We start from the raw sequence: 58012 nt of genomic DNA on the forward strand, positions 1-58012 counted from the left end.
ATAATTTCAACTAAAAATTAAAGGAAAGCTGATAGGTGCAACAACAAATTTGTTTTCTTACCGTTATTTTGGTGTATGCACAGTAATATTTCACCTTGAAACGCAAACTGTCTTGGGAACTCCTTGTGTGGTGGCATTTTTGATACATAAGTGGCATAGGAGGCATTTATCAATGTATGATGATGTTGAAGAATTTTTGCAAAGCCAAATTAATCTCATACCAATTAGGTACCCTCACTTAGAAATTAAGAAGATGTCCAAAGGTTTTAAGGATAAATTGGGTGAAGGAGGCTATGGCACTGTATATAAAGGAAAGCTTGAAAGTGGTCCTCTTGTTGCTATAAAGATGTTGGGTAACTCCAAAGCTAATGGGCAAGAATTTACCAACGAAGTCGCAACAATTGGAAGGATTCACCACGTGAATGCCGTGCAACTCATTGGTTTTTGTGCTGAAGGACCAAAGCGTGCCCTTATATATATGAATTCATGCCTAATGGTTCTCCTTGAAAAATACATTTTTTCTCAAGAAGAAAGTATCCCCTTAAATATTGAGAAAACATATGAGATTTCTCTTGGAGTGGCTAGTGGGATTGAATATCTACATCGAGGATGTGACATGCAAATTTTGCATTTTGATATCAAGCCTCATAATATTCTTCTCGATGAGAACTTCATTCCCAAAGTTTCTGATTTTGTGCTTGCAAAACTTTATCCAGCGAATGATAGCGTAGTGTCTTTGACTGCTGCAAGGGAACATTAGGATATATAGCTCTACAGTTGTTCTATAAAAAAATTGGAGGGGTCTCTTATAAAGCTGATGTTTATAGTTTTGGCATATTATTGTTGGAAATGACAAACAAAAGAAAGAACATGAATGCATTTGCAGACCATACAAGCCAAATTTACTTCCCAACTTGGGTCTATGACCAATTTAGCAAAGGAAATGACATAGAAATAGAAGATGCCACAAATGAGGAGAAGAAAACTGCTAAGAAGATGATTATAGTAGCATTATGGTGGATACATATGAAGCCTAATGACCGCCCTTCAATGAACAAAGTTGTAGAAATGCTTGAAGGAGAAGTTGAATGCTTACAAATGCCTTCCAAGCCTTTCCTATCATCATCACCTAGGAGACTGATAAGGGATGTAGGAGACAACTTCAACTTATATTCAACTAGTTCATCATTTCAATCAGGTGAATCAAGTCAATCGACTAAACTTTAAATGCAAGGGAAAGTTAACACCGCTGCGGAACTGGGGCAATTAGTCTTAAAATGCTGGCAAAAGGTTTTGAACCCAATATCTCATGGATATCATGAGACCTTAGCACTACAACAAACTTAAGTTTTTTCAACATATTTATATCCACAGTCACTAAAAAATGTAAATAAAAGCTTAAATTTCTACGGTTGAGTACAACTGTAGAGTAAAAATAAGAAAATTTATAAACTTATTTCTGCAGTTTTTATAACTGTTGAAAAAAATATTAAAAGTATTTGGTTTTAGTTTTTTTCTTCAAGCACCGTAGTAAAAGGGGATCCAGATCCTCTCTATTTCCCTTTGAAGTAGAGAGGGTCCATTTCACGGTGGGGATTTATTTGAACATCATTAATGGTTAAAACCTGCCACCTCATTTAAAATGTAAAAAACTTAACCCAACCACTTCAAACTCTTGTTAAACCAAGGGTAACTCAGCATATTCTTCTCTCATTTGAAATTTCAATAGTTTAAACTCTCATCTTCTTTAAGGACAGAGACCTCTCTCCATCTCACGGTCCTCTGCGGTGCGCTCGAGTTCTACGATCGTGATGGCTCTCAGCTCGATTTGCTTTCTGTTCACAAGACCTCTCAGGAGCCATTGCCTGAGGCCAAGGACGATATAAATTCCTCCTATTCCCTCGGCGTGTTTGGTTTCGGGTTCCTCTCCATCCTCGGTGGTGCTGCCTCTTCCGCCGCCTCGTTGTCCATTATTTCTTTGTTTTGTTTTCTTCTTATGGTTCAAATCTTAAACGATTGATGCTGGTAAGGTTTTTGTTTGTTGTGGTGGTTTTTTTTTTTTTTTTTTTTTTTTTTTGTCTTTGTCTTGTGATTTGTTGGTGTTGCATGTGTGTATCAATTGGGAATTGGTGAGTGGAATTGTGCGCTTGTGGTTTTTGGGACAATTATAAGTGTGGCATTTCATTTTAAAGATTTAGATTTTAATTTGAAGAAAACAATTTTATTGGGTTCATCTTGGGTGATGTTTGGCAGTTTGGTGGACTAACTATTCTTGCACATTTTTTATCGACTATTAATTCTATAATTGTGAAGAAATCTTTTGGGGTTTGTGTAGATGATATATACATAATAGTAAGGGGCTAACTTTCGATGCGGGAAAATATGATATTAATGTTTATACCAATGGAATTGGACCAAATGAATAATTTTTCCCCATCAGTAAGGGATTGAAAATTAGGGCTTGGGTTTAATCTTGTATGTGTGCCTAAGTTGCAAAATTTTCATTATAAGAATTAAGAAGTTTGGAGATAATTCTTCTATTCGAAAATTGATGTTTAATAATTGGTTGGTTTGTGGGATGATACCTCTTGTTCCTTTTTCATCTCTATATATTTTGTAAAGATAAGAGGGGAAAAAATGAGTGGAATGTTGAATATTTTCCCTGATATTACTTTTGCCTGCATGAGAACAATGAGGTTTCTTGACAGTTGTGCTATAAGACGAATCTGTATAAGAACCACGAACTTTTTAATAAAAGATTTCTTTATGGTTGGTTTGCATCCTTAATTTATTTGTGTTAGGTGTGAATTTGAAGATGCAAGGCCAAGGGTTTCTGTTTTTGAATTATATCTGCTTAAAAATCTCAAATCACATTTTTTTTTAAATCAATATGATGTAGCTTCATATGGATTAGCTGCATATATTTTGTTTTCTAATGCTAAAAAATTAATTTTTCTTATAATTGTTTCTATAAGACATCTCAAGTGTTGAAAAGCATGATTGTAAATGATGTAAAAAGTTTGTTGGCATAAAGTTTGATAAATTTTTGTCTTTCTTGAGTATATGCTTATTTTTGTCTGGAATTCCATATTATTAGATTTAGATAGACTTAGGACCACCTGAGGTATTTTACACTATTCTGCTTGTCAATTTGTTTCTCTATATTTATCTTTTAAATCAAGCAAGTTCAACTATTATTAGTGTTATCTGTAAGTATAAGTTCCATTTCAAAATTTTTATTTTTACCTTTTGTTTTCAAATATTTGTAGGACATTGAGAAATATAAGTTGGGGAGTCTGAAAACTTTCCATTATTTAAATCAATCAAATTGCTATGAGCTGGATCGTGTAAATGATGCTCATGAATATCTTGCAACCAGAAGGGCTATGGAAATACAGAGTGCCAAGTAACTCTTGACCTTGAAAATGCAATTGCTAGCAGAGATGCAATAGCCAAGAAGCAGGAAGTGGAATGTATAGTCAAGCAATAAGCACACCAATTGTAGAAGTTTCATGTTATTATAATCAAAGTGTTTATTTCAATGGAATTCTTGTTATGTGATCAAAGTGTACATTTTAATAAAATTTGTTCACTTTTTTTTTATTAAATTCTCTTATTGTCTACTCTGTTGGATTGAATTTTGATTGTAATGCCAAGTAACTCATAGGGGTGCAACCCAAGTACACAGAATTCACATGAATGTGCATTTAACCAAAAAGCAAGTGAATTGCATTTAACCAAAAACCAAGTGATTTGCATTTTGGCCTTAAACTGCTTTGCACATGTTAAATCCATAGAAGCAGTGATTTGCATTTATATAAAAATAGCAACACTTACATAATTATGCAGAAAACAGCAACTGATAATTATGCAGAAAACAACTATGCAGAAACAGATAGTTATGCAAAAACAGTATGCAGAAACTTGGATGAGTTTATATTGTTGTTTTAATGAACAAAACTTTATCACAAACAAGCCTTTTAAGAAACTGTATACTTCACTGAACAAAACTTTATTGAAATGTATACTTTAATTACAAGGCTATTAGAACAAGAGCCCTAATTAAATACACACAGTCATGGGCAATGATTTATTTCCCTCAATAGGAACCTAAAACTTGCATTCACAAATTCTGTAAGGATGCAAGTTGAAGCTGAGAACAACAAAATACAACCCTATCATAACCCAAGACAATCAAAGCAATCCTAAACTTGTGCACTTTCTCCTCAGCAGTTCGGGTTGCAACTCTATACTTCTCAGCTCTGCGCTTGGCTATCCGTTCCCGCTCTAATGCTTCTGTTTCCATTCGTCATGCATTGTCCCTCTCAATTTTGGCAGCTTCTGCCTCGGCTGCCAGTCTCATAAACCTTTCCCACACAATATTGATGAACTTGATGTGCTCAACTCTCAGTTCTTTGTAGCACCTTTCTTCAAGATACTTCGTTATCTGTTTAAAAAAAGTACCAAAAATATTTAGCACTGGGCTAGCATTCCAAAAATATCTGCTTCACAGAGTACGAAAAATATCTGCTTCAAAGACTAGCATCATTCTTAAGCATATTAACCAGTTTCAAAGACTAGCATCATTTTGTTAAAATTCTTTTCAATAATATATATTTACGAGTGTATCAATACAGTCAATGCACCTGTGCTTCGGCACATGCAAGTTGATATTCATCATAAAACTTGATTTTACAGATGTTCATTGATGAAATAAATAAATAACCACAAGACAGAACACAAAAGGAGAATACCATACAAGGGGACTTGCCACAGAAAGTAATGGTCCCTGCTTAAACTTGTCATGAAATGAAAATGCTATTGGCTTTGGATTTTCTCCAGGTCCTCTAATGAACCCACTGATTTCAAATCATGGCAAATCATAGATTATCATGTCTAAAATAATATTCTACCCAATCACACTTTTGAGAGCAAAGAACATTTATAGGTATAAGAAACATATTCACCATGTACCCAATAGAAAAGTAAAAACCACTAGCAACTGAACTAAAACAACAAAAAAATAAACTCACATTAGTAACATAGAAAGTAGGGGAGCCCTTCTAGCATCATATATGGCGATCAGACCCTTGTATAGTTCATCCCCACCTTTGTAAGATACAACCAATCGCTCTCCTGAAGCATCCCAAGCTATCTTTTCAATCCCCTAACTAAAGAATTAACACAACATATAGAATCATTATTTGACAACATTACTGTGCACAACACAATGACATACATATACAACAAAATTCAAGGCATAATTTGGGACCACCATTCTACAACCATGACACAATCCAAAGTATCATGACAAGGAGAGAGTGTGAAGCAAATTACAAGGATTTAACTGGGTTTTTGTTCAAAGGATTTAACTTTCATCATTAGGAACCTAATAATAGCGCTTTGAATACAAATTACAAGGATTAAGCATTTTGATACAACAGACAAAAAATGCAGGCAATATAAAAACTGAATTTTAATTAAAACTCATAAAATTCCAAACTTATAACTAATAATAAGCATAATTCTGCAACCGTTACATTTCCCATTACCAAAAAACACACGCACAAAGCCGCTAAATAGATTCTTTGACAATGAATTTCAGAATAACTACCTTAGGGAAATAGTTGGCTGGAATAGCTGGAGTAGCGTGCTCAAGAACCACTCCAAGAACAGTCGGACTTCAACGGAGACAAACAACAAGTAGGTGGGCGGCACTTTCCGATGATGCTAGGTTGGTGTGAAACATTGCCCGCACAACAACGATGGCTTGGCACGATGGCCGGTGGCACCGGCGACGGTGAGGACCGTGGGATAGAGAGTGAAAGAGAGGGGTAATGGAGAAGAGAGAGAAATTGAGACTTGAAATATTCAGATCTGAGTTAACCTATGCAGACCGTGGGATGCTTACCTCTCTCTCTGGTTTGAGTTAACCTTGGTATAACTAGAGTTTGAATTTGTTGAGTTAACCCCAATTAAGTGTGTGTTTAGCTTTTAATTGATGTGGTACGTTTTTTAGCGTTGATGTATTTCAAACAAATTTCCACCGTGAAATGGACCCTCTCCATTTCAAAGGGAAATGGAGAGGATCCGGATCCAGTAAAAGGGGGTCAAAAAATGTCAAAGAGAGAATAGTTTTATCAACAGCTGTACATTGTATTGTATAACACCGTTGCATAAAAGCTCATATTAAACTTAGAAAGTTTAAAACGTTATGGTAGGCTCTCTCGCTCTTGGCCTCTCGCTCCCGCTCTCTTTCATAGCTCACATCTCTCTCGGCCTAAACACAGGTTCTCCGCTCCTCACAGGTTCTTTCTCTCTCTCTCTCTCTTCCTTCCTTGTATTTTTCTGTTATTTTCTCGGCAACCAAACAGAGTTTTTGACTTTGGTTGATTTTTCTTTGCTTCAGATTCACCGAGTTGGTACAATCGCATCCAAATCTTGTATATATTCACACTTTTACCTATCCAAACCTCTGATTAGGTATCTTCTATACATTGATGAATCCAATTTCACATTCTCCTTAAAAACCTAACCTTCAATTTTGTATTTCTTTGTTTTTCCATAGATAACATAAACATTTTGTTTTTTATTTTGGATTTTTTGTATATAACTTGTATAATTAAACTGCAAATCTAGAATTATTGTTTATTAATATAATTACTCTTACTGTATAGTTTAGGTTTGTTTTCAATTTGTCTATTTTGGCTTCAAATATCTCCTTTGATTGCAGGCTACTTATAGGAGGAGGCATTAGGCAACTCTGATTTAGAGTAAAAAATAACCTAACCTTCAATTTACTATCCTTCAACCTGGTCTGTGCAAGTCTAGACATAAAGTATGTGTGCCAAGTGCTTTTTGAAATTACCCAAAGAGTAAAAAAAATAAATTAAAAGGAAAACAAAGAATAACAAGTACTTAAAGATTGATTCCTCAATTGGGTGTTTGTTCATATAATATTGATCTAATGAATCTTATATAGCTTTCTCTGATTATGAGAGTTTTGTTTCTTCGGCTGTTGTTGTGTCTTTAAACTGTTTTGGGCATGGTTGTGACTTCAATTTGAAATTCTTTGTGGTTTGTGTGTGTGGAAACAATGTTTGACTTTTGGGATTTGTGCTAATGGTCTGCTTATTTAGCTAGCAGTGGAGTAGAGCTATTCCAAGCATTTTGAGAACACGTTGTGGAACAATTTTCTCATATAAGCATAAGCTACAAATCTTACGTATAATTGCTTTATACTACTGAAACCATTACAGCATGTGGTTAATAATTACTTATCTAATTATCTTCATGTGCAATATCATTTAATAACATAGAAAATTCTGAGTTTTCTACTGGAAGATATTGCCTTTCCTAAACTATGGATGGGAGCAAAAGCAGGGTCATGAATAGGCGATTTTGAGAGGTCATTTGTATATCTATGTCTTCCATATTGGTAGAAATCGACACATTGGGGCCACTCCCAAGGGGAAGGGGTTGCCCCTGTAATAACCCGTTGTGTTTGGGACATGAGACAACACTCACCTATAAAGCCCTGGACATCCATTTTAGCAGAAATGTTGGCAGAGTTAAACACTTTGGGGTCACTCCCAAGGGATTTGTCCCTGTAATTACCTAGTGTGTGCGAGCCGAGGGGACTACAGTCACCTATTGAATTAGTGGCACCCATGTTATCAAAATTATTGGCAGAAAGTTACTAGGAAAGGTATGATAAGGGGAAAATTGAGGTAAACCCTTGCACAATCTGAGTTTTTTGAATGTACGCACTTCAGTAGCTCAGTTTTTTTTGGCCAACCTCTTATGATTGCTTTACTCCTATTTATATTCAGTATTCATATGCATGGTTAAGCATTCAATTCATGTTATTGTCAAAAAAAAAGAAGAAGAAGAAGAAAAAACAATCAATTCATAAATAATTAGTGGCTGCCCTCCTTCCTACAGAGAAAATATTGTTGTGTAGAATCGTTCGAGCTCTGGAATAGATCAGGCAGATAATTAATTAGGCTGCTCAATTAGAGTTGTCCCTTTGAATGAAAATGATCCTGTTTTAGCTCTTGAAAATGTGACTTCTTTTATTTTTACGTATTTGTCTTGTACTAATTTAAGTGCACAAGATGTAGCAAAATTTTAAGTGCACGAGATAACAAGGCATAGCTTTATTTATTTGTTTTAGACTAGTGTGTGGGAAATAAAATTGTCTATAGTATAAAACCTTTGCTTTATGAATCACGCCTAACTTGGTCTCTGCATACCAAATTGAAATCAGAATGTCTCAATCTCTTACTTGCACAAGATGACTAAATAATAAAATATAACCAAATGAAGAAATGCTCATCATGTATAAAATAAGATTCCATCGCATATTAAAGTAGTATTAAATTTATAGATGACAATAGAGGAAAGGATCAGGACTAAAAAAAAAAAAAACTTCTAAGCCAAAATAAAAAATAAAAAATCATTCAAATATAAAGTGAATGGTGTACAACACAAACATTCATAGATATAGTTATAGACATTATTTTAAATCCGGACTGGTTGGTTCGACTGATTGAACCGAAAATTGGCCACCAATTTGGTTTGAAAAAAACCCCATTAACTAGTTAAAAACCATCCAAAACTAGGTTAAACTGAGAACCGGAGGCAAATCTAATTTTGCCCCTAGTCTGATTTTTAAAACCATGGTTATAGATGATATATCTACACTCTAAATGAATGAGTGAAACTAGTCCAAACAGGTTTCCTATGTATCTGACTTGAAGTGATAAGTTTATTAAATAGGCCTTTTTTTTTTGTGATAAAGAATGGGTTCATTCATCTCAACCCAAATCTGACATGAACTTACTAAAACTCAACCCTAACTTATCAATTTTGTATCGTGTTTGCGGGTCACGCCTAATATTATCCCTACATATATGAATATTCACATTTTTCCATTTTATAAAAAAACAATGTATTTTAAAAAAATAAAAATAAACAAACAAACAAAACTCAAGCCTCTAGTATAATTGTAGCCCATTGGAACCAACATGCTAGGCCTTTTTGTTTCGTGTGCCTCCAAACTAGACATGGCAAAAATGGTCAAAATTTGCTGACCCAACTAGGCCCAACTCGAAAAATACTCGACTCGAAGCCGAATTTTTTGACCCAAAGCAAAAACGGGCTGACCCATGACCCGACGAAATTTTTTGCGAGTCAACCTAACCTGGATAACCTATGACCTGACCTGTTAAAAAAAATTCACTAAAAAATATTTAGACTATGTCCTAAATGCTAGGTGCATAAAGAACAAAGCATGTGGCCGGAACTCATAGATACCATGTTCACAGACATGAGACAACCCATTTATTAAAAAAAAATTATGTCAATTCTCATTCAATTTGACTAGACACTTCATAGTTCACACTAGTACACTAAGTCACTAACACAGTAAAGGGCTAAGAGCTTGTAGCTGTAGTTCACAAACCACTAAATGGTTAACGTACACGTGACACACCACACACATGTGACACACCACACACATGTGACACACAACACTCACACAAACCACTAAATGGCTAACACACGTGACACACCACACACATACAAACACTAAGACACTCACACAGTTACACACCTAAGACTCACGTGATATTATTAGTAATGTAAACTTAAAATATATACTGTTTGGTGCTTCTTAAGATCTATCTCTTTTTGAAGTCGTAAACTTGTAATTACATGCATTTTGACGATGAGTTATTAATATTGAAGACTTTTTTCATCATCAATTTATGACTATAAAAAATTTTCATCATGCTCAAAACAGTTAGAATTGAAAGGATATTAACAAGTGGCATTAAGTGCAATTCATTTCCTTAATTGATTTTATTCATTCCCTCTTGTCATTGATTTGTTTTTGTGATTAAAAAAAAAAAAGTTCATTTGAAAAATACCAGTCAATCCAACCTGCAACTCAATTGATCCACAACCCAATTGACTCGTTTAAAAATGTCTCGTTTTGACCTGCAACCCGTTTGACCCGCAAACCTAATTGACCCGAGTAGGTTGTTGCTGGATTGAGGTGGAAAATATGGTGCACAAGTTCCATTTTGGGTACACTTCACACCCCTTAGCACAAGATATTTATCATGAACTGAACCAATTGGCTTCAAAAATAAAGGAATTGGGCTATGTACTTGATACAGATTTTGTTCTCCATGATGTCGAGGATGAACGAAAGGATCAATATTTGTTTCAGCACAGTGAGAAAGTAGCTGTGGCATTTGGTCTTATAAGCATATCCAAACCAAAACCTATTAGAGTATTTAAGAATCTGTGTTTGTGGAGATTATCACACTGCAACCAAATTTATTTCAGTGGCTAGAGGTAGAGAGATAGTGGTGAGAGAATCAAACTGGTTTCATCACTTCAAAAATGGAACATGTTCTTGCAATGATTACTGGTGATGTTGATTTGATTTGATTTTTTTTTTTTTTTTTTTCCGACTGGTGAGGTTTAGGTTTTAGGGTGTTGTTACATTGAAGAATGTTGGATTTCCTCAATGAGAGTTTGGCTTATCGGACAAAGCTTATAATATGAGTTTTCTTTCCATTGCCTAGGTTCTTAGCTTCCTTCTTTCGGCTGAGTTGGGAATGGATACTCTGGTCACTTGTTAAAACTCTTTTCTTAGGGTGGACTGGAAGTAGTTTGCTTCAATACAGAGCCTACAAAAGGAAAGTTTTAGAACGCACGACTGCCAGCTGCAATTAATCTTAAGTTAGCACGTACAGTTGTCATTAATTCTTTCAGCTTTGATTCTTCACTTGTTCCACTAGCTGTAACCTTTCTATTTCATACTTGCACTAGATTTGTGTAATTTGAATCTGTATAGTTCATATTTGCAACTCTTTGTACAACTAGGGATTTGTATAATCACCTAATTTACAAAAACTATATGCATTTTCTCCCGGAGCTCATATTGCCTGTTCTTTAAAGTTCTCTGACAACTTTCAGTAGTCTTCTTTGCTATTTTCCTCTCTCTCTCTCTCTCTCTCTCTCTCTCTCTCTGCATTTTCTCCCAGAGCTAATAATGCCTGTTCTTTAAAGTTCTCACAAATTTCAGTAGTCGTCTTTGCTATTTTCCTCTCTCTCTCTCTCTCTCTCTCTCTCTCTCTCTCTCTCTGCATTTTCTCCCAGAGCTAATAATGCCTGTTCTTTAAAGTTCTCACAAATTTCAGTAGTCGTCTTTGCTATTTTCCTCTCTCTCTCTCTCTCTCTCTCTCTCTCTCTCTCTCTCTGTGTATGGCAATGCTTTCAATTTTCTCTTTTTAGAAGAATGTTTGTAAATAAAAATTTTGGTTGTGTTAGTATTGCTTTGTGATGCAATGACATGCACTCGTGGAAGTAAATGTTATTGTGAGCTCTTTGTTAACCAAGGGAAAAGTTTAGTTTTGTGCCATTTTTGGTGAGGTAAAATGACTAACGTTTTTATCCATCACTAGTTCACCTTGAAACAAAAACTATCTTGGGGACTGTGTGGTGGTTTTCTTTGATACATAAGTGGCATAGAAGGCATTTATCAATGTATAATGCTAATGAAGAATTTCTACCAAGCCATAATAACCTCATGCCGATTAGGTACTCTTTCTCACAAATTAGGAAGATGGCCAAAGGTTTCCAAGATAAATTGGGTGAAGGAGGCTATGGTTCTGCATATAAAGGAATGTTTCGAAGTGGCCTTTTTTTTTTTTTTTTGGGTACAAAGCAAACAAGTGAAAATAATATCATTTTGCTTCCCTTTCCTCTCCCCTCTCTTCCTCCCTTCATTTCCTTTCTCTCTCCCTTGTTTTTACCAAGCATGTGCATTTTGTTTTTGCTAAATAATAACTCTTATTAGAAATAAGCTTCTTTTTTTTTTTAAATTTTTTGCCATACATTTAATATAAAAGTTATCAAAATTTTTATATTTTAATAAATACTATGCAAATAAATTACCATAAAAAATTGCTACCAAACAAACACATAATGTAAATATAAAGACAAAAATGTGTTTTGCCTAAAATTTATTGACAATAACGAAAATTTTGAAATGTTGAAATAAAATCAAATTTACAAGAAATGTACAAAAATCTCTCACATGAAAACTACCACACATTTAGTGGAGAGAGAGAGAGCAAAGGGAAAATTGAGAAATCAAGATGAAAGAGAAGGTAGATGCTGTGATGTTAGAGGAAGAATCCAAATTAGGGACCCAAATATGAAACTGAAAGATGTGAAATTTTGGCCAAGTTTCTATATTACTAGTGCTGTGAAGTGGTTGTGCTTCCACTTGGACGGTGTATATTTGAAAATAGGAAATGTTGTCATTTACTTTACCTTGTAAGAATCCAAGACAGGAAGGGCTAGGTTTTTTGGCTATTGATCATTTCAACATAGTTACATTAAAAGAGAAATTATATAGTAAAATTTATTATATAATTAATATAAATAATTTTCAATATTTAAAAAAAATAAAGATTCATTTTAAAATATCATAAATAATATAAAATATGTTCAAAAGCTGTCATTTGTGTGTTTTATTTTATTTATATTCTGTTGATCCGGAATAGATACTAGTTCTATTTTTTATACTAATTTAGATTTGAGTTTTAGTATTTTTTTTTTATTCTTGAATGTTGAATGATCAAAAGATTTTATTGTTCATGTGTTGGTTCCCCAAAGACAAATTCCTACTTTCATACTTAGTTTTCTCAATATTTTCCTTCATTTTTATTATTGGATGCAAAAACATTTCGGCTCACCTAAGACCCATGTGTTCCGTTTGGTAGAAAATGAACTGGGCACTGATAGAAGTGGGCTTAAATATTGATATGGTATCACAGTTATTGTACCAAATTGACCCAAAAAAATAAAAAATAATAATTATGGAGCTTTAATGTAACTACTTGAAAGTTCAAAGGGTGCTAGTGCAATTTAACATTTGAAACAAATACTGAATATTGGAAAATTGTTGCACTCAATTTCTGTTTTTTGTTTAAAAGTTTTAATTTTTATTTCGCTAGAAGTCATCCAACACATCCCATAGGAAGAGTGAATAATAATCAAACTTAAACTTACTCCTTAAGAAGAAATCTTAGACACCAACTGGCTCTAGAAGTCTTTTGCCATTGAGAGAAAATTACTCTCAGATACAGGTGGCTCAAAATAGGGGTGTGCAGAAAACCCACCAACCTGCCAAACCCGACCCGACCCGCCGGGTTGGGTCGATTTTTAGGGTTTGGTGAGTTGGGTTGGGTTATAAATTTTTTTTTGTAGCGGGTCGAGTTGGGTTTGGGTCATAAAATTATAAACCCACCAAACCCGACCCGACCCGATCCACCCATATTTTAATATAGATTTAAAATATATTATATATTTAATAAATATTTTTTTTAAGTTAAAATCTAGCTGTAGAACACTTCATCAATTCCTACAAATATATATAATATAAAATCCTATTACTTTCTTTAATATTTATTTAAATATATTATATAATTAATAAAAAAAATATGGGTTCAATTTAATAATAATAATAATAATAATAATTTTTAACCCATAGGTTCAACCTGACCCAACCTGACCCATGTGAGTTGAGTTGGGTTTGACATATGTGATGGGTTGGGTTGAGCCGAATTTTTTTTGACCCATCATGGTGGGTTAGGTCAAAAAATTTTCTCAACCCGACCCAACCCGACCTATGCACACCCCTAGCTCAAGAAGTCTTTTGCCATTGAGTGAAAATTACTCACAAATATAAATATTTTCTAGGTTGGTCTACACATAAGAACTTCTCAGACATAAATTGGGCCTTATAGCACATTATAGAAGATATAAAGCCCACGTTGAAAAGTTTTTTGTGTTGGGATTTTCGTTTTGTGCCTCGGTGTGTAAAATTTCATTGCTCTCAATGTTGTCATGGGCTTTTTTTTTTGGCTGGTGGGAAGCGGTCGCTTAATGGAGTAATTTGAGCCACTAGAGTTTCCTAATATTCCTATGGTTGAATAATAAAGAATTTGATCAACTTTTCTTACGCGGTAAATTCTAAAGTTTAGAGGTGATTGGATTTTACATCCTGAAGTTTCATAATTTGGATTTTACTCTTTGAAGTTTGGGATGTTTGAATTTTACACCCTAATATTTCAAAAGTTAGATTTTACCCCCCTAAAGTTTAAGGTTATTTGGAATTTACACCTCCAAATTTTGAAACTTTAAAGTGTGAAATATAAACACCCCAAAACTTTAGAAAATAAAATCCAAACACTCCTAAAATATAAGGGGTAAAATCCAAGTTCTGAAACGTCAAAGATTTTAAAATTTCAGGAGATAAAATCCAAATTCTAAAATTCAATCACCCTCAAACTTTAGGGGTGTAATTTGCAATTTTTCCTATTTAATTTAATTGAATGTGTTGAACTTTTGATTGAGCTATTTAATTTAACATGTAGGACCTAAAGTTTTATTTTTAATTGATGTTCTTTTGAGAAAGCAACAAAGAAAGATAGGGTGATTGACTATCCCTAGTCTTTAAAGAATCTTTAACTTTAATACCAAGAGACTTTAGACTCGGTCGGTAAGGGTGATTGCTTTTCTGTTTATGTTTTTTTAATTTTTAAGATATATTGTAGTTTATCCAAAAAGAAAAAGAAAAAAAGAAAGACAAGGATGACATGACACAACTTGCAAAAAGTTCTTTCAAGTTTTTGTGAATAGAAGCTATTTTCCAAGTTGGTCCACACCAAACTTGTCCATATTGTTGGTGAGCCTCTTATCATCCAATAAACTTTTTACCCTATAGTTAATAAATTTCCAAAAAGCTTGTAATGTAATTAATATTTTTTTTGTGTTTCTAATAAAAATGTCTTTATATTTTGATAGTCGAGTTGGAAGGATTTGAATTATAAACATCTTCGTTAAAAACTATAAAACACCAAGTGGTATCAATTGAGTTACATATATAACTCTTATACCCTATTATCAAATTATCAAAAGAAATAAACGGTTAATAAATTCATGAATTCCAATTGACTCAATTGTTAATAAAGTAAAAAAAATCATTCTCAAATAAGAGACTCAAATTCAAATCCTGCTTACACCAAAACAAATTGGTTTCTTTTTTATGAACATATAGCATCCATCATTGAAAAAAAATATATAGTTAATAAATTTATCTTTAAATTCGGTTCATATCAAGTTTGGGACTACAAAAAACGATAAGGAAGCTTCATTTGTTCAATAATGATAATGTTGTTTCAAGGAAAACCAAGAGCTGGTATGAAATTCCACAAGGAGGAAAAAAAGAATAGAGAGGAAAGAGAGTTGGTATGAAATTGATTGAACAAGAAAAGGTGGCCAAAATGTTCCTCTTTCTTTGACATACTTTGAATTATCATGGACTCCATAAAGTTCTAGTCAATGCCGTGCACATCATGGGATTTAGTGACATTTTAAGTTACACCGTATTTGTGGTTCTAGTCCAAAGGGAGTTTTTTCTTCGCAAATTAGTGTAACTGGGAATATAGCTCATAGTATTGTTAAGAAAATTTGTTGAGATGACAGAATAGCAGAGCAACAGTTGATAGAGTTGCAGTATTTATTCTACTGTCTAAGCTACTTGTAGTTTATGATTGAAGTAGCTAAACGACATGCGTTTTACTTAAGCTTATAATGTGGAGTTAGTTAGCACACGTGTAATAGTCAGTTAGATCTTTTCCTATTTTCCCGCTGTCCTCTGGTTCTCTATATAAATACAGAGGCTATGTATTTTACATTCAGTTTTTGAAATACAATTGCATATATTATAGAGATTCTCTCTCAAAGCTTTCTAATGTATGATTCTTAATAAAATTGATAGTTATATGAAAGATAATGTAACTTTGAGGCATGTTAAAAACTATTTCTTAAAAATTAAAATTGGTAACTGTCCTACACTAGGGATTTTGTTATTCAATTATAAGCCAAAAAAAGAAGAAGAAGCTGATTTTCTTAGGAAAACTTGCCCAATTGATTGTTAGACGAATTTTAAGGAAACTGTTTTGTGTAACAAAAACCCAAATTTGGTTGTCTCACTCAGAATTTCGCCCAACACAGTGAATTTTGCTCAATCGAGATTCCTTCTGCAGCACTTGTACTCTTTCTTCACTTCAATGGCTCAATGCAATTACAATTTAAATAATTTAAAACACATGGAAACTTGCAATTACAATGAAACCTTTTTTTATTTTTGACATGGAAATTTGCCAACATTACAAATAGTTGAATGTAAGTAGACACTGCTTGTGTCCTGTTTTTGTGTGCATAACACGCAAGCTAAACCAAGTGAAGAGCTGCCACATAATTATAAACCAACTTTGTTTGGTTTTGGTCGGTGACAGTGGGTCATGTTGACGCGCGAGTGCACCCTCAAATTAATAAGTTCGTAGAAGTTTCATTATTATTTCTACTTGGATTCTATATTGTACTGTAGAGAAGCTTTCCGCAAAAGCAACAGTACTGCGTCAAAATAATGGGAATATAATCTCCTTGGATTCTATAATAAAGTAAAATATGACTCTCCATCACACGCGATTACATTAAAAAATTATGAATGGAATCCCAAATGTGAAAACAAGAAAGATAAGAATGACTCAAAAAAAAAGAAAAAAAGAGATAAGAATGACACTGCTTGCAAAAAGCTTTAATTTAATATGAGAGTGCATGAAACATCACGCAAATCATTGAGACTTTTTAGCGCAATTTTAGGGGTATAGCATAGTGCCACTTTATCATACAAATAGAGCTTTTCAAATACTCAACAAATTCATGTTCAAAAAGAGCTAGTATGAAATTGATTTAACATGGTAAAGTGGCCGATACTGATTTTTTTACTCAACAAATAATCATTCTTCCCCATTTGGACTGTGGTCGTTTCTAATCAATTGTTCTTTTGTGGGTGCGCATAAATTAATTATTGGATACATGATTGCTTATAAGATAGAATTTTTTCTTTTTATCATTGCCGTCACTAAGGACCATTTCTTTATCAGTCAACTGGCAAGTGAAACTTCTCATCATCTACGTGTTTTCCTACCATTTTGTTTTGGTTATTAGTGCAAATGAGATGCCTGATTTTATATCTTGTATTTGAACCTTTACTAGTCTTGGTCAACTAGAACATAAATCTTCTTTCCTATACATCTTATCTTCTTTGAAATCCAAATACGAAATATTGCAATTTGACATTAGTACTTGAATAGTTGATGCCATCTACGGTAACATGGATTCTCAACTAGAGAAAATTGGATTCTTAGAGAAAATTCAATTAGATTTTAATTGGATTCTCAATTTTGCGTCACATGTCGTATTTAATTTTTAATTTTGTGCCAAATGAACTATTGAGTGTAAAAATTGAAGAGTTCAAATCCAATTAGATTTTAAATTGGCTTTTAAATTGGATTTTAAATTGGATTTCAATTGGAATCCTATTTTCGCCACATGTTCATCTAAGTATTTAATTTTTATGGTAGGTGAATTATTAGATGCAAAAACCAAAGAGTCTAAAACTAATTAAAAAAAACATGGTTTAAAATGAGAAACCATTACATATTTTAGAATTGTATGGTTTTAAAAAAAGTGCAAGCTAATACTACTATACATAATTTGAACATCTTAAAAAAAGTATAATTGAACTGTATAATTGTAATTATTTTTAATTGTACCCGTGTATATGCACAGGGCTACACACTAGTAGACTATAAACATAGAATCAACACAAAATATTGTGTAAAAATTAGTTGAATTGAAAAAATCAACCCTTGAAGCAAGGTAAATGATCAACATCAACTCCTGGTCATTGATGAACAATCCGGTTTGGTTCATTTCGTGCTCTAGATCAGACTGATCTAATTTGCAGTCTAGATTATGGGTTGGATCAGGTTGGGTAATCCAATTCAATACTAACGTAGCAAGAAGTTTTTGACTTGGCAGATATGCTAATGTTGCAAATGAGTCCTACATAAAAAGATTTTCTTATTTCAATCCACTTTGTCGAGGGTTCACTTAAATCCGTCAATACAATTAGCTAGTAAACTACAAAGTTGCGTGGTTATATTACTCAGTTTTATCTCAAATGTTATTAATTCCCTTGGAACGTGGTTGTATTACTCAATTTTATCTCAAACGTTATTAATTTCCTTGGAATAAGTTAAAACACGCTTGAAATATATATATATATTTTTTTAAATTTTGATAATCATATATATATATATTTTTTTAAAGTTTACTAATTGCAAAGTTACTTAAATAAATAACTTTTTGATGTGACTTTTCTAAACTATGAGATATCATAATGGTAAAGTTATTGATTTTTTCCCTCTTTAACGGCAGGTACAACCTTGAGGCATGCAAGGGTATGTGAACTTTTGGTATTTCATTTTGATGTATTCCGGTTATCATGTTATAATTTTAGAACTATTTTGGAGTTTGTAATATGTGGTCTTTTGATGTATGTGTGGTTGCAGTACACATTGAAGTAGACTTGGACCCAATTGCATAAATAGATTTTGTAATAGGTAGTTCTTTAAAGTATATGTGCATGGTTGTGGGGTTTTTTTTTTTTAAAGAAAAAAAAAAGAGAAAAATCTTATTTTGAGGGTTGAGAGACCCTTTAGTAACCTTATTTATCTAGGATTGTAATTTCAAATCTTTTGACCCTTCGTTATTTTCACCTTTTTACACTTGTTTTGAGGTTCGCGAAGTCTATAGAAATTTCATTTTCGATGGTGTATATTTCGAAGGTCATCAAAAGTCATCTAGACGCTTAGAATTTTCTTTTTCTTTTTTGTGATTTTTTCATACATTTTTGAAGGGTTTTGACCCTTGAAAAAAACCTTTTTTATTTATTTATTTTTTTTGTAGTGAATGTTGCACATTAACGTGGGCACCTTGTAAAGGTGACATGTGTTGTTTGGCACACAGTTTGATGGGTAGGCTTCTTCCAACAACAATTCTTCAAGCTCGTATTAACAAAATTTAACACATTTTACATGAAATAATATACATTAATTTGATTACAAGCAAATTTCATGGAATGAGTAAGGAGTCCTGTAGCATATCCATCAGGAAAAAAAACGACACTCTTTTGGAATTTTTTATTACTCGATAGTATGAATGCCTGAAGGCTACAACCACTAATTTATATCGGAAATCGCCAAGTCCGTCCTAGCGCAACTAGGATACTTCATTGCACAAAAATTAGGCTAAAAATAAGAAATTTTGCCCAAATTTTTTTTTCTAAAACAAATCTTAATTTATACCATTCTATATAAGAGCATTCTCATCAGGTGTGTCATATGCCAAATTCTTGGCATTTGGCACACCAAACCCCAAAATATGAGCCTCATAAGATGTTTCAAATGCCAAAATTTTTGGCACATAGCTACAATACTGTCTCGAATATGAGACGGTACGGACAACAATTGCAAATGGATTTTTTTATTTTTTTTATTCAGCTTTCTCTCTCATCCCGATTAAAATATCTCTTCATCTTCACCGACCAATATTTGCTCTCTCTCTCACTTCCTTGTTCAACCATTTCTTTGCTCTCTTTCCCTCTACTCCACGTCACTGCCTTCGTACCCAGGCCGGAGCATCAAGCCAAGCCAATCTCTATTGTTGTGGTTTTTTTTTTTTTTTTTGCAGTGATTTGATACCCGGTTCGACAATGGGTGGGTTGAGATGGTGATGGGCGGATCAGTGGTGGTGGGTAGGTCGGCTGGTGATGGGCGAATCGATAGTGGGAGAATCGATGGTGGCGCCAATCTTTGTTCCGATTTGTTTCTCTTTTTGTTTTTCTATTTTGGTGGTTGTGATTTGATGGTGGATTCAATGGCGGTTGTGGGTTGATTTTGGTGGTTGTGGTTTTTTTTTTTTTTTTTTCCTGGTGATTGTGGCCGCAACAATTTTTCTAGTTATTGTTGTTGTTGTCATTGTTGTTGTTGATGATGATGATGATGATGATGGGGGACGAATTTTTTTTCTGGTGATTGTGACTGCAACAATTTTTCTGGTTGTTGTTGTTGTTGTTATTGTTGATGATGAAGACGACCGACGACGGAAGAGGAATTTAATATATTATTTTAATTTGTTGTAAATATTATTTTAATGTATAAAATTGAAGAATAAAACATCTGATGAATGGGATATTGAAAAATAATGTGGTAAAATAATAAAGTAGGCTTTTGATGTGTCAAAATGACATTTTTTATAAGAGAGCTGATGAGAATGCTCTAAGGGCTCAATTTTAACTAAAATACTCTTAAAAAGTCTCTAAAATAAGGAAACAAATCGTTATTCTAAGAAATTGTGAACATTATAAAAATAAAATATAAAAATTTAATAAACATAAAAAATTAAACCTTATATTCATTCCTACCTCGACAAGAAACTAAGAGATTTTTTTATAAGCATCATCTTCCTCATACTTCATATAAAAAAACTCAAAGTTCCTAGATTGTCCATAAGATTTATAATTTCAATCCTTGAGTACATCATGATTGCAACTTTTATGATTGTCAAGGACTCCTACTTTATACTTACTCTGATTCTAGGATGACTTCTAACTCTTGGTTTAGACGCCTTGCAGGCATACTTACATTGATTCTTGTAGGACCTGTAGATGCAAAGGGATTTGGAGGCATGGTTAACTTATCTCCTTCTCCCTCCAACATTTGGACCACAACTTTCATAGAAGGACGATCCACTGGGTGCCACTGGATGCACCAAAGTCCCACAATTGCGAGTTTCTTTGCAATTTTAGCATCTCCATTATCCTCAACATAGACTCGTAGGTCATCTTTTTGCTCTAACAAATTGTAAATCCATTCTGGGAAATATATTTGGCTAGTGTTCTCCACGGTTACATCAACATTTTTCCTACCTCCAACCATTTCAAGCAACAATATTCCAAAACTGTAAACATCTGATTTGTAAGACACGCTCCCAAAGTTCCTAGAAAATACTTCGGGTGCAATGTAACCCATGGTCCCCCTAGCTGTGGTCATGGATACTACACTTTGATCTTTTGCACACAACTTGGCCAGACCAAAATCAGAAATTTTTGGATTGAAATTTTGGTCTAGCAAAATATTATGAGGTTTAATATCAAAATGGAGGATTCGTTGATCACATCCTTGGTGAAGATATTCAATTCCTTTTGCTATGCCGAGAGCAATGTCTTGTAACTTTTCCCAACCAAGGAAGCGATTAGAATCTACTGAGGAAATGAACTTCTCTAGTGACTCATTTGGTAAGAACTCATAAACTAGAGCTCTTCTAAATCCATCAGCACAGAAACCAACCAAGCGAACCACATTAACATGGTGGATTCTACCCATTGTTCCCACTTCATTTATGAATTCTTCCCCATTTCCCTTGGAACTGTTCAGGATCTTCACGGCTACATGGATTTCATTCGAACTGTTCCATAGGCTCCTTGTCCTAACTTCTCAATAAATTGATTTGTAATTTTTTTAATATCGCTATATGAGTACCTTGTAGGCTTGAGAGCTTTGTAATCCTCCAAAAAAATTTCAATCCTAGCTTGATTTTCTTTTTCTGTTTTGTCATAGCGATAGACACGGTAGAGTGCATAGACTACTAGTGTCAAAAGAAACGATCCCAAGATGGAAACTGCATATTAAATATTCATGAGTTATGAAAACAAAAAGTAATTTACACTGAATTTTCAAATTGCCAACGGACAACTCACCAGTGGTCACTATTTTTCTTGATCTACCTGTAAAATATTTTAGCATGATCAGCTTCTAATTACACTTATCAAAATACAAAAGATAATTGTGTAAAAGTTTATCACTATTAGCTGAACAATATTTAAGCAATTCATGTGTACATAAATGTGATAGTCCCTTCTCTTACATAAATAGTGGATTCCACTAGGACTTTAATTAGTAGAATAAGTTATTATGTGATGAGGAAGTATAAGTCATTGTACTCCTAAGATGTTGAATAATTAATCTTATTAGCAAGGTAGTGTTGCATTCAGAAATTGTGTTCTTTTTTAATGTGATAAGCAATGAGTTTTGCTCAATTAATCAATTACCACACTTGTGCTAAACTTTTTAGGTAAATTTTATATTGATATTGCAAGGTTTAGTTTCAACTAATGAGCTATCCGCCTATTCAAGGGCTTTTGACACATTCGTAATTATTTAGTACTACGAAAGTATAATTTAAACTCTCTTCTACCATGTAATAATGAGTCCTTCTAATTAAATTTATAATAAATTTCATAATTTATGTAAAAGAATGAAGCACTAACTTGCTCTATGCTCCACTCTAACAATACCTAATAATTTTTCTTCTGACACAAGCCCACTTCTAAAATAATGTTGTTTTGAATGGAAGGAAAAATATTACTTCTAGAATGGATACAGACATTACAAGCCTAGTTCTAAAATAATGTTCCTTTTGTTGGAAAAAAAAAAAAAATCATGACTGGTTACATGCAGGAAATTACCGTTGCAGAGCACTAATAAACTAGGCTTTGATAAAATCAATATATGTTGTCATGAAACAGAACTTGTGTGACTATAGAAGTGGAAATTGGGTAGAAATAATACAACACCTTTGTTGGGGAAGCACTCAGTTTTCAAATCAGTGCTATTATTCTGGAATCTACATTTCTTGCCTTTCCTTTCACAGCGTCCGCACTTGGCCGGTTCGGACCATGTCAATTCAAGAATAGGATTATACCATATATAATATGGAACTGATGAAACGCTATACATCTTTGTACAAGATAATATGGGCAAGTCGTTGATGTCTTTATCCGAACGAATAGCATAAACTGGGTGGCGACTGCTACTAAAACAAGGGATCGGATAATCAGTATATGTATCTGGCGTACAATTGAAAAGGGAATAGTTATAAAGAGAATTTTTGAATTGGAAAGGAGGGGATAAATGGAGTCTCGGAATATTCCATGGAAAGCAATTATCTGAGACAGTTACGTTAATAAACTGAGATTCGTAATCAATGGAATTGACAAAGGCTTTTACTGAAGATGCAAGCTCGAGCACCGTATCATTATTATGAGAGCAGTTGAGATCAAAGCCAGGATAGCCACAGTGCTGGTCTGGCTGCCTGTCTTTGAATCGGAAAGGAAATCGGATGCGTGGACCGTTTCCACACTGCAATTCGGGACAACCATTGTGGCCTTCTCCAATGAAAAGCACAAACAACAGTAAGGTTGGGATAACCATTCTAGGGGACATGTCCATGTCAGTGAACTGGAAAGGCTTCTCACACTAGACTATATGGATTATTATGGAATCCTCACCTATTCCTGAGCAACCAAGTATTATTTGGGTGAGTGAAAATTTATAGACTTGGGTGGACCTCATATGTCCAATTGTTTTTTCTTTTTCTTCAATAAGGGATGTTATCCTCGGAATAATAATAATAATAACAATAATAATAATTGTTAAATATACTCATGAATAATAAAATAATGTTATTATATATCCTCTCGGCCGGTACAAATTGTTTCGTACCTCTAGGCTCTACCACATGACCTGATCATTCAAAGTTTGAAATTGAACTCTTTTCTTTTTAAATTAAAAAAATTTTAAAACCTGAAGTTTCAATCCGCAAGTAGTAAAAGATATCAATTGTTCCTACTGATATAGTGCTATCTCCTATCAGTCCCATGTATAAAACTTCTTTTTTTCCTTGTATTATTATTTACTAAATAGTAAATACATTAGTGACCTAATATTAACATTTAGCTTACACTTTAACTAAAGGTTAACATATTAGGTGAATTCTAGATTTATAATTTTAAATATTTCTTACAAATTATATAACCATTGACTAATTAACATATAAATAAATATCTATATCTATTAATCTATGTATAATTGTATATATATAAATATATCAAATTAGCAATAATCTCAAAACGGTATACTGGTATTAATTGATATCAAAATATTTCGTTTTCTTGACTAAACTGAAATGATTTTTGGTACGATATTAACTCACTTGTACTAACTACTTAATTGAAGTCTTTCCAAAGTATTTTTTTCCTAACATAAATAGAGGGTGTTGTGCGGATGAATACTCTCTCTCTCTCTCTCTCTCTCTCTCACATTTGAAAGTTGGTGGGAAGGAATTGAAAAATCTCATAGACAACCACACACCAAAAAAAAAACCTAATTTTGTGTCAACTGACATTAATTTCCCTTTCAATATATAGAATCAAAGAGTCCTTTAGGACATCTTTCTTTTTGTTGTAAAACCTAATTTTGATAAATATTTAAGATGGTGATCTTATTGTGGTTATTGTAGCAAAAATAAACTGAATAGTAAATAAGCTGTCTTTTTAATTTTTTCCAAACATACACTTAAAGCTATGACTTTGACTTCAATTATATTATATTAACCACTCATTTTTATCATTAGCACTAATGCAGGTTTTCACTACCTAACCAATATCACCACTCACGATCGGTTTTGATGAATCACGGGTTCGTTAGTTGTAATGAGGTGGTCCAGACGGGACCAGAGGTCTGCTTGTGTCGCGACGGAAGAAGAAATTCTCTGAAATGGTCACCGGTGTGGTGCCTGCCACAATGCCTCTGATGCCAAAGTTAGTACAAAGGAGTTTATAATAATAGACTATAAGAATAATTAGGGATATCTTGTAACTGTGTTCGTACCTTGTGTTGGCAATGTGTGGGCTTTATATATGTTGTTCTAGATTCTAGCCGTTGTGACAGTTATTGTGACTTTAATGCCTTTTTTAGTAACGCCTCCTGCCTTGTTGATATGAGCTTTAATGGCCTCTTAACGGTCCATACAACTGTCATTGTAACCGCTTGAGGTATTTATTTAGAGTGCATTAAGTGGCTTCTTTCCCTTCGTCTGTGATGGAGCTGGAATCGTTAATGGCATTTGATTAACTCGTCTGTAAACGTCACTTTGTTGGTTTGGATGACTTCGTCCAGATAAGTTTATTTCGTCAGTCCCATCAGCTACTCCTGGATTCTGTGGTTGTCGTGACATGTCATGACGACCATAGAAGGTGAAAGTTTTTTTTTTTTTGGGTTCTCGTTACGTTTTGGGCTCAGATTTTAGAACAGTTTTCTTTTAACTTGCATTTGTGATTGCACACTTGTGTTATGCTTGTGGTATTTTACACCCGTCCATGCTTCAGTGAGATTTTTAATAGTGACTTTTCCTTTCCCTCGCGATTACTTGCTCCCAAGGGTTTTGCTCCTCATGCTTGTTGTCTTTTGGTCGCGACTTACACTTTTTCAAGGATCTTGTCAATCCCTTTGCTTCATCAGTAATGCACATCCGTCAAGGCGGTAATGCACATCCGTCAAGGCGGAATCTTCCTACTTAGCCCTTTTGTCAGTAATGTACATCCGTCAAGGCGGAATATTATTACTTAGCCGTTTTCGATGACCTTTTGGTTTCGTCGGTAATGTACATCCGTCAAGGCAGAATCTTCCTACTTAGCCCTTCGTTTGTAATGTACATCCGTCAAGACGGAATCTTATTACCTAGCCATTTTTTATGATCTTTTGGCTTTGTTAGTAATGTACATCCATCAAGGCGGAATCTTATTACCCAGCCATTTTCGATTATCTTTTGGCTTCATCAGTAATGCACATCCGTCAAGGCGGAATCTTATTACCCAGCCATTTTTGATGATCTTTTGGCTTCGTCAGTAATGTACATCCGTTAAGGCGGAATCTTATTACCTAGCCATTTTTTATGATCTTTTAGCTTCGTCGGTAATATACATCCGTCAAGACGGAATCTTATTACCTAGCCATTTTCGATGATCTTTTGGCTTCGTCGGTAATGTACATCCGTCAAGGCGAAATCTTATTACCTAGCCATTTTTAATGATCTTTTGGCTTCGTCGGTTATGTACATCTATCAAGGCGGAATCTTATTACCTAGCCATTTTCGATTATCTTTTGGCTTCGTCAGTAATGTACATCCGTCAAACGGCTCGAGTTGGGGCAACCGAAATTTCGCAGGTACTGGGCGTTCCAAGATTGCCGCAGTGAAATGAGAGTCTATTGCCCTGACCATCCTATCCAGGCGCCGATCCATCTTCTCCTTAATGGCATTCCTCAGCTCGTCCATCTCCTTCCTCATCTCTTGAAGGAGGTCGGAGCTCTGTTCGTCTGGAGTAGTGGGCCTTCGTCGGTCACTTCTTCCATGGCTACCCACCTCATCCTACTGGCCGGCTTTGGACCGGTTCTCCTCCTGTTGAAGCCGTTGCCTCATCTCTTGATTCTGCTTGGTGAGTTCTTCAACAGTGGCCGCAAGAGCTTGGACTTGCTGAGCTAGGGTCGCTAAATCCTGGTTGATCTCCATCTGAATATCGAAGTTGGTAGAAACTACGCTTTCGAACTTGAGTGCGAAAATGTCATTTCCCACAGACGGCACCAAACTGATGAATCACGGGTTCGTCAGTTGTAGTGAGGTCGTCCAGACGGGACTAGAGGTCTGCTTATGTCACGACGGAAGAAGAAATTCTCCGAAATGGTCACTAGTATGGTGCCTGCCACAACGCCTCCGATGCCAAAGTTAGTACAAGGGAGTTTATAATAATAGACTATAAGAATGATTAGGGATATCTTGTAACTGTGTTCGTACCTTGTGTTGGTAATGCGTGGGATTTATATATGTTGTTCTAAATTCTAGCCGTTGTGGCAGTTATTGTGACTTTAATGCCTCTTTTAGTAACATCTCCTGGCTTGTTGATATGAGCTTTAATGGCCTCTTAACAGTCCATACAACTGTCATTGTAACCGCCTGAGGTATTTATTTAGAGTGCATTAAGTGGCTTCTTTCCCTTCGTCTGTGATGGAGCTGGAATCGTCAGTGGCATTTGATTACCTCGTCTGTAAACACCACTTCGTTGGTTTGGATAACTTCGTCCAAATAAGTTCAGTTCGTCAATCCCATCAAGCTTGACTATTTCAACTATATAGGTATTAAAAAATCCAATAACCTTTGCATAATACGACATCAGATTTTCAGGACATTTCTCCGCAATAGTCTCCAGATGGTTAAAGCTAAATATATATATATATATATATATATATATATATATATATATATATATATATATATATATATATATATAGATTAATATATTTATAACTAATATTATGATGGTGACAACTTTATTTATTTTCGAATTGAATGATCATTTCTTATTTTATGAATGCATCTTACAAAATTTGCATAAGAAAATCAGCTTGGATGATCCCATGTCAAAAACGTAATCATATTTTGATCGCATGTTTGCCTTTTGCTTCCTTTCTTTTAACAACATATCTTGAGATTTGCCAATGAAGTTTGTCAAGAATTACTTTTTGAAGAAAAGAATTGGTACATCATCTAGATATCTAATTCCAAAGAGAAGTTTCACGAACATTAGTCACAACTTTTTCCCTTGGAAACTAAATTACACTTGCCACCTGATTGCTAGGAAAATGCTAACGGGGGAACACCACAAGTCCACAAGGACCGCAACTATGCCACAAAAAACCAGTAAAATGATTAAAATTGTTCTATAGCTCAACTTCAACTCAAAGACTACGCGTACCATATCTATGAAAGAATAACCTTTCATGGGATTGAAATGATGCCGTTCAGCACTCGTAAAGCCGTGTTCCTTTCTGTAAGTATTACACGGTATGACCGTGTTGTCTATGGTAGTCTTTCCACATTGAGAAAGCAACGATGCTAGTGACAGCACTAGTACAAAGTGATGTGATCAATTTTCTCAGCACTGGTAAAGTGGTGTTCCATCATCTGATTGTGATGCAAGTGCAGCTTCGTGGAAGTTAGCTACTAAAAGGAGAGAGATACAAAGCTTGTCTCTTGTTAGTGTGAGGTATAAGCATAAGTAATATCTGTCTTGAATTATATAAAACTGACTTGATGAAATTTTGTTATATTTGAGAAAATAACATATAGAAGAATTCATTTTTTTCGGTCCCTAGAATAAATTATTTTGAAGACATGTTTTAAGTATAAACTATGTTTACTTTTTTTTTTTTGGAAAGAATATATGTATATTATTTTGTGTGATTGAAAATTATTGATCAATTTAATTTTGGAAAAAATTTCTGACTTTACCACCAAATTCAAGGCAATAATCAACAGCTTGCATCATCCTTTGCTAATAAGAAGGCTGTCTGTGCCTGCATCAAGTGAGCAGTCAAGAATAGATCCAAATGCTCAAGTAGCCAGGGCTCTTTTGTGGAATTAATCAACCTATGCCATGCACTGTTTTACCTAAAGTGGATTGTTCAAAGTGCTTACACGGGCTCTTCAATCTTTAACGCCATTTTCATCATACATGTTTCAAGATTTTTTTTTTTTTTTTCTGGGATAAAGTTTCAAGAATTAATTGATTAAAGCTATTTGATACCGAATCACTTGAAGGATTGGTTGAAATTCGAGCAACCTGCAGCATAATAAAACCTCCTCTTGTGCCAATATATAACTTATTTTGTTGTAAGCAGGATTATATTCCTTGATGGCGAATAAAGTTAATGTTATGTTACTGATAGTTGGTACATAAATATTGTATGATATTATAAAACTAAAGTTAGGGGTATTTTGTCTAATAAGCAAGACCTAAGTACAGTACTTAGATGTTATTTTTTAAACTCCTCTCTTAAGATTCTGTCATGTAACTTTTTTCTCATGGAAGTGTATTTTTTAAGTTAATTAGTAACCACATGACAAAAGTTTAAGAGGTGAACTTAAGGAATAACACTTAAAGTACTGTAGATAAGTTGTCTTTGTCTAATTTAGTGACAAAATCCATCTTCTTAATTAGGAGATTCAAAGTTTAAATTCCCCTCCCCCATTATTATGATTATAATAAATAAAAAAATTTTGGGGTGTTCTTCAATTTTAAATATTATGTATTCCTTGTAAGGACATAAGGAAAACGTTAATCACATTTGCTCTATATCTTTAAAAAACTAATCAAATTAAGGCTCATTGTGGTTGCTAGTGTTGCCAAGCCCGGACCGGATTGGCGGTCTAACCCAGTTAATTGTGAACTATCCTAAAGGCCAATTGTTTGGGTTACGATTTAGACCATATGATGTTTGTTGAAATTAGTCAGCACCAGGATTTGAACCTGGTTTTTCTAGGTTGACATATGCATGTCCAGCATGTCAATGATGATTAATTTGGTAAGATATAGAAAATTATTATATTTAAACACAATTTATGAATTAAATTTAATAGTAAGATATAGAAAATTATTATATATAAACACAATTTATGAATTAAATTTAATAAAAAAAATAAAAGGACACATCATGGTTTGATCTTAGTTGAACCCTAGTCCAACCTTAAAAAAGTTGAACCCCTCTCTTTTTCAGTTCTTTGATCGGTTTATGTTTCAAAATCATGGTAGTTGTTAATAAAGTCCATATCAACTTAGCATGTGCTTGATGTGAGACTTATCACACAACACACAATTAGTCAATATCCTGTTAGATATGAGGCATCACATTTGTAATTGTCAAAATAGCATAAATGAAGAGTTAGTGGAGTGGCTCTGTTGCTCGTTGTTTGCAGTGGCTCTAGCCTCCAGCTCTATTGCTACTTAATCATTGATTTTTTTTTTTTTTTTTTGTATGTGTGTTTGATGCATGCGCCTGCTACTGGGTACGGACAAATTGGTTTATTGAGCTTAATTTGGGTAAAATTGTTTGATTGAGCTTAATTTTTTTTTTACAAAAAAAACTTTACTATTGATAATTTTTGTTTTTGGGCTAAGTTTTTTGGGTTTGTATATTTTGTTTTAGATTTAAATCTATAGATTTTTTTTATAGTCTTCAAAATGAGAAAAATACTAGAGTTACAAACTTTTTTACAAATCTATAATATGGTTACTGGTTATTGGTAAGTAAAAAACTAGTATAAGTAGTGGGTTCAAATGCAAACCAATAAAAATTTACTACCTACACAGTTTGTAAAAATATTGTAAAAAAGTTTGTAATTATAACATTACTCTTAAAAGAATAAATAATATTATTAAAGGGGTAAAGTGTAATTTTATAAAACAAAATTGCTAAAATTAGTAACTATGCATATACTAATTTAGAAGTATATATATATATATACACACACACACACACACACATACAAGTTGCTGTGTGCTACACACTTAAATATTTTATTTTACAAATTTTTGGAGAGAATTCTTATTTTTTTTAGAAGATTTTGGGAGAGAATTTAGTTACATTTGCCTTCACATTTCTTTCTTACCGCTACATGAGCAATTAATTTGTTCTTACTTGTTACAAGCATTTTTTATTACTAAGAGCACTAGTATTGATAAAAGTTGATATTTACCATTTTAAAACATACTTTATCTGTTATATCAACTCACTTTACAATATACGCTATATCTCAGTTTTTAATAAATTTAACTCAAATAACAGGGAAACGAGAGGATGTTTTTTATATTAAAGAATTTTTTCAACCTGCTACAGCGGGTTCTTATTTATAAGAACCCATTGTAGCAAGGTTACAAAACAATTTGAGTATACCCACCCAGACATAATGAGGTTTTTATGTTTTTAGGTTGTAAAATAGCAATGGGGGATTTTTAAAACTCCCAATCCTAGTGCTCTCATAAAACTTAGGTGTAATTAATAACAAAGTGTGCAAGTGTAGGGATGGCAATGGGGCGGGGCGGGGCGGGGCGGGGTCGAATGATGGGGTCTTCGTTTTCGCCCCGCATGGTTTTGTCTTGCCCCATCCCCACCCCACCCCGTATAATAGGGGAAACTTTCTAACCTCATTCCCGCCCCTTGGGGCCCCGCGAAACCCCGCATCATCCCGTAAAACTCTACTTTTTGTTAATTTGCCCTATAACTAGTACAATTTTTTTTAATGAAACCTATTTCATTAATAAAAATATACATAAAATTAAAACTAAATTTATCTTATCAAATCAAATCAATTTTTAGAATTTTTTTTTAATAATATATCCAAGCGTTTAACAAGATAATCATAAAAAAAAATCTCATATTATAACACATAACAAAATAAAGGCAGAAAACCACATTAGGTAGAATAAAATAAGCTAATACTGATATGTTTGTTTAAATAGTAGGGTTTTAAGGTATGAAAAATTTATAATTATAACCCTTAGCAACGCGGGGCAGGGCGGGTCTAAAAGGTCTAAACTCATATCTGCCCTGCTCCGTAGTGCGTAGCTAAAATCTTGCTTCATTCCCACCCCACCACCTTTACAGGGCGGGAAAAATTTACGTGGGACGAAACGGAGAGGAGCGAATTAAGCGGGGCGGGACAAAATTGTCATCTCTATACTAATAAGTGAGTGAGTGAATGATTATTATTATTATTTTTTTTTTTTTGGGAAACATTTAGCTGTAAAAAAGATTACTTTAACTAAATTTTCTTTCAGCCAAAAAAAAAAAGTTTATAAGAATTAAAAATAATTAATTAATTAATTAATAACTGTCAAATAATTAATCAAGATGACGTATGTGCTGACGCGCATGTGATAATGATGTTGAGATTGTTCCACTACCACAAACTTGCGCTTTATCTTTCTTGGACTGGAAACTCTACTTTCTTGTTGAAGATGCTGAATCAGAAAGAAGACTTTTTTTAATTGTGTTTGTCTATAGCTGTGGAAATATTCCTCTCTCTTTCTCTCTACTTACCTTATTCCTCTCGCTCTCTCTCTCTCTCTCTACCTACCTCAATGGCAAGAGGATTGACGTTCACTGCTGTAGGACTCACTGTCCTTATTGCTCTTGTATTAGTCCATCCAACTTGCTGTGCTACTACTGCTATGGATAATCATACCTGCTCCGCTTCTTCTTGTGGGAATATCCACAACATAAGCTTTCCTTTTCGATTGAAGACCGACCCAGAAAACTGCGGGGACCCAAGGTATGAACTTTCGTGTGAGAACAATCGCACGGTTCTATACTCGTATATAGGAAAATACTACGTAGAGGAAATCAGTTACAACAACTACACAATCCGGATCGTGGACTCAGGTATACAGAAGAACAATTACTTCTCCACTCCCAATTATTCTTTATATCGATACAATTTTAGTTCGCCATATTGGTATGAATATACCACGTATCAGCCAAAGGGGAAGGTGCCGGAGCGGAATCCCGAACTATCACGGAGTTTGGTTTGGATGAGCTGTGAAAAACCAGTGAATTCTACATTGTATTTGGACACTTGCAATTATAATAACGACTCTTCCTCTATATCTGATTCCAAGAGGTACAGATATGTTACAGTTGGTATAACCAACGCATCCGAAGTGGAGGACTCGTGCCAAGTAGAGAAGATGTTTCTGACTTCGTGGCCAATAAATAATGATGACCCAGCAAATATCTCCTGTACAGACGTCCACAATGAATTGGTATATGGTTTTGAGCTTTCATGGCTCGGAGGTATTTGTGACAGTTATTGCCCAGGCGATTGCTACCTCGATGAGGCGAACCATATTCAATGCTACGACGGCAGTACTGGTGGGTAAATAAAGCGAGAAAGGCCATAACACTTTCCATTCTCTAATTTACATGTTGTGCATTATTTTCCCTTTGCAAGATTCTTTCTTTTCTGAACTCTTGCATTTTTCTACTGTCACTATTCACTAACCATTCATCTATTTATTCTATTAGACTTCTATAAGGCCAAACTTCTTGGTGCATACACCATATCCATAATTCCATACCAATGTAATAGACATACTAGGATATTTTTATTCAAGTCTCAGTATAATGACTGGATTTAATTTTAAGGTTTCCAATCGCTGATATGTTTTTCTTTTATTTGTGATCGCAGTAGTGCAGCGAGTGCTTGACCTGATCCTAACTATACTAAACGGTGAGGTTTCTATCTCAAAAAGTTGTTTGAAGAGTAATATAGAATGGACAATTAAATAGAATTGTATGAGTAATGGTTCCTGATGTGATGATGACACAAGTAGAGGAATAACCATGTAGTTGGGCAATCAATCGGTCTATCTTAAACATATGTGCTTTAGTAAATGAAAAGTAATAATTATACAATTTTTGAAGAAGATAGCTTCTTCGTGCGTACCGCCATCCATTCCAATGTTAACATTGGAATGACTAAATTCAATTTTAAAGTTCTCAACGTTGATTTTTTTTTTTCTTTTGTCAAAAATGCAGTTTTGGTGTATTTATTTGGTGAAAGTGCACACTGGTGGGACGGAATATCATATTATCCACTCGTTGGTGAGATTTCTATCTCAAAAATGGTTCTTTGAAGGATAGTAATTAATACACAGAATGAACAAGGAAACAGAATTACTTGAGTAATAGCGCCTGATGTGTGCCGATGACGCGGGTAGAGAAATAACCATCTACTTGGGTAATTAATTGGTTGGTCTAGAATAATACAAATATTTTGTTTTACTTTTTTAGTAAAAGTAGTACATCATGTGTTTGATTTTTATCATTTTAAACTTTGTTTATTTTATAAGAAAAGTCAAACACATATATGGTAATTAGTAGAATAAAAAGCAAATTTGACAAGAGATCAAATTTAAGATGTTCTGCTTTATTACTATAATAAATTACTGATTCTCCTAAAAGATTAAGTTAATAGAAAATATTAAGTTTAATCATAATTTTAACAATCTCATTCTTTTAATTAAGCTCGATGATATGAAAAGTAAAAATTATAGATTTTTTAAAGAAATTAGCTTCCTTTGAATAAAAATTTACCTTTCCTGGCTCCTAATTATTCCATGAGAATAAAGGTTTAGTACTTAGTATTAATGCAAAATGCATGTCTAAACACAGACTCCATTATAACCTAATTAAAATATCATTTCCTTGACTCAGTGGGCAAATTCTTCAGCCCTAGCCATAGGTTAACTAATGTTAAATTTCCAAAAATTTAAGATGTTGAGGAATAATAAATTTAATCATTTAATCACATAATTCTAAGTTCTAACAACTAGCACATTGAGCACATTGAGGACTCTGAAAACATTTGATTGAGTTCGACTCAAATAAAGTGACATCCCAATTTTATGGCCAATTATACAGTCAACCAGCTTTTATGGTTGTTGATATTTCTTGCTGAGCATGGCCCAATGTAAGATCTTACTGTAGTTTTATTAGGCCTTAGACTTTTCAAGTTATTCGGGCCACTTGTTTCACTAATTAGTAATTCACTTTTCGTTAGCAAAAAGTAATTTCCCCTTCTTCTCTTGTTTATATTTCTTGCAGACAGTTGGGCCATACTACTGGAAATCGGTAATAACCTGAATCTCTTCTTCAACTTTAATTTTTTTAGCATATCATTCCTTAAGATTGTGATTAAAAATAGTTTACCATGGATGGCAAAAAGGACGTAAATATTAGTTACATTAACATGAAACAAAATATATTGTGCTTAATTACTAGGATTAAGAAGGTATGTAGTTGTAAGTCCAACTATAATTTCAACTAAAACTTAAAAAAGGTGACAGGTGCAACAACAATTTTGTTTTCTTATAGTTATTTTGGTGATGTTTCTGCACAGTAATATTTCACCTTGAAACAAAGATTGTCTTGGGGATTCCATGCATGGTGGCGTTTTTGATATATAAGTGGCGTAAGAGACATTTATCAATGTATGATGCTATTGAAGAATTTCTGCAAAGCCAAATTAACCTCATGCCAATTAGGTACTCTTACTCAGAAATTAGGAAGATGTCCAAAGGTTTCAAGGACAAATTAGGTGAAGGAGGCTATGGCTGTGTATATAGAGGAAAGCTTGAAAGTGGCCCTCTTGTTGCTATAAAGATGTTGGGCAACTCCAAAGGTAATGGGCAAGAATTTATCAACGAAGTTGCAACAATTGGAAGAATTCACCATGTGAATGTGGTGCAACTCATTGGCTTCTGTGCTGAGGGGCCAAAGCGCGCCCTTATATATGAATTCATGCCTAATGGTTCTCTTGAAAAATACATTTTTTCTCAAGAAGAATGTATCCCCTTAAGTATTGAGAAAATATTTGAGATTTCTCTTGGAGTGGCTCGTGGGATTGAATATCTACATCGAGGATGTGATGTGCAAATTTTGCATTTTGATATCAAGCCTCATAACATTCTTCTCGATGAGAACTTCATTCCCAAAGTTTCTGATTTTGGGCTTGCAAAACTTTATCCAGCAAATGATAGCATAGTGTATTTGACTGCTGCAAGGGGAACACTAGGATATATAGCTCCAGAGTTGTTCTATAAAAACATTGGAGGAGTCTCCTATAAAGCTGATGTTTATAGTTTTGGCATGTTATTGTTGGAAATGGCTAGCAGAAGAAAGAACGTGAATGCATTTGTAGACCATTCAAGCCAAATTTACTTCCCAACTTGGGTGTATGGCCAATTTAGCGAAGGAAATGACATAGAAATAGAAGATGCCACAGAGGAGGAGAAGAAAATTGTTAAGAAGATGATCATAGTCGCATTATGGTGCATACAAATGAAGCCTAGTGACCGACCTTCAATGAACAAAGTTGTAGAAATGCTTGAAGGAGAAGTTGAATGCTTACAAATTCCTTCCAAGCCTTTCCTATCATCATCACCAGCGAGACCAACAGGGGATGTAGGAGACAACTTAAATTCAACTAGTTCATCATTTCAATTAAGTGAATCAAGTCAATCGGCTATACTTTAAATGCAAGGAAAAGCTAACACCACCGCAAAACTAGGGCAATTAGTCTTCACATATTTGATAGCATAAAGACACTTCATATTTTTGTGTGACAAATAGTTGGTCCCTTGATTTGTGATAGCTATCCTTACCTAAACTTTTTTTTTTTTTTTTGTTTAGTACGTGGTATATTTATTTGTTAAAGTCTTTTTAAGAGGAAACAAAATTTATAATTTTATAATTGTGATTTGTGAATGTGTAATTGATTGAGTCAATGCTGAAAAACCGGGCAATATATATTGGAGTGGCAATAGCCCCGTTGTAGAAATTGCTTTCAGTACTCATATGCATGTATGGTTAAGCAATCAATTCATATGAAATACAGAGTCTACAATAATTCAGTGGCTGCCCTGCCTCCAACAGAGAAGGAATCCTTACAAATATTGTTGTGCAGAATTGTTCGAGGTTTAGCTTTGGAATAAATCAAGTAGCTAATTAATACTTCCTTAATCAACTAGGCTGCTCAATTAGAGTTGTCCCATTGAATGAAAATGTTCCTGACATATGGAGCTGGTATGCATACCATCAACATGTACCCAAACGCATTTAACCGCTCTCTCACACATGCGAGAGGGTGGTTACATGATATCCATTTTTACTATTATAGAGTCAATGATTTCATATTGTGATATAGTGAAGAATATGACTATGAGACCTTGTTTAAACTATGTGGTGTCGTGAAGGGCATTGTAAACTTCTTCTGTTTTCCGCAAAGAAATTAGAAGGAGAGAAGTAGATAAAGGGCACTAGGAAGTCACGTGCTCTTATTGTAGCAGGTCCAAATCAAATATTTAGATTTAAATGCTATAACTCATTGAATCATAATATATATATATATATATATATATATATATATATATATATATATATTTGATCTATTATCATGTTTTCTAAAATTTTAAATCGAAATCCAAATTATAACCTTTTTGTTTTAGTAAATTATCATTTTCATCCATAAATAATTATTTTATTTTATTTTATTTTATTTTACTATCTATAAAAATGTCATTGGGTACGATAAAATGACATTCCATCACGTATGCAAGTAGTATCAGATTAATAGCCGACAATAGACAAAAGGATAAGGACAACAATAACAAAAACAAAAAAAACTTTTAATACAAAAATAAAAATTTGCTCAAATATAAAGCTTTTGGATTCGAAATGACAAGATTATTACAGGAGTCAATTCGTATCAACCTAAATCTAGCACGAACCCGCTAAAACTCAACCTTAATTTACAAACATTGTGTCATGCTTGTGTCATGTTCGCGGGTCGCATCAAATATTGTCCCCTAAATATATGGATATCCACAATTTTTCATTATATAACCTCTTGGGAATGAGGGTAAACTACTTAACCAATTAAGTGTGAAAATCCCCTAGATTACTTAGTTACTAGTTTTGGTGAGTGGAGTCAATTACTCGTAGGAGTTTGATTAATAGTGAAGATTGTTGTATAATATGTTTTAGCGAGTGGAGTCAATTGCTTGTAGTACCAAAATTCTTCATGTTTTTTCTCGCTAAATTTCCTCCTTTTTTTTCTCCTATTTTGGCAACCACATTATCGAAATTCTTTTTTTCTCTCACATCCATCCCATCATTTTTCTCTCCTCTCCTCTCCTCTTTTTGTTAGAATTTCGGTGATGGTACGACCGTATTTGCTTCTTTTCTCATTTTGTCAGATAAGTTTGAAAAGTCCCTATATCACAAATAAACTTATTCTTTTTGCAATATTTATTAGAGTGTGTTTGGATAGAACTTATTGCTAAAAACTGAAAACTGAAAATACTGTAACAAAATAATTTTTAAATGTGTAAAAAGTACTGTTCATGCCAAAAATTACTGTTCATTGGCCTAAAATCATTGTTCATGACCAATAAACAGTGACAGACACGCTGAAAAAAAAAAAAAAAAAAAAAAGGAGCCCAGACGCTGGACGTGGATGTGGATGTGGATGTGGACGTGGACGTGGACGTGGACGCACTATCCAAACACATTCTTAGCCAAAAGATTCAAACAACAAACCAAAACCCAAACCTATAAAATGCAACATGCCCGGCCTCTTGTATAGTTCTAGCCCGTTGGAAGAAACATGCTAGGCCTCTCTGTTTCGTCTGCCTCCAAACTACCTTTATTACCTTCTATCAAACCCTCAAATCGATCCCGCCATAACCTTCAATTATCATCACCACAAAATCCAAACTGTGAACCCCTTAACCACCGTCTGATCCACCACCTCAATGTGGGCCACCTCCACAAAGCAATCTCCACCCTTGATCTCATGGCCCAAAAGGGTACCCACCCAGACCTCACCACCTACTCTCTCTTCCTCAAGTCCTGTATAAGGTCCCGCAACTTCCAACTCGGCAAACTCGTTCACACCCACTACTTGACTCACTCCCAACTCCACCTCAACTCTCTCATTCTCAATTCTCTCATCAGCTTGTACTCAAAAAGTGGGGATTGGGCTAAAGCAAAATCCATTTTCGATGATATGGGGGATTTGAGAGACTTGGTTTCTTGGACTGCTATGGTTTCTTGTTTCGCAAATAATGATATGGGAACTGAAGCCATTGTCACGTTTCTTCAAATGCTTGAAAATGGGCTCTGCCCAAATGAGTATTGCTTTTCCGCAGTGATTCGGGCGTGTTCGAATGTGGAAAATGTTCCCATTGGGAAAATGATTTTTGGGTTTGTTATAAAAAGTGGATATTTTGAGTCTGATGTGTGTGTTGGGTGTGCGTTGATTGATATGTTTGTGAAGGGTGGTGGTGATGTGGATTTAGCCTATAAGGTGTTTGAGAAAATGCCTGAGAAGAATGCGGTTACTTGGACTTTGATGATAACTAGGTTTATGCAATTTGGGTTCCCAATGGAGGCTGTAAATTTGTTTTTGGATATGGTTTTGAGTGAGTATGTACCAGATCAATTTACCTTTGGTGGAGTTATTTCAGCTTGTGCAGAGCTAGAATTGTTAAATCTTGGGCAGCAATTGCATTCTTGGGTCATACGGACTGGGTTGGCTTTAGATGTTTGTGTAGCGTGCTGTTTGGTAGACATGTATGCTAAGTGTGCAGCGGATGAATCAATGGATGATGCAAGGAAAGTTTTTGACCTGATGGTAGATCGTAATGTCATGTCTTGGACAGCAATTATCACAGGATACGTGCAAAGTGGAGGGCATGATAAGGAAGCTGTTGAACTTTTTTGTGAAATGATCAAGGGTCATGTTTCACCAAATCATTTCACCTTTTCTAGTGTCCTTAAGGCATGTGCAAATCTTTCTGATCCCCGTATGGGAGAGCAAGTTTACACGCATGCTGTGAAACTTGGTCTTGCATCGGTTAATTGTGTGGGAAATTCTCTTATTAGCATGTATGCAAGGTCTGGCATGATGGAAGATGCACATAAAGCTTTTGATATGCTGTTTGAGAAGAATTTAATTTCTTACAACACGATTGTTGATGCATATGCCAAAAATTTGGATTCTGAAAAAGCCTTTGAACTTTTTCATGAAATCGAGGATTTAGGAATTGGGGCTAGTGCTTTCACATTTGCTAGCCTCTTGAGTGGAGCTGCTAGTATCGGTGCAGTTGGTAAGGGTGAGCAAATTCATGCACGGGTACTAAAATCAGGGTTTGCGTCAAATCAAAGCATCTGTAATGCTTTGATCTCCATGTATTCTAGGTGTGGAAATATAGAAGCTGCATTTCGAGTTTTTAATGATATGGGAGGTCGAAATGTTATATCTTGGACTTCAATGATTACTGGTTTTGCAAAACATGGATTCGCCTCTAAAGCTATGGAAATGTTCCACAAAATGCTTGAGGATGGTGTTAGACCAAATGAGATCACCTATATTGCTGTTTTATCAGCTTGTAGCCATGTGGGGCTAACTTCCGAGGGCTGGAAACTCTTCAACTCAATGTACAGAGAACATGGGATTGTTCCAAGAATGGAACATTACGCATGTATGGTTGATTTATTGGGCCGATCAGGATCCCTTCTAGAAGCATTTGAATTCATTAATTCAATGCCTTTCAAGGCTGATGCACTAGTCTGGCGTACATTTCTTGCTGCCTGTCAGGTTCATGGCAACAAAGAACTTGGGGAACATGCTGCAAAGATGATTCTTGAGCAAGACCCATATGATCCAGCAGCATATATCTTACTATCAAACTTGTATGCTTCCTCAGGTCAATGGGACAATGTGGCAATAATTAGAAAAAATTTGAAAGAGAGAAACTTGATCAAAGAAGCTGGTTGTAGCTGGATAGAGGTGGAAAATATGGTGCACAAGTTCCACGTTGGGGACACTTCACACCCCCTAGCACAAGATATTTATTATGAACTGAACCAATTGGCTTCAAAAATAAAGGAATTGGGCTATGTACCCGATACAGATTTTGTTCTTCATGATGTAGAGGATGAACTAAAGGAGCAATATTTGTTTCAGCACAGTGAGAAAATAGCTGTGGCATTTGGCCTTATAAGCGTATTCCAACCAAAGCCTATTAAAGTATTTAAGAATCTTCGTGTTTGTGGAGATTGTCACACTGCAATCAAATTTATTTCAATGGCTAGAGGTAGAGAAATAGTGGTGAGAGACTCAAACCGGTTTCATCACTTCAAAAATGGGACATGTTCTTGCAATGATTACTGGTGATGTTTAAAAAAATTCTTTTCTTTCTTTGTTTCTTTCTTCTTCTTCCTTTCTATTTTTTTTGTATGACTGGTGATGTTTAGGTTTTAGGGTGTTGTTACATTAGAGAATGGTGGATTTCGTCAACGAGAGTTTTTTGTGCTTATCGGACAAAACTTATAATATGAGTTTCCTTTCAACTGCAAACGAGAGTTCTTAGCTTCTTTCATTTAATTTGGGAATGGATATTTTGGTCGCTTCTTGTTAAAACTCCTCTCTTAGGGTGGACTGGCAGCAGCTTACTTTCAATACAGAGCCTACAAATGGAAAGCTTTAGAATGCAAGACTGCCAGCTGCAAATAATCTTACGTTGCCATGCACATTTGTCATTAATTCTTTCAGGTTTGATGCATCACTTGTTCCTACTAGCTGTAACTATTCTAATTCATATTTTCCGATTTGTGTAATTTGTATCTGTATAGTTCATATTTGCAGCTCTTTGTACAACTAGGAATTTGTAACGTCACTTAATTTACAAAAACTATATACATTTTCTCCCTTTGCACATATTGCCCGTTCTTTAAAATTCTCCCACAAATTCTGAAGTCTGTGTGGCCAGGGACACTTCTGCTCGTGCGTCCCCATTAAGTTGGGTTGAAAAAAATAATTATTGAAAAATAATTCCTTTAATTTTATATATATATATATATATATATATATATATATATATATATATATATATTGAAAACTTAAAAATACATATAAAATATTCCGATAAATAAGTAAAATATACTTAAAAATAAAAATTATTTAATAAATTAACTTTTGTATTCCTACCACGTTGTCTTGTCTCGTGTCATACTCCATAATTTATAAAAACCCACACAAGCCAAACTCTAGCTCACCCCCTTTTGCCAAAGCCCATTTGATCAACCCAAAACCTCAACCCATCCGATTTTTACTAATATTGTCGAACTCATTGTCAACTCCCACTCTCCCACTTAATCAAAATTGTTTACAACCCTTCGGGTCAGGCTGGATTGGTTATGTGGGTTGGGCTTTTAAGTTTTAGGAACTTTCTTCTTTTTTCTTTTTTCTGAGAAGAGGGCTTTTAAGAACTTGATCAACCCCAATAAAAATACTGTAAAAAATAATACGAATGTCCATTATGAATTTGACAATAATAGGACACAATTTTCTAACTCTTCTTCTTTAAGAAAGTTATTTTTGTTTATCATAAATAATCATGTTGTCAATTCTCTTTTAGTTTTTTCAACAGTGGTAACAAGGGAAGAGAATTTGAACCCAAGATTTCTATATTGAAAACACCAAAGTTATGTACTAATTGAGCAATAAAACTTTTGACAACCATTCTCTTTTGGGTGTATATGAAGAGATGATGTTTTATATAAGTTAACATTACTTTTACATTTTAGTGAACTTTGTAACCATTTAAGGAGCAGAATTACAGATATCTATTGCAAATTTGCAACCATGGTTTTACAACTCTAACTAGACTAAGTGCATCAGCATGCCGTGTCCAAGCTAAAAACGAGACAATTTAAATTTTGCTAAAAATAAATCGATCAAAATAAGAAACCAGAACTAAGTTTTTCCATATATTTTAAGGGTAATTACACTTTAGCAACTTAAACCATATTTTAAATTACACTTTTCACTCTAAACTTTTAAAATGCATAATTAGCATTTCAAACTATAACCCGTGTTACACTTTGCATCACGTCGTCAATTCTGCCGTTATCTTGGATCATAGCATCTTCCTTTATTTCTTGAGTGTATGAATTGTAATACTTACTTTAAAAACTTTTTCATTCATTTTTTTTTTAATGTGATACTTATATATCCTTTAATTATTTTATATTATATTATTTATGACATTATAAAGGCTCAATATATGGTTGAACTTTGCTCTAATTTTAAAACTTTAGAGTTCAAACTTTTTCTCTTTTTTTTTTTTTTTTTGCACTATGTTTTTAAAATATTGGTTGTAGGTTGTTACGTAAGATGATCTATCCTAGTGTGTCCACCAGTTGAGTTCAATTGAATTCGATCCCCACCAATTGATCACTTGACTTGACTAAAGATGGTTTCAAAAACCCCACAACAAATTCCAATTTTTGGTGTACAAGTTGTTGACTAGCAAGTTGTGAGAATCCCAGTGTTTTGGATCTATAGAAATCATCAATCTTCTCGTCCATGGTAGTGTCATGGCAAAGATTATGAGATCTCTATTGTATCTAGAGTAGATCTTGCCTAATCCAGTGAATATCTCATTAAATTTAATGGAGATTTAGCAAGATCTAGTAAGATTTTTACTCGCTTTGCCAAATTACCTCAAAAGCTCAAATGGTGAAGGGCAAATAAGAGGCGAAGCAACAGTGGGCTTCAAACAAGTATGTTAGACTATGACTTTAAATGAGAATCCTATCACTTGACCCACGAAGATCAAATTTTGAAGATGTGAATCTGTCATTTACAACCCGTTACTCGTATTATGTGCGTTTTAGCGAGAATTCCTCCAAGTTGAGTAAGTCCAACTCAATACTACAGGCATGAAGCATTCTTTTTAAGTTCAATAAATTTAGAGGTACCATAAAATTCAAAATTCTATTAAGTGGCAAGTTATTAATAGAGAAAGATAAGTTAAAAATAATAGGTACGTGTAAAAATCAATAATAACTAACCAACTTAACAATAGAGAAATTTATTGTAAAATTGTTTTGTTTGTAGCAATATTCTTTTAACTTAGGTGTTTTGTGTTTGTTAAAGTTTAGTTTAATTTCTAACATTTTCTCAAAAATAAAAAGATAAAGGCCTGTTTCGTATGTGTGTTTAAACAACAGTTTTCAATTTTTATGAAAAAGTATAGGTAAAAAAAAATATAAAAATACGTGTAATATTATTTAAAAACTGAAAATATATGTTAAAGTTTTTTTAGAATAAAAATATATATTTAAGTTAATATACAAAACATGCCATACATCATTTAAATAAATTTTTTTTTTTTTTTAAGCTACATACTAAAACCCACACAAAAAGAACCCATATCAGCACCCAATCAACTTTCATGAGTGAGTCACGTCCCCAACAGTTGACCCAATCATACCTCACGGGATATTTTCATCCATCCAAAACAATATAATATACATTTTTTTTGCTGAATATAATATACATTTTTTTTCGACACAAAACCAACACAATAATATTTAAATTAATCCTTCTCAAAAAAAAAATATTTAAATTAAATAAAACAACATTAAAAAAAACATTAGTCATAGAATCTTCTTTTTTTGAAAGGATTATTATTCATAGAATCATAGTAATAGAAACTCGACACGAAATATCGGCAGAGACACAAGGTACGAGGTGCAGCTCCGGCACGCGACCCCCCGGTTAACACGACACGTGTACTCTCCCACTCTTCTGAATGCGACTTGATTTGATTTTCCAAAAAGTTGAAAAAAAAAAAAACCCCATTCACTGTCAGAGAACGAAGACTACAATGACTCATCAAAAAAAGCAGAATCGGCACTCAACACACGAGATGCCACGTAATGGCTTGTCTAGAGACACAACACAACCTTTTTTATTTTATTTTTTACGTGGGACCCAGTACCACGATAGTCTATTACGGGACCGAATCACTAACCTCAAAATCTATGTTACACGTGTCCACCAACCCAATCTCAGTCACCCACGTCTCTCTTTGAAAAATCCAAGCCACTGGTCCATCAAAAGATTTCAAAGCCCATCTGTTTCAAATCCAACGGGGTTGTGAAAAATTCAACGGCTGAGATTTCATGCTTTTTTTTATATAATACACAGATTAGCTAGTTACTACCTTTGAATTCCACTTTACGCTATATAAAAAAATGAGGTTGATAAATGCTTCGAAGCTTCACGTTGATGGGCCAGTGGGAATGAATCTACGGAGAATGACGTCAGATTCCGGGGAGATGAGTCAGATCACGGTGACGAGGACGAAGAATGCTCTGCGGAGAAGAATCAAAGTCCGGCGGCTGAAGTACACGTGTCGAACGAAGAAAACATCATCATCATCGGAGGAGGAGGATGTTGGTGATTCGGTGAAGGTATCATTGTCTGTGTCTTCTTCGGAGAAAGACGAGGTGGTATTGTCGTACGGTTCGGTTTCTGTGATAGGGAGGAGGAGAGAGATGGAAGATGCGGTGAGAGCTGAACTAGGAATTATGAACAAAAAAGGTGGCGGTGGTGGTGGTGGTGTTGGAGGAAAGTACGATTTTTTCGGAGTGTACGATGGGCATGGAGGGTGCCACGTGGCGAGGGCTTGTAGTGAAAGGTTGCATGGGATTTTGGTGGAGGAGGGAGATACTAGTGAAGAGTTAGAAGGGTTATTGGAGTATTGGGAGAGAGTGATGGAAGGTTGTTTTGGTAAAATGGATGAGGAGGTGGTGGGTGTTGGTGGTGGTGGTGTGGGGAGGACGGTGGGGTCCACGGCGGTTGTGGCGGTGGTGGGAGAGGAGGAGCTTGTCGTTGCTAACTGTGGGGATTGTAGGGCTGTCTTGTTTAGTGGCGGTGTGGCTTTGGCCTTGTCTCGTGATCATAAGGTACAGTTTTCTTTTTTTGAATATTTGATTCTCAATGCCATTGCCTTGTCTTGCCGCCAAAGTGTGTTAGTTTTTCCTAGTTTACTAGATTTGGTTTTTAAGAACGCTAGTGAAAGGTTCGGTTTCTGGCTCGATATAAACATATATGATATCTGTATGAATATATGATATTAAAACGTTGTTCAAAACAGCGCCTTTATTAGACTTCAAGCGAGAGAGAGCCAGGAATCGCTTTTTGCCAGTGCTGCTAATAGCTTTTCAATTTTTAGTATCGTAGTCCATAGATCGTAGATTATGGGTGCGTATAAAAGACTCAGAATCAGAAGGTTCTATAGGGTATATACTAACTTATAAGTGGGAACTGCCAAATTGCACTTGCACAGCCATAATTGACTTTTCTAATAATACAATATTGTGATTAGTGACCGAATTTGCAGTTCAGCGAGCCTATAACATTAACAAGTAATTAATAATAAGGAATAAATTTTTAAAAACTTTTAACATATATACACACAATAGAATTTCAATTTTGACGCCTTATGATTATTAATATTTTATTATCAGACGCAAATTTTTTTAACTCATTTAAAAAACTTCATTTTATTGGGAAAAATTTTCATACACAACCCAATTTATTGCTTTCATCCGCTACGGTTTATTTCAAGTTTTTCATTTTGTAAATACCTGCGGATATGTTGTTGTCGGTGGTGCCGTGGTGGTGGTAATTTTAACCAGCCATTCTTTATCAAGAGAACTAGGTTAGAACATTACTCTCCATTGTTGTAATTAAACAAAAAATTAATAACACTAAATTATTGAAAATTAGACAGAGTTGAAAAACAAAAACAAAAATCCCAGCTCAGCCCTAAATCATTTTGGAGCTATCTTCATGTGTAAATTAAAGTGACTATCTATGTTTAGTTTTAATCACATGATTTGTTCAAATAATTCATATAGATAGTATTATAAATATGTAATATATAAATTGGAAAAGAAAGTTATAAACTAGTTTAAAGCTAAACTTTGCCTTTTAAATTAGTGACTTAATTCAAAAATAAAGTTCTTTTGTGACTGTACCGGTGACAAATAGTTCAACGCCATGTTGTAAAATTAGTAATTTAGGACATTCCAACTATATTGAGTCCACGTTGTGATGGTGATTGATAATCAACTTCTTCTGCCAGGTACAATATATCTTTTTCACTCGGGGGCACTTATCTTCAATTTTCTGTTACTTATATATATTTTAGAAGAACTATGTCTGTGGGTGCTTGAACTGAAAACATTTGTCAAGTAGTATAAATCCCTTATGAATTCCAGGATACTCCTTCTGTCTCTTACGTACCTACCGGTCATTGGGGCAACTCTCGTCCACTGTGATTGCTAGACAATCTTGAAGAAGTTCGTGAACATCACATTTCTGATTCTTTGTTATGGTAATTTATAGAGGTATTAATTACGAATACCAGAAGTGGTGTTTAAATTTGTCAAATGGCTAGTTTCCAAGCTTTTTGAGCTGGTCAAATTTTATTTATTTTTAATGAATTTGATTTGATTTTTAACCTATGCACTGCTCAATAATGGCTTACTCCCTCATTTTACATGAATCGTGAATCTCACTAAGAATTCAATTAATAAGATCTACTATTAATATTATGCAAAAGAAGAGAGTATATATGTCATTATTATTCTTCCAGAGAATTATATAATTGCATGTTGAATTATGTGACTAGTAGTAGCAGGGCATGTATTCTCCATGTATTTTAAGCATTTCTTTTTTAATCATTAATTTTTTGCCTTATCTTCTTATCATTGAACGTAGTTTATGGTGAGAGGTTTGCATATTGTAGATCACATTTATATTTTCAGCGTCCTCTTTACATTTACCATACAAATCCATTGCTGAGATCCTTTGATTATAATAACTCAGCTTTATGACAATATCTAAATCATGCTTGGTACATATTTTGTATTAATAGCCTGACAGGCCAGATGAGTTGAAGAGAATTGAAGCCGCTGGTGGAAAGGTCATAAACTGGAATGGACATCGTGTTCTAGGAGTTCTTACCACTTCGAGATCAATTGGTATGTAGTAACCTTCTATGTTCTTTTTATGCCACTAATGTTCTACATAGAATAATGAAGGTTTAATGTGCTCGTGACTACTCATTAATGCCATTGCAATTCTTCACTCAAAAACAACAACAAAAAATGTTAATGGCATATAGAAAATTAAATGGTGATGGTAGCTATTAAGCTCTAGGCACAAGTGGCCATTAAAGTTGAGAATGACCCGTGTGCAAAAAAAAAAAAAAAAAAGTTGAGAATGACCCATCACCAATCAGTCAATTTACCATTAGATTTGAAAGGACATCACTATCGATTATTAAAGCAGCTCTTGGAAAAGCAAGCATCTTAACATGAGTAGAACCACGTTCAATACCAACCTTCCCCACTTTTAACTATTAAATTAACAAAAACTAAAAAATGGAAAGTTCCTATCATTTGTTATTAAGGAGTTCCCTCGTTACATCCCCAAGAATTTTGCTTATAAATGGATATCTGGTTTTTATGCATATGCTTCCCAATAAGAACTACAAGCAAAGAAAGAAAACAGGGTTGGATCTTTTTGCCTTATACTTCTTTGTGGTAAGATTTATAGGGTTGTTCCTGAATCAACTTAGCTTTCGTAATGATTTGTTAAATAAAGATAACTTTATGCCATAATTTTTTTTTTTTTTTTTTTAGGGGGTGTTTCAATTTTTTTTTCCCTGAATAAGACTTTTCAATTTTTCATTGAAACAAAGAGAAAGTATTTAGACTACAAAATGGGGATCTAGTCCTCTCTCTCTCCTGATTCCCTAGGCAAAAATGGGAGGAGATAGGGATTCTTCTCTCAGAATTACACAAAAGAGACAAGGGAGGGGGTGTATCAATTCGGGATGTTAAGCATGATGTCATGTTATATAATCATCAAATCATACATTCAATTAGGCATTTATTATGTTTCTATATGGAACTATATATTATAAAATTAGTCATTTATTATGGTTTCATTAGCATATGAAATTATATATTTTAATATTTAAAGAAATTATGATGTGCTAAGATTTCAATGGAGAGTTTAAATATAAAATAAATTCAAATGTCTTTAGTTTTATATATTTTATAGATTACTATGTTTCTTAATAAATAGAAGTCTTCTGAGAATTCTTCTTTATTTTAATAAGTTTCTCAAAAGTCTTCTTTTTAATTTTATTTACATTAATATTTTACATTTGGAGAATTAAGGATATGGACATTTTTATTTTTATTTTTTTGGTGAAAAACAACAATTAGATAGTTTACCATTTACAAACTGACTATTAAAAAATTGTTTTGACTAACATTTATAAGGAATAACTTAATGTGTGTGTTGTGTATGTGTGTGTGAGAGAGAGAGAGAGAGAGCTTGGCCCCTTAAAAAAATCCATAGCTTCACCACTGCTTATATTATCTGAAATGTCATCACAACCAATCATTCTCTTTACTTATTGGATGCAGGTGATCACTACCTCAGACCCTATGTGATATCCAAGCCAGAAGTCACAGTGACCAAACGAAGCAATAATGATGAATTCCTTATCCTAGCCAGTGATGGCTTGTGGGACGTTATATCAAATGAAGTTGCATGCCAGATTGTGAAGAGATGTCTTGAAGGAAGACTGAGGAGGAAATACCTGGAAATGGAAGTTGAGAATGAGAGTCGTGCTGCCAAGGCTGCAGCAGTGTTAGCCGAGCTAGCAATGGCTCGGGGGAGCAAAGATAATATCAGTGTGATAGTAGTTGAGCTAAGGAAACCCAGAGGTTTTCCAAGTTAATAATATTTACTCATAATTAACAATGCTTTTTACTCTTCTGCCTAGCTTTGAGAACTAGCTATTTTTCACTCATCTATCCATCAGCATCACAAGCATTAAGATGCATGTAAGAAAGGGAACTCTCTCTCCCAGGTTTGTTTTTTTTTATTCTCAAAAAAAAAAGTTTTTTTTTTATTATTTATTTTTAAATTTGTGTATAGTAATAAATATATGAGATGAGTTCAAATTACACCTGATGTAATTTCACAAGAGTTACATATTTTTTGAACCATTAATTACTATTAGATCTAAGGTAAAAAACACTCACATATATATATATATTAAAAGAAAATGAAGAACTACTTGTTTATGTTAAGTACCTGTAACACTGTGATGGGCTTTTGCCTATAGATTCCACTTTCTTGAAAGTTCTAATCATATGATGGTGTAGGACAGAACTGAATAACAACGGTCAGATTTGGAGGTGACCAACCTCCTGAAGAACAGGAAGAGAGAGGAGGGGTTATTGGGTTCAAACTTGAAATTCTTACCATAGTCATAAAATGCAATTCTTTGGCCTTAAATAGCTGATCAGCATGGTCTTATACAATTTGAAAAAGAATGACAAAAATATATCAAAAATGGATCATTCTTGATTTTACTACTATACATACATTTTGATAGGTATCATACCTAATTTATTTTAACAGTTCATCTATTAAAATAAATTAAAAAACATCAACTTCTAAGAAATTGTATCCACCTAATCATAAAGTCGGAGATATGATGTATTATTATTTTTTCTTTACAGAGAAAATATGATGTATTATTTGATAAGCCTAATCAATTCAGTAAGGAATTAATAATGCATCAAAAACCGCTCCCTATCAACCAACTGCTATCTATTACCTGCTATCTATTAATAATGCATCATACCTAATTTATTTTAACACTTAATTCGTTATAACTCGTACCACTTGTCCGACCCTTTTTTAGTTGAGGCACATGAAACATAGAATGTAGACGTGAATGCGATGGTCTTTTTAACTGATGAGTAACCTTTCCCACACGTTAATACTTGAAAAAGGCCTATTAAAACGCAACGAGCTTCAAATTTGCACGAGACACTGATTGAAAGCTGACGGGAATTATTGTATTTGAGATAGACCCACTCCCCTTGTGCAAGCTTGAGCCCGTGACCTTGAGACTTTGAATACGTTTGGATCCAGCTTCTTTTAGCTGCATTTACGTTTTGTTTTTTTTTTCAACGCGTGTTTGTTACTGTTTATTGGCCATAAACAGTAATTTTAGGCCAATAAACAGTAACTTCTGGAATGAACAGTGTTTTTTACTCCTTTAAAAATTATTTTACTACAGTGTTTTCAGTTTTCAGCAATAAGTTCTATCCAAACAGACTCTTTTGTGTACAAGATCAGGGATTCAAATACTTTACCCTGCGTTTGGTTGGGGTTATAATTGAGAGAATAAAAAACAGATGATGGAAAAAAGTGGGAAGAAAACATAATTTTCTTTTATTTAGCTGAGAGATGAAAAATGTTAGAAGAATACTGGTGGTTTTGGCTATTTTCCACTTGAGTCCGCCAAAACATGTACAGTGTCTTCAAATTGGAGAGAAAAAAATGGCATCTACTACATGTAATTGTGGACACGGCCACGTGACGCCTCTCGGAAAAGGGTTTTTAAGAAAAAGAAAGGTTTGATTTTGGGAGTATTTTTTTTTCTAGAAAAATCATGAGTCTGAAAAAAGTTGAGGAGTTACCACTTATTTTATTTTATTTTAAGGGAAAACAAAAGAAGAAATAAAAACCCTTTCCTTTTTATTTGGATAAGGAAAACGGTCTACGTCCATCAAGGATAAGTCCGGGGGTCAAATTACGCCGTGGGAAGGGATGAGGCACCCACGCACGCCGGATATGTCTACCAGTCTCTACTAATTAAGTAAGGACTATTTGATGTTCAATTAATCGTTCAATGGACACAATATTATTAATCAAATTCATTACACCAAATCAAGCAAGTAGTTGATTTTATGGCATGGTGGCCTAAAGCTAGATCATAAGACAAGATAACGATAATAAAAAGAAGCGGCAAGTTAATAACAAAAAAAACAAAATGATAACCAAGAAATTAACAAGCATGTCAAGGAATTGATATAACAAATACTATAAAAAATATGTGTAAGTTTAAACTCTTCCAAGATATGATCTGAGCAATATGAGAAGATTTTATAGAAAAGAGTGGGGCTTAATCAGATTGGCTTGTGACTTGGCTTTGATTTGGAGTAAAAAAAATAAGTTTTAGTCTTATTTTTGTTTGTGGAAACCGAAATAGTGGGAGTTGTTGGGAAGATCATGGATCTAAGCAACTTGTAGAGATTAGCTACGGTGAAAGAAAAAATAAAAAATAAAAATAAAAACCTATGTCCTCATCACAAGTATTGGTCCATCTTTTAAGAAGTCATGATTTAACCCCACTCTTTCACTTTTACCTTACTTTTATGACAACCAAACTTTGCTCTTTGTTCACAAGGCAGCCAAGCTTCAACTTTATCATTCAGACTGAAAATGAGACACCCAGCAAAGCAAAACAACTAAAACACACAAGAATAGAGAACGGGAAGATTGAAAACATACCCAGCACCCTTGGACAAGTTTGACGGCGACTCCCCTGAGACAAACGGTGACGACAACAACGTTCTCTGATGGATGGTCCTCCCCACCATGCGACACTCCACCGGCGATGGTTGACAGAGAGGTGCTGAATAGTCGTGTACAATGTAGGATTTGTCCCCCCTCAGGACCGGATTTTCTCTCAAGAAATCTCAATCTCTCAATGTTTTTTAGTGTTTTTTTTTTAAAGCTTTTTTTTTTTTGAAGATTAGAATGCAAAGAGGTGTAGTGAAAAATGATTTATTTTTAGAGATGAGAAAAAAAAAAAAAAAAAAAAAAAGGAAGTCTATCCCAGTTCTAAAATCTAGTGGAAAACCAAAAAAATCCTCTCCTTGTTTTCATTTCTTTTCTTTTTACTCTGCTTTCTCCCCCATTTCCCTATTTTTTTCTCTGTCCGGCCATATATGGTTTGCCCCTCTCTGTTTTTTTTTTTTTTTTTTTTAATTCAAAATCCATGCCTGCCCTCGCTGGAACAATGGTATGACAACCAGGACAAAAATCCCTAGAGGAGGGCATGCCGGATCTGCTTAATGTGGGAGGTGTCTGTCCTATGTACCCAAAGTGTACCTTCTCACCATTCTGTTGTGTTTTTTGTCCTTTTCTTTTTCCCCACTAAAGCTGGGTTTATACTAATATATTTTGAAATAAAATGCAATTGTTTTTAAGTTAAATTAATAGAGAAGGAGATTGAGGGACAAAACTTGATTTTTTTATATAACTTTCAAAAATTAAAGATTTTGTGAAAAATGGAAAAAAAAAAAAAAAGGCATGCATGGATTAAAATAAAAATGGTTGGTTCAAATGCACTTAAAATAAAAAATTAACAGTTAAAACTAAGAATAAATAAATATAGGATTTAAAAAAAAGCAAAAAAATAAAATAAGGATGTGCCAAATAAGAGAGAGATTAAAGAGTTATACATATCATTTAATCAGTTCATCATTGGGGGAACGCATGCGCAAAAGATATGCAGTATAATTGAGAAACGAAATAGGATGTCTACAATAATTTACCCAACTTCAAAAAAATTACTTCTTATATTCTATTTAATAAGAGCATTAGTATTGATGTAGGCATTTTGCTGAAATGCTAAATTTACTATCAAAATATAGCATAAGTGGACTACATTAGTGGAAGCAAAGCTATCTTTTTTTTACTTTTGAGTTATGAAGCTAAGATGGTAAAAGAAAAAAAAATTATTAAAAGATATATTATTTTATTGTGTTGGTGGTGGTTGTTATTTTTATTATTGTAGTAAATATATTATTTTATTATATTGTTTATATTACTTTATTATGTTGAATGATAAAATAAAATCATTGATATTGGGTGTTTTGTAAGTGGGGTGATAAAATAGATAAAGTAATTTTTTGTGGTGCTAAATTGCTAAATTTTTGGCACCACCAATGTTGATGCTCTAAGAGCATAAAAATAAACTTAATAATTTCTACAAACTATTTTTTTTTCATCTTATCATTTTTTTTGATATTAAAAAAAAAATTTATAATATTAATTTTTCATTTTTTTTACTTTGCCATTCTCTCCCAACTAAACACAGATGATGAAAAACTAAAATATTTTATACATTCTTACCATTTTTCATTTCTTTACTTTTCCATCAGTATTTTAACCAAAAAAGGCCTTAGAATTCCTAGACTACGTGTGTTTGGCAAAAGTTATCTTTGCCAACTTATTTTACTATTCAGCTTATTTTTGCTACTATTCATGGGTCCACTGCACTTTTTGGTACTGTACTATTTTAGCTAACTTTTTTCTTTATCTACGGTACTTTCAGTATAAAGTTTTTAGTTTCAGCAAAATAAGCAGATTTCAAACAGACCCTACATGGTAAACTTCTTTAATCTCTACCTTTCTTTTAATATGGTGAACAAACAATGCAATGGATAGGATTCAGATATGTCCAATTAACTATATTGGAGCCAAACTTTTTCATTTGGAATTAAGTTTACGATAAGCTATAACAGTACATGGTGAACAAACACTCTTATCTCATCTAGTCTTACCTGTTTATTGCCATTTTACTTTCTCAAATACTAAACAAAAAAAGTGAATGACTTTCTTTATAAAAACTAAGATGTTATTAATTAGGAAGTATTCCAACTTATTTATATTCCAAGAGTAAATTAATCACTTTAACAGGTTAGCCAGCGATATATGTTCGTTCTCTAAAAAAAAAGCTATATAAAATGTTCGTGTGAATCATGTTACAAAAGGCTACAAAGAGCCTTTAAATGGAGTTCCAACTTATGAGCTTTAAAAATGGAGTTGCAACTTCCACCTTTGTTTTCGGGGTGAAGGCCATTCAGATTCACATTCCAATGATAATTTTTTTTTTTGATAAACTCACATTCCAATGATAATATTTATATATAACTTGCTCTGGCATATCTGGCGATGAAGACCAACCATGGCATGGATTTGAGTTTCTTTACTTTTCCAAAAGAGATGCATTTCGAAGACCATGGGGTATGAGCGTCTTTCTTTATGATTTGAGCTTTTGATAGTTTTAATATATGTGTTTCATACTTTAATTTATCATTAAAAAAATGATAGGTTTTAGGTGGTCTTTAGTATTTTTACAGGCCACCAGAATAACTTTCTTATTCCGCATGCATTGCATGAGTTAGCAAAATATTTAATTAATTTAATCTTCACTCATTTAAAAGCAGCCACCGGAACGATTTCATGGATTTCACATCCATGGCATGAGTTAGTAAAATATTTTATTTTATTTAATCTTCACTCAATTAAAAAGTCTACGCCACATTTAAATTGTTTGAATAAAATTATTTTCTTGTCTCAATCATTATTCCACTTTTTTTTTATAATAAATTTGATAGTTACAATAAAATAGAAGAACTTAAACCTTGAATATCTCTATTAAAAATATTTAAAAATATCAATTGAGTTAAAATGATCTTTATCCATTTTCATATATGATAACTAATTTTCTTAAAATATTTGTCAATGAATCATTTTAAAAAATCTTTAATACCACTTTTATTAAAAAAATAATAAAAATTTGTCAAAATAGTTAACTGTTTTTTTTTTCTTCCTTTTTCATAAAAAAAAATTTATAAAAATTTTCTTAAATCAATATCGTGCATCCCTTAACCTTTCCTACTAAGAGTAAACCATATATATTGCAGTCAAATCCATGCGATGCATAAGAAACGTCCGAACAAACAAAAAAAAAAAAAGTACAAATAATGACAAGGAAACGTGAATGGCATTTGGATGTCACATGCTCGGGAATAACTTTGTCTTGTCGGCCCCAAAAAAAGTGGAGGTGATAATTTGCCACCACAAAATTAAACATGTGTCATTTTTTGGTAAGACAAATCATGTGTCATTATAAAAAATGTTGCTAAAAGAAATAAATTAAAGGCATAGAAAAGAAGGGGTATAAAAAGTAGTCCACATGTTCCTAAAAAAAAAAAAAGTAGTCCACGTGCCCTTTAAATTAACAGGATAGAGGGAGTTCACACAAACCCAAAAAACATAACAGTATCCTCCTGGATTTGTGTCCAACCATTCTATTGATTTAGTTTTTTATTTTATTTTATGAACATTCTTTTGATTTAATTGTACTACTAAAAATTATAATAAAGTATTAATAAATTAATCTATTATGGGTCTTGGTACATGATTTCTATAATCAGGTGGCGGAGCTAAGAAATTTCATGAGAGGGTCGGTAAATACATTTTTATTTAATTTTTAGATTATTTATCAAATGTAAAAGAAGATCAATAGAAAATTTTAGAAACTAGGGGTATATGCCCCCCTCCCCCCTCTTAGCTCCACCTATGTCTATAATATAATTATTGTGTGTGTTGTTCTTTTTTTCAGTCCTCACCTTTATGTTAATTTAATAAGTAATGATCATTGGTCCATAAGTTTTCAATGTTTATGGCATGCTTTACAATAATGTGACTGCTACTTCATTGCTGCCATGATAACTTCTTTGATTCTCAAGTCGTCCTCTTGTGGAAAGAGAAGACTTTGCTTTTGCTTTGCCAATCAGTTCAGTCTCTTTTCAGACTCTTTATGAATATATAACACTAATATCGTTTTCAACGATACTTATTTAACAATATTTTTATAATTAATTACTGTTCTTGATGACTTTGTCACCACATTTGGTTGGACTAGCAACCCCATATGATGATATGAATGAGATCTTTTTTCAAATTGAAAGGACGTGGCTAATTAAGTTGAAATGTGCGACTTTAGAAAGGCTCTAAAAGCTGTTTTATCTATCCAAACGTTGATTCAAAACCAAAAAAGTATGGAGGTGTGAAAGTGTCACAAAATCAACAATTAACACCATTATAATGGTATTATTCAACCTGCAATGAATGGTTGTTGTGAAAGATAAACGTCTAATTAGGTTTTCTTCCAAACCATGACAGAAAGTCCTCTTTGAACACCTAAGATAATCATAGAATTATAGTTAAACCTAATTATAAAGGAAGGAAAATATAGAAGAGGTATACATATAGTCTTATCAGGTAAATCCTTTAATTGAATCTGTGCAACCTGTGAGATGTTTCTCTTTTTCAAACTTGACTAATACTTTGAATTTTCCAAATGTCTGGCATAGCAAAACTCTCAGCTCATTTCAGTGGAAATAGGGCAAAAAGATGCGAATTTGATGTGCTTAACCTAGACCAAACAGAGGTTTAAAGTTTCAAATATTTTCAACCCAAGTTATCAGAAATTGAGATTAATCAAATATTACATTGACCTCTGTTTATATACCAAAAATATAAAGCATAAGGGAGAAAATGAACTAAAGTTTAATTAACCACATGCTTCCCACGTTTTTTACTTTTTGTATATAAAAGTCAGAATACACAGCAACACTGCAAGTCGTATAGCTATCTGAAATGAGAGATAACTGATCAATCTTACATACCCAACTTGCTGTTTGTAGTCGTTGCATCCATTTTGACACTCCAAGTGATTGTCAATATGAACATGGATTTTATTACGTGAATATTTGTTGGTTTAACTCATAATTAAACGTTGTTATTAATGAAATTGATGATACGGGCTAGTATGTCTCGTGGCTACTGCACAATGATGCAGCGGAAAGACATGTGAAACTACAGTCTGTGTCTTAGCGATACGACTCTACTCTGATCTGTGGATTGTCAAGCAATGATTAAGACGAAGAGCAGGTAAAACAGTGCTAAAGCAGCGCTTGATGGAAACACTAATGTTTCATTATATTAATCAAGGAGAAAATTCAAAGTTACAAATGATTCATTTCTGCCACAGCCCCTTACAATCTTTTGATAATGAAACATCACCTGCTAGGACTTCTTATCAAACTTGGAAATATAACAAAGATAAAGGTAAACTAGGAAAGAAAATAAATCTAAATCCTAATTCAAAATACTAATTTAAAGAAGACTTCTAAGTGAACTAAATTAATAGTAAGAAAAATAAATTAAATTAAATTAAAGCACGTAATTTGTTGCTTTCATTTAGACTTTTGCTGGAGTTTGATATGATCTCCTTAATTGCCATAGGATCCCAATCTGGTAGATTGTTGCCGCAAACTTCTATGAGGTTTACTGTGAATTGTGATAAAAATAAAATTGGAACATCAACACTAATGACTCTTCCTCTAAATTCATGCTTGATGATTGACCCACCTTTCTCCTGCATCATAAATGTTGTGAAAATGCTATCAAGATGTTTACTTTTGTTTGAATCAGCTTAGGGACCACAAGGTCCACAACAATGAAAACAAAGTTATGGAAATGAAAGCACTTATCTAAAATCTGACATGCCATTGCTAACCTTCATGTAGAGCCATAGATTGGAACAGTGCTAAAGATCACAAAATTTTAGTTTGTGTAGAAAAATTGTTATCGTACTCATCCTGTCATCAATTTTGGCCTTTAGGTTTGTTCCCATGCAAAGATAGATTCGAATTCCTCACATCCAGGACCCAACCACGTGCTCAAATTTTCAGGGTTATGTACACTGCTGTGTATGCTATTTGGCATTCAAAAGATGCACAACCGACAAAGCATGGAACAAGCCATTTGTTTATTAGCATAGTGATGTGAAAGACTTACAAAGGCTTTAAAGTTCACCAATCATAGATAAACAATAACATTGCAGCAGTGAATGAGAATTTCCAAAGGTAAAAAGAATCAACTAATCTTACCTTCTAAATGTATGGTATCCAATCATCAATACCATTGCGTGTGGGGAACATATAAAGTGGTTTCCGCGTATCTACTATTCAGGGAAAACAAGCGGTATTGCTTTTTTTTTTTCTTTTTTTTTTGTATTATAACTTTTAAGGTCTGTTTGAATATCACTTATTATTAAAAAATGAAAATATTGTAACAAAATAATTTTTAAATGTATAAATAGTATTGTAAG

General features: G+C 33.7%; 3 protein-coding genes, 1 long non-coding RNA gene and 2 pseudogenes across 4 annotated transcripts; 4 read left to right on the top strand and 2 right to left on the bottom strand.

Moving 5' to 3' along the window:
* Positions 1-157: 157 nt before the first annotated feature.
* LOC142620126 (rust resistance kinase Lr10-like) lies at positions 158-1227 on the top strand (annotated as a pseudogene).
* A 2688-nt stretch (positions 1228-3915) lies between these two features.
* On the bottom strand, positions 3916-5905 carry LOC142619272 (uncharacterized). Its single transcript, XR_012841475.1, has 3 exons — positions 5615-5905; positions 5034-5171; positions 3916-4447 (listed from the first exon to the last, which is right to left on the bottom strand). It is a non-coding gene; the product is annotated as an uncharacterized LOC142619272 (long non-coding RNA).
* Positions 5906-20367: 14462 nt separating this feature from the next.
* LOC142619267 (rust resistance kinase Lr10-like) lies at positions 20368-23363 on the bottom strand (annotated as a pseudogene).
* Positions 23364-31697: 8334 nt separating this feature from the next.
* LOC142619263 (LEAF RUST 10 DISEASE-RESISTANCE LOCUS RECEPTOR-LIKE PROTEIN KINASE-like 2.2) lies at positions 31698-35999 on the top strand. The gene is made up of 5 exons (XM_075792328.1): positions 31698-32603; positions 32920-32961; positions 33270-33335; positions 34338-34364; positions 34633-35999. The coding sequence occupies exons 1-5, from the start codon at positions 31814-31816 to the stop codon at positions 35766-35768; spliced, it is 2061 nt and encodes a 686-aa protein (XP_075648443.1). The 5' UTR covers positions 31698-31813; the 3' UTR covers positions 35769-35999.
* Positions 36000-36856: 857 nt separating this feature from the next.
* LOC142619261 (pentatricopeptide repeat-containing protein At3g49170, chloroplastic) lies at positions 36857-40723 on the top strand. The gene has a single exon (XM_075792325.1). It carries the CDS (start codon positions 37900-37902, stop codon positions 40471-40473), a length of 2574 nt encoding a protein of 857 aa, XP_075648440.1. The 5' UTR covers positions 36857-37899; the 3' UTR covers positions 40474-40723.
* Positions 40724-44312: 3589 nt separating this feature from the next.
* Positions 44313-49167, top strand: LOC142618410 (protein phosphatase 2C 51-like). Its single transcript, XM_075791341.1, has 3 exons — positions 44313-45056; positions 47036-47141; positions 48600-49167. The coding sequence occupies exons 1-3, from the start codon at positions 44343-44345 to the stop codon at positions 48914-48916; spliced, it is 1137 nt and encodes a 378-aa protein (XP_075647456.1). The 5' UTR covers positions 44313-44342; the 3' UTR covers positions 48917-49167.
* Positions 49168-58012: the final 8845 nt, after the last annotated feature.

This window comes from Castanea sativa, chromosome 12, assembly GCF_040712315.1.
Source record: "Castanea sativa cultivar Marrone di Chiusa Pesio chromosome 12, ASM4071231v1".
Classification (NCBI taxonomy): Eukaryota; Viridiplantae; Streptophyta; class Magnoliopsida; order Fagales; family Fagaceae; genus Castanea; species Castanea sativa.

Coding starts and splice junctions, on each gene's coding strand:
- LOC142619263 (XM_075792328.1), top strand. CDS start 31,814: ATGGCAAGAGGATTGACGTTCACTGCTGTAGGACTCACTGTCCTTATT. Junction 33,336..34,337: donor ATCATATTATCCACTCGTTG/GTGAGATTTCTA, acceptor TATTTCTTGCAG/ACAGTTGGGCCATACTACTG. Junction 34,365..34,632: donor GGCCATACTACTGGAAATCG/GTAATAACCTGA, acceptor GTTTCTGCACAG/TAATATTTCACCTTGAAACA.
- LOC142618410 (XM_075791341.1), top strand. CDS start 44,343: ATGAGGTTGATAAATGCTTCGAAGCTTCACGTTGATGGGCCAGTGGGA. Junction 45,057..47,035: donor CCTTGTCTCGTGATCATAAG/GTACAGTTTTCT, acceptor TTGTATTAATAG/CCTGACAGGCCAGATGAGTT. Junction 47,142..48,599: donor TACCACTTCGAGATCAATTG/GTATGTAGTAAC, acceptor TATTGGATGCAG/GTGATCACTACCTCAGACCC.
- LOC142619261 (XM_075792325.1), top strand. CDS start 37,900: ATGCTAGGCCTCTCTGTTTCGTCTGCCTCCAAACTACCTTTATTACCT.